Genomic DNA, 72,089 nt, shown 5'->3' with positions numbered 1-72,089 from the left:
TAACAATTCTTTGTGATTGCACCACACTCTAAGCTTGCTTTTAAAGAGAGATGCGTTATATTTAACAATGCATACAATAAATATGGCAATAATTCAAACATGTGACTGCTTTAGGAAAGACATTCCCAATCTAAACCTGGTTGTCAGATTAGAGTTACACCTGTAACTGATTCCTCAGACTTATTTTGTTACTTTTGGGAACATTTCTGGAATACAGTCCCTGAAAAGAATCCAAACTAGACTTCTACAGGCCAGGTGACAGAAAACCTGAGTTCCCCAGCCTAAAGCTAAAATATATATATATATATATATATATTCTGCAAGATCCAGTTTATTGTGTCTGCTGAACTGGGAGCTGCCATGCTCTGGAACTAGAGTCACTCCTTCCAAGACTAGTCTGTGGGAGAGACAGTTCTGCTAGGTGAGCCACAGACAGCTTCAAAACCAGAGAAAGCTGGGTTTGGTATCTATCATAATGTTGACTGAGAAATGATGAAAAAAGAATAGAAATAAAATTAAAGAAAGAAGGGCTACACACACACACACACACACACACAGAGAGAGAGAGAGAGAGAGAGAGAGAGAGAGAGAGGGAGAGAGAGAGAGTGACTTCAGCCCTCAGTGACTATGTCATAAATAGGCCTGGAAAGTTCCAGCTAAGCATGGAGAAGATGAAATGAAATTATACATCAGGCAGAAGATGGGACTATGAGAGTACTTGACAAGAAGTAGTTGTTTCTTTATCTTACACAAAAGTTCCCTCATTTCGCTATGTGCCAGAAACCAAAACCAATTTCCTTTCTTTCTTATCAGCAAAATAAAAAAGCAAGTCTAAATGTGTTCTGATGAGAATTAGAGAGAAAATTCTAGTTCTTCTCAACAAACATAAGCAGTTGATGAACTCACCAAGCAGAATGAGTAGAGGAAAACACTAAGCATCCTGAGAAACATCAACATGTAGGAAATGGACAGATAACAAGATGCCTGCATAAGTATTCCAGAGGAGATAACAGAACTTAACTAAAATTAGCATTATAAACTGCTAGGAAATGAAAAGCCTTAGGGGACCTGAATTTAATTGATGGATGAGAGTGCTGTATGATTAAGTTATTATTGGTATATAATTAATGCAACAAGACTGCAATTCAGTGTGTAATAAAGAAAAGGATGCACTAGGAGAATTGAGTGTGTAGAGAAGGACCCCACAGGAATAAGAGGGATCATCCTGATCTCAACAGGAACAGGTTACAGGAAAGAAGAGAAGCAGAAGTTTCTTTCCCTCTGGAGATAGCAGAGAAATGTTTTTTACTTAGTTGCTTGGATATAAAGAAAGTTTCAGGTCAGACGTGGTGTTTCATTCCTGTAATCCCAACACTTTGGAAGGCTGAACTGGGAGAATTGCTTAAGCCCAAGAGTTTGAGACCAGCCTGGGCAATGTGGCAAAATTTTGTCTCTAGCTAAAAAAAAAAAAAAATTATATTTTTATATATATATATATATATATATATATATAAATTAGCCAGTCATGGTGACACATGTAGTAATCCCAGCTACTCGGGAGGCTGAAGCAGGAAGGTCTCTTGAATCTGGGAGGCCTTGAGCCCAGGAGACAGAAGTTGCAGTGAGCTGAGATCATGTTACTGAACTCCAGTCTGAGTGACAGCAGATCCAGACTGTGCAAAGAAAGAAAGACAAGAAAGAAAAAGAGGAGGAGGTGGTGAGGAGAGGGAGGAAAAGAAAGAAAGAAGAAAGAAAGAGAGAAAGAGAGAAAGAAAGAAGAAAGAAAGAAAGAAAGAAAGAAAGAAAGAAAGAAAGAAAGAAAGAAAGAAAGAGAAAGAAAGAAAGAAAGAAGGAAAGAGGAAAGAAAAAGAAAGAAAGAAAGAAAAAGAAAGAAAGAAAGAAAGAAAGAAAGAAAGAAAGAAAGAAAGAAAGAAAGAAAGAAAGAAAAGAAAGAAGGAAAGAAAGGAAGGAAGGAGAGGGAAGCAACTGGAAAGTTAGTTTTTAATCCAATAAATCTGGAAGATGGTCAGTGCCAAGAAAGATGGGAGATATCTGTGCTGCCGTGATGGATCTAAGAGACAATACTCGACCACAATCACAACCAATGCTCATGAAGATGGACCGTGATGGGAGCTGTGCTGGGAGTTAGGATGGAACTCTAGTCCTCTCCCAATGGAGAGATGAGGAGGCCATTAGGTCAAGGCAGAATGTTCAGTGTGGGTCAATGTGTGATCTAATGAGGTTTTTACAAGAGGATTAAGCAACATAAGCCTGTATTCTGGGAAAGGGTATAGAATCATTGAATTTGGATACCCATTTTGGTTCCCACTTGGTAATATCATGAGGACTAGAAAAATAAAGAAACAGATCAACTGACCTTGTGGGCAACAATGGTATTCAAAACATTTCATAGTCAGTAAGTCATGGACCCCAACCAATCATCAGGGTTCAATCAGAATGCACATAAGCTATAAATTATTCTTATAGCCATCCCAGTGGGTACCAACAGAATTTCTATCCTGCCTGTGAGTTAGATTTGCTCTTCAAGGTCATCATTCCTGGATGAGGCTGTTGGTAAGCTTCTAGCATGCTTTAAAAAGGCATCTGTTTCTAAGCAGGCTGAATAATCCCTGCTGCCATGTTATTTACTCTACTAAAATCATTTGTAAATCTTATGTTAATAAGATGGTACAACAGTAAAATTCTTACCAACTCAATGACAACAAACCTACATCCAAGTTCTGACAAATATATCTTTGAAACATCCTGAATTTTTTTCACTTGCATTGACTTTACCACTGGTATTTACTCTTCTGGACCTTTCCGCCCATATTCTACTGACTTTTCCAACTACATTTCTCATCTATTTAATCCATCCTTCACATTGCCACCAGAAACAGTGCTAAAATTATTTGCCATCTGCAAAAATAGAATAACTACCTCTACAAAAAAGATACACATTTCTTCCTGCGGTACTCAAAACTTTTAAAAAAATCCTAATCTTCCTTTATGTCTGCATCCTTCATTACTACTCCATTCTCCATGACTCTCACCACTCTGTCACCTTTCCCAATTTAAGGGTTGGATAAATCCTGGTTCTCCATAGATTACTTCACTGGTATGGCCATGTAATCTCAATGTCAGCTTGTGTCTCCCTGCCCTTAGATACTGTGGAAGACTAATTATAGTTCTCAATTATTAAACTGCTGCATTTTGTAAGAGGATCATATCCTTCTGCCACACTGACATCAGGCTTAGCTGTGTGACTCATTTGGCCAATAAAATGTGACCAGAGGTGTATTAGTCCATTCTCACATTGCTATAAAGAAATATCTGAGACTGGGTAATTTATTAAGAAAAGAGGTTTAGTTGGCTGACAGATCTGCAGGCTGTGCAGGAAGCATAGTGGCTTCTGTTCAGCATCTGGGGAGGCCTCAGCAAACTTACAATTGTGGCAGAAAGCAATGGGGAAACAGACATGTCTTACATGGCTGGAGCAAGAGCAAAAGAGAGGCATTACACCTCCAACATCGGGGATTACAATTTGACATGAGATTTGGGTGGGGACACAGATCCAAACCATATCAAGAAGTAACATTTCTCTGCAGAAGATTTAAAGGCTCCTAACACCACTCTTTTCCTCTTATCATGAGAACAGCATGTCCTGGATAATAGAATGGATAATAGAATGAAGCAGAGCTGCAGTTGACCCACACCTAGCATGAAGCATGAGCTACATTCTTTTTTTATTTTTCTTTTTTTCTTTCTTTTTTTTTTTTTTTTTTTTTTTGAGACAGAGTCTCACTCTGTCACCCAGACTGGAGTGCAGAGGTGCAATCTCAGGCTCACTGCAACCTCTGCCTCCCAGGCTCAAGCAATTCTCTTGCCTCAGCCTCTCAAGTGGCTGGGATTACAGGTGCTTGCCACAACCGCCCAGCTAATTTTTAAATAGAGACGGGTTTCACCATATTGGCCAGGCTGGTCTCAAACTCTTGACCTCAAATGATCCACCCGTCTCGGCCTCCCAAAGTGCTGAGATTTCAGGCGTGAGCCATCACGCCTGGCCTACGTTACTTCTGCATATTACTTAGCCAAGGCTGATCGATGCAAAAATCTGGTTAAATAAGTCCCAAATGCCAAGTACTACAATACTCAGTCCTCCCTGAGGTGCCGTGATTCACTTCCTCTTACATACTCTCTATACTTTCACTTCATTGGTGCTACCTGGGTTCTGTTCCTTTAAAAACTTAGACCCAAAGCAAATCTCCTTTACTTACAATTCTCTGTAGGAAATCTAATCATACTTTTTGTTAGTAGTTCCTGAGTTTGGTAATATTCAAGAAAACTTGAATGCCTAAGAGACTGGATCACATCTCACAGCACACAGTCTTCTAACACTCAGTTCCAGCTCCTCATATTTCACCTTCTTCCAAAACCTCACACCAACTCATGACCCTCTCCACCTACCACACATGCTCTCCCGGAAATGTAGGTCAGCACCCAGCTCCTGTTGTGTCCATATGTGTCTTGGAACAGTTTCATCAGGGCAGCCTGTTTTCCCCAGACCTACTGTTACAATTTATTTAAACCAAAATTTTGTTTTCTATGAAATTATATTTTAATACTATTACAACTAATGTTCAACCTCAGAAGATTATATCTAGCATGCTATCAGACTTTTAAATTGCAAAAGCACTTTCATGTCCATTATCTCATCGTATCACCTCTGTTTTGCCTTCAATCTCTATGCAGACAAGTGCCATGGCTCATATATATCACTGAGTGTGCAGCTCTTAGCACAGTGTCTGACATATGATGGACACTCAGTCAATATCTGTGGGTGAATAATGAATGAACAAATGAACATAGCTATTAAGTAACAAGCCAAGGATCATATATCTTATAAGGAACAGAATTCCAGTTCACGTCTCGGATTCCAGTCTCTATGACCTTGCTCCATTCCTCCTGGGTCTCAGACTCTTTTACTATGGATATGTGTGAAAAGAGGTTGATGAACACAGTCTGATGGTTATAAAGAGAGGGTCAAATTGCTAGACAGGTATTGAACTAAAAAATATGAAAATATGAAAGTTTCTTCCAATCTAGAATTTTAGTAAGAAAACTAAGAGTACTTAGAGACTTGCTACTAGTATCTATGAAATGGAATTCCTCTTTTAGAAAATTTTGTTTACATCACTGAAACTGTGGATGCAGACCTTATAGATTCAGAAAACCTTGATGTTTCAAAAGGACAATGTAGACTGAGATGTCAATGTCATAAATTCTGCCAGCAAACACTGCCTTCTCCACTCTGCAATGATAGAAGACAAGTTGTTTCTGTCTGCTAAATAATTCATCCATTTCAGTGTTTACAAGTTTACAAACACAGGAGGATTTACACCTTTATAACCACACTAAACGCTCCATTTTGAAAGCCTGGAGTCAGTTTTTATAAATGCATAGGTTCATTATTCCCTAGTTGCTGTTGTCAAAGTGAAGAGAATCATTATTCTCCCCTGGAAACACATCATGCAGAGTCAGACAACTGTATGAAAGTTTTGGCTCAACTGCTTATTGATTGTGTGACCTGGGACAAAGCATATACGTTTCAGGTTTGTGATCTCTAAAGTAGGGTTAATAATAAACATAATTGAATAGTGATGATCAAGCGAGATAAGACAGTAGCTTTCAAACCACATTTTAGGAAGCCTCTTGGGTGAAGAGAGAGGTCAAACAAGAGAGGGACAACCCCTGCTCCACCCTCCACTGCTTTGTCTAGAGAAAGCCTTCAAACTTGCAAATCCCAGCTTCGGGCCTTCGAATTCCCAGCTCAATTACCTGGCCACCACACCAATGTGCACATTCCCTTACAATTGTCCAATGCTGTAGAGTTCACAGAGCACATCTGTACACATTATCATATAGCTAATCCTTACCATGATACAAGAAAATTAGCTTTCCCACTTGGGAGCTGAAAGACTGAAGTCCTAAAAGATGAAGTGGCTAAGGGTGGTTCCCAAGATAGGTCAGCAGCAGCCCCCAACCAGATAGTTGTGCTTTTCCTGAAACTCTGGGAAACCCATACATTCATGTTTTCTCTAATACACAAGATACCATCTTTAATTTGAAAACTGTTTGCCTTTTCAGGTGACCTGTGTTCTTACAATAAACAAGGAACATTCTCATTTTTCTAAAAGAATGGAACTTCTGGCTTATCTTAAGAAGAAGGTGAAAGCACTGATTCAATATCTGATAGGATTTATAGCACAGCCCCTGTTTCTATTTCTAAGGACGTAATGAACACATTGTCCTCAGACCACAAGGATAGTTATCCCAGCCCTAGCATAGCATACTGGGATGGACAGTTGTCTCTAGAGGGAAGCAACAAATGTATCAGCATAAGTGTCACCTGATTTTCCTGCTAATGATATTAACTTTCTTCCTATTTGAGAGAGGAAACTATCTGAAATTTTTTGTTGTTGTTGATAACATGCTCTCTCCATCTCCCTCTTAATTCTGAATGTCTGTCCCTGGTGTGTATTAAGACATTTTATATTCTCACTGAATTAATTTATTCATCTATTAAGCAAGCAATAAGCATTTACCCTGTGTTGTGTTTGGATTTAGGCATTATTAATACCAAATATATAAAAAACAGTTACTGCCATCAAGATGTTGGCAGTCCTGCTGGGGAGAACTGACTTGTATAAATACAGAGCAGAAAGAGATATGTGAGAGGTATAAAGAGCTCTGGGAATTCAGAGAGGAAAAAAACTGCTTGTGACGTGAGTTATCAGAAGCAGTTTCCGGGGTAAGAAGGGACTGATGCTGCAAGTGATAATGAGTAGCTGGGATCCCAGGAGAAAATAGGGAAGAGCCTTGATATGGTTTGAATCTGCATTCCCACCCTCTGACCAAATCTCAGGTTTAAATATAATCCCCAGTGCTAGAGGTGGGGCCTAGCGGGAGGTGATTGGATCACAGGGGCAGTTTCTAATGGTTTAGCACCATCCCCCTGTTGCTGTTCTAGCGATAGAGTTCTCAGGAGATCTAGTTGTTTAAAAGTGTGTAGAACCTCCCCTGTCTCTTTCTCTTGCTCCTGCTCCCAGCCATGTGAAGTACTGGCTCCCCTTTCACCTTCTGCCATGATTGTAAGTTTCCTAAGGCCTCCCCAGAAGCCAAGCAGGGGCAGATGCTGCCGTGCTTCCTGTACAGCTTGCAGAACCATGAGCCAATGAGGCCTCTTTTCTGTGTAAAATACCCAATCTCAGGTATTTCTTTATAGCAATGTAAGAACAGACTAATACAAAGCTGTTCGTGATAGAAAGAATGACAAAGTCAAAGGGACAATCTGAAAAGCTTGGAAGAAGCACAATGTAACAGCAAAAATATCAATACACAGAGTCAGGAAGTCTGGAGTTTCTACTTTAGTTCCAACGGCTTACTTGGACAAGTTACTTAATCTCCCTGTATCTCAATTCAATCATTTCTAAAACAGAAAATAAAATAGGTATCTTGTTATAAAAATAATATCTGGTTATTAATTTAGATGCATTAACTGACACAATTGGCTTCAAAAAAGTTGAGTTGACATGAGTGAGTTAATAAATAGCTGTGCTGTTAAAGGCCACTTAGAAACTTAGGTTTGAGACCAAAGCCAACTTTTACAAAAGAGAACAAGATAATACAAAATAATATAAAAGATGACACAAGTGGCCATAAAAATAATGAATTAAACGAGAAGTCAAAACCTCAAAGGCTCTTATTTACCTAATATTATTTATTTCATTGCTCTAATAGCCTATAAGAGAAAATGAAATTCTATTATCTCTTTAAAGATGTGTGAGTCACATTCTTATATGAAAAGGAAGCAGTGCTTGTACTTCCATGATGAAAATTTGGTATAAGAACTAGGATTAAAAACAAAGAAAAGACTTTCCAAAAGAAGACATACACATGGCCAAGAAGCAAGTGAAAAAAGTGTTCAACATCACTAATCATTAGAGAAATGTAAGTCAAAACCACAGTGAGATACCATCTCATACCAGTCAGAATGGCTATTATTAAAAAGTCAAAAAATGACAGATGCTGGCAAGATTGTGGAGAAAAGGGAACTGGAACACTTATATATTGCTGGTGGGAATGTAAATGAATTCAGCCAATATGGAAAGCAGGTTTGCAATTCCTCAAAGAACTTAAAACAGAATTATCATTTGAACCATCAATCCCATTATTGGGTCTATACCCAAAGGAATACAAATCATCCTTTCATAAAGACACATGCATGCATACATTCATCACAGCACTATTCACAATAGCCAACATATGGAGTCAACCTAATGCCCATCAAAGGTAGACTAGATAAAGAAAATGTGGTACATATACACCATGGAATACTATACAGCCATAAAAAAGAGTAAGTCATGTCCTTGCAGCAACATGGATAGAGCTGAAAGCCATTATCCTAAGCAAACTAATGCAGGAACAGAAAACCAAATACCACATGTTCTTACTTACAAATAATACACATGGACACAAAGAAGGGAAAAACAGACACCAGAACCTACTTGAGGATGGAAGTTGGGAGGAGGGTGAAGATCAAAAAATTACCAATCAAATACTATGCTTATTATTTGGGTTATGAAATCATCTATATACCAGACCCCCATGATATGTTGTCTTCCTATATAATAAACCTCATATGTATGCCTGAACCTAAAAGTTTAAAAAGAAAACAACAAAAAAAGTTTATTTGTGTAAATTGACAGACATTTTGAAATGATGTGGAAATTCAGTCAAGAGTAGCCCAGATAATTAGAAGAATGATGTCCAAGAACTGACTCAAATGGATGTCAAGTGAATATCAAGATTTCTTATGAAACTACAGTAATTACTACATATAGTGTTAATATAAGGGTGAACAAATAGACTATCAGTATACTTGAAGCATGCACTATAGAAGTCGCACTTTCCAAATGCCTTTCCCTGTCTCCATGCTTTCTCATCCACCACCAGGGTTACAGCTGTATATCACAGTAATGAGACCACCTCTGAAATCAGATTTCCAGAATTAGACACCCGGGAAGAACCAGAATACTCTTTGCAGCCTCTAAGGCTTGTCTTGTGACCCACCAATGTCTTGTGTCCATATTATCATAGGTGCCACCTCACACTCTCAGAGGCATCCTTCAAGTTAGAATAAAATTGTTCTAATACAGTATGAAACCCTTTACTCTGATACAAAAGATGCAGCCATATCATAAAGGTACATGTTTGGGGAGAATTGCAATATCAACACACATCTAATCAAAAGCTTGGCCAGTTCTAGCAACCACATTGTGATTCTTAAGCAGGTAGTACTTATTCTCTTTTCTTGCCACCTCTCCACAGTACACCAAAACTTCCAGAATGCTCACTTTTTTTCCAGGAGAAATAGTATCTGGATATCATCAAGGTTATCTCAAATCTCAAGTACTCCCTGTGGTCATCATCAGCTTCCCTCCCAGTATGAACTTGCATACTGAGGAAATTTCACCTTAAAACAATCTACTGCTCCCAAGATCGTCTTTCAAAACAGGAGATTTAACAAACTGCACTTCTAGAAGTATCTTGGGAACCAATTAAGAATGAGAATTTTAAAACTAAAACATAAGTGATCTACTAAGAACGTGAAATAAGAAGAGCAATAACTTGCTGTTCCTTAAATGGATAAGAGATAAAGGGAAACACTTTTCGTCAGGGTGATTTTATTCAACTGTAGCATCTGATTTATTCTCTGCAATGCATAAATAAACTTCAGAAAAAGAGAAGGACGACATAGAGTTGGGAATAGAAGTAAATCAGAGCTGTGCCAATATTTGTGAAGACCTGCTATCACACGGCACTGTGTTCATAGGGAAAATCTGTTATAAGTAATAACAAGAGTGTCCTAAAAGACTTGTGTCAAGCATAAATGCATCTGTAGTATGCCTTTTTTTTTTTTTCCCACTTCACATACTCTATGTCCTGGCCAGTCACAAATACCCACTAGTACTCATCAATACTATTCATCTATGTCCCAGTCCCATAGAGTCCATGTGCTTTTCTGTCTGAAATCCTCAAAGTTCCTTCTGTGCATACACATGAACACAAGGTCCAGGCCCAGGTAAGCTTCTCCATTTTTGACTGGTACTTATTTCTTTTTAAGGTAGATTGTAGCACATTTAGATGGATCAAAACTTAAAAATCTCCCTCCCAGCTCTGTTTTCCAGCCACTTACTACTCTCCCCTGTATATTCTTCACTCCAAAAGGATGTTTTATAAATATGTGTGCAGGTTCCCATATTTTACACAAACCATGGCATATTAATGGCTTGTTGCTTCTTGTGTGTAAAATGGGAGATAAATAATATGACCAGCTGGAGTTGTTGAGTAAATCAAATAGGCTAATATACATAAAGCATTTGGCATAGTGCCTGGCACAAAGCAAGCTCTGTGTAAGAATTAGCTATTATAATCCTCATCTTCATCTTAATCATTGCTTTCATGTCTCCATAAAAATAAATATAATGTTACAGCATGTCTGCCGGCTCTATCATATTCCCCTACATCATTTATGTAGAGATGTTCCTATTAAAGGAGATTTAGATTCATTATACCTTTTCCACATTACGATGGAGATACTCAAGACCTTGTCTTTGTGCACTTGTCAAACTACCTGCATAGAAAGAAATCTTAGCAATGAAGTGAATGGCAGTATTTTAATGGCCTTTAATATAAATTTATGGGTAAGATAGCAGCATGAATACACACAAGAGCTTTCCCTCCAACTTCAAACTACTAGAGGTGGACTTCATTTGTTGTTGTTGCTTATAAGTCAGAGGGGGTATTTTATAGGTCCCAGGAATTGAGAATAAATCTTAGGCATGGTGGTGACCAGTGCTTGAAGCTCTAGTATTCCTAGGGGACTGGAATCTGAAACAAACATTAGGAGCTGGGGCTTTAACTTCCACAAGGAAGCTACAGTCTGATTCTCAGATGTTATAAGGATCCAGAAGTGAGTGTCAACTGAATTGAAAAATATCTACTTCCTAGGATCATAAGAAAGATGCAAGCCAGATTTTTGTAAATACTAAGACATTTAAAGAAATAATAAGTATATCCCAGGCTGTGATTGGAAAAGATAATTTTGACCAGAAATCAGACCACTTGCTCTCATTCCAGCTATATACTAACTGAACACTTTTTTAAATTCAGAGTTAAGAACTTAGCCTGAAAGTTAGTTAACACTGAAGAATCCCATGGAACCTGGGCAGAATCACCTGTGAGATCTTTTAACAGGAAATCTTTCAATGATCAAAGCATATATAGAAATTCTACAAAATGCATCTCCAGTGTTAGTTATGAAAAAGAATAACACCAACACAGCCTCAGAAATTAACAAACAGAAGGAGTCACATTGTGGAAATAAAGATAACAGAATAAATGAATGGAACTTTAAAGTAGGTGCATGTAAAATATCTAGGGTTATAAGATCCAAATATTTAAAAGGCAAGAAAAAGAGATAATAAAACAAGAGAAGCCAAATAAAAACTACAAATTAAAAAAACAAAATCATTAGGAGATCTAATTATTTCAGGAAAATAATAATAAATTTGGAAGGATATCTGAAAAGTAACCAAAATATAGTACTGAATCTTAAAGGTGAGAAATGTAATAAAAAAAACCATGAAGAGCAGTTGTAATTTCTGATATAACTTTTACTTGAGTTCCAGAAAAAAAGTAGAGAAAATGAGAGAGAAGCAATATGAAGAAATTTGAAGAAAAAATAGTTGTAATTTAAGGAAGACATCAATCTTCAAATTTAAAAGGCACAGTAAAAAGAAGTACAAATACATACAAATATTTTCCTATGTATATTTAGTGAAATGTTGAGTTTCAAGGATAAAAAAGTTTAAAACTGCTAATGAGAAAGGAATGATGACTTGCATGAGAGCAACATTATCAGCCTCTGTTAATGACGGAAGAAAATGAAAACAAAAACACTTCAATATTTTCAGAGAAAATAACTACCAAAGTCAAATATATATGCAGCTTGACAAAATTGAGGGCAAAATAAAAACACTTTGTGTGTGTCATCTAAAGGTTAAAAGAACTTGTTATTCAAAATTATTCTACTACTAAAAGAATCAATAAAGTCTGTATTTTAAAAATCTGAAAAGGAGAAAAGATATACAAGAAGCAATGATGTACAAAGATATCAACAGAATATTTTGCAAGCCTAAATATATATTTAGCAAAATTAACTATTACTGTAAGTTTAAAAACACTATGGAATTAAAAATAAAATTGAGGACTACCTGTGGGCATATGTGTGTGTGTTGGGGGAGAACGTTGTCGAGATGGGAGCTTCAGTATAATATTTTATATATACATATATTGGGGTTTTGATTAAAACAATAAACTTAGATTTTGATTTAAATATATGTACACATATAATTTGTATTTTGATTACAATATGAAATTATGTGTGAGAGAGTAATCACCAATTGAATAGAAATAGAAACTCTACATATAACTTCCAAATTAATAAAGGAAAAGGGGATAATAATAAAACATATGTTACTTCAAAACAAAATAAGAGACACAAACAAAAAATGACACATAGAAATAACAATATGTCCAAATATATTAGTAATCACAATAAATATAAACAGATTAAACTGACTAGTTAATAGATAAAGACTTTCAGCTTTAGAATAGACTAGTTGACATTAGACTACTGCTGCCTCATAGAACAATTTAAACAGTCACATTAAAAAAATAATTATCTGGTTGAGGACAGCTCAGGCAATAATAATTAGAAAGGCTATGACTCCTAAGAAAGAGGAATCTCAGAAAAGTAAAATGACCTTTATACAGTGCTCTCAAAAGACAAAAATAAAAATATAGAAACTTGCAGACTATTATGTAAATGAGTCTAACATACCCCTGTGTACTGGCCCATGAACTGTTTATTTCTTCACTACAGGCTGAGACCCATTAGCTCAAAAGTCTACCTGCTCTAAGCTTAAAGTTTTACTTATTAAATTGTTTTTTAAATAGTTCAAATAATTAGATTTTTAGTCATTTAGAAACTACATTACATAAACCTACAAGCTCACTGGACAGTAGTCACTTATCGATAAGACAGAACCTTGTAGTTATAAGACCCCAAGCTGCTATTGTCCTTTGGAGCTCTCCGACACAGAGACTCCTACTCTGCTGTTCTCTTACTCAACTCTCCCCCAGGAGTTCCCTTGCTCTCCTTCTCTACTGTGTAGAAGCGCCAGCTCAATAAGCCTCTGGATTGCCTCATATTATAAAGCACTTCCCCTCTCATGCAATCCTGACCAAACACTACTCTACAAAAATTATTGTGTGTTATTGATTCTTACAATCATGTATTTTAATTTGATCAGCCCCCAAATCCCTCACGCTCCTAAACTGAATACTCCAGACTCTCATTTAAAAACTTGGAAGGGCCAAGAAAGAATAAGTGTTAGGCCCAGCCTTACCAAAGTTTACCTTGGGAGAGTCCCTGATTGAATTAAAGTAATAATTACTCACTATCACTATCTGACTGCCTAAAAGAGGAGTCTATTCTAGAAGAAACATAATATCTAAATAGTTTCATTTACAATTCATTCAATCAAAAATGGCATACCAAAGGAAATAACTATATAACTAGAATCCAAGAGAATAAATAAAAACGTATGTACAAGTAAGAAAGATATTATCATAATCTCATAAGGATTTTAAAAGAGGAGAAATATAAACAAACTTATGGAAAAATGTATTAGATAATTGTCATCCATAGGAAAGAACAAATGGAAGAAGTTTCTCCACTGATAATTTCCAAATCTAAAATTAGGATAAATGCAACATATATGTAAACTAGACTTTCAGAAGGAAGGGACAGAAAGAAGGGCGAAGAAGCAACATTTGAAGATTTTCTCAGAAATTGATTAAAGATACCATCCCACAGATTTAAGGATCTCTGAAAATACTAAAACAAACACATGCAAAGAAATCTGCAGGTGAGCAAATGATAGTTAAACTGGTGGAAAACCAAAGGAAAGAGAAAAATGCAATATGGAAAATAAAGAGGCATTTCCTAAAAGGAAAACAATAAATCTGACTGCTGGCTTCTCAGTGGAAATGATGGAAGCCAAAAAAGAATGAACAGATATATGTAAAATTTTGAAAGAAAAAAAAGGAATGCCAAATGAAATTCTATAACCAGTGAAAATGTCATTCAAAATGAAGGTGAAGTAATAGTTTTTATATTTTTAAAATTTTTATATATCTAAGGTATACAACATGATGTTTTGATATACATACACATAGTGAGATGATTACTAGTCAACCAAATTAACATATTCATTACCTTCCATAGTTACCTCTTTTTGTGTGCATGTGGTAATCTACTCAGCAAATTTTCATTATACAATACAATATTAACTACAATCCTGCTGCACATTGGATAACTAAACTTATTCATCCTACATAATTGCAAGTTTGTACCTTTGACTTATATCTCCTCATTTCCTCCTCCTCTATGCCCCTGGTAGCTACCAATATACTCTCTGTTCCTATGTATTCAACTGTTTTTAGATTACACATATCAGTGAGATCATGCAGTATTTTTATTTCTGTTTCTGAATTATTTCACTTAGCATAATGTCTCCAGGTTCATCCATGTTGTCACAAATGGCAGTATTTTCTTTTTAAGGCTGAATAATATTCTACTGTAAATATACATACCAAAATTTCTTCATCTACTCGTTTGTCAATGGACACTTAGGTTATTTTCATATCTTGGCTATTGTGAGTAATGCTGTGATGAACTTGGGAACACAGATACCTCTACAAAGTCCTGACTTCTTTTCCTTTGGATATATACCCAGTAGAGAGATTATTGGATTATTGGGTAATAGGTAGTTATATTCTTTTTTTTTTTTTTTTTTTTGTATGAGACAGAGTCTTGCTCTGTCACCCAGGCTGAAGTGCAGTGGCACGATCTTGGCTCACTAAGACCTCCGCCTCCCGAGTTCAAGCGATTCTCCTCCCTCAGCCTGCTGAGTAGCTGGGATTACAGGCGTGCGCCACCCCGCCCAGCAAATTTTTGTATTTTTGGTAGAGACGGGGTTTCACCATGTTGGTCAGGCTGGTATTTAACTCCTGACCTCGTGATCTGCCTGCCTCAGCCTTCCAAAGTGCTGGGATTACAGGCGTATGCCACCGCGCCCAGCCAGTAGTTCTAGTCTTAATTTTTTGAGAAAAATCCATATTGTTTTCCATACTGGGTGGACCAATTTAAATTTCCAACAGTGGGTACAAGGGTTCCCTTTTCTCCACACGCTTGCCAATACTTTCATATCTTGGGTTTTTAATAATAAGCATTCTAATAGGCATGAGGCGATATCTGATTGTGGTTTTGATTTGTATTTCCCTGATGATTAGTGATGTTGAGCACATTTTTGTATACCTGTAACCATTTGTATGTCTTCTTTTGAGAAATATTTATTAGGACCTTGGTCCAATTTCTCTCAAGTTGCTTTTTTGCTATTGAGCTGCATGTGTTCCTTATAGATGTTTTGATATTAACCCATTATCAGGTATATAGTTTGTAAATATTTTCTCCCAATCCATAGACTAGCTTTTCATTTTGTTTATTATTTCTTCCGCCATACAGAAGCTTTTTATTTATTTTGTTTATTTGTTGTTTATTTTAGCTGTTGTTGCCTGGGCTGTTGGTATCATATCCAAAACAAACAAAAAAAAACATGACTAAGACCAATATCACAAAGCTTTTTCTCATATATGTTCTTCTAGGAATTTTGTCATTTCAGGTTTAGGTCTTTAACTCATTTTGAATGGATTTTTTGGGAGTCAAATAAGGGTCGGGTTTCATTCTTTTGCATATGGATAACCAGTTTTTTCAACATTTATTGAAGGGACGACACTTTCCCTATCAAATCTTTTTGGTGGCCTTGTCAAAAATTAGTTGACAAAACCATATGACACAAGTATATGTGCTTGAGTTTATTTCTGGGGCTCTCTACTCTGTTTCATTGATCTATGTGTCTGTTTTTATGCCAATACCACAAAGTTTTGATTATTATAGTTTTGTAATATAAAGTCAGAAAGTGGGTTGCCTCCAACTTTGTTTTTCTTTTCAAGATTGTTTCTGCTATTCAAGGTCTTTTGTGATTTCATACACATTTAAGCATTGTTCTGTGATGAATGTCATTGAAATTTTGATAGGGATTGCATTGACTTGTATATCACTTTGGGCATTTTAACTATACCCGAAACATTTTAACAATATTAATTCTTCCAATACATGAACATGAGATGTCTTTCCATTTATTTGTGTATTCTTCAATTTCTTTCATCAATGTTTTGTATTTTTCAGTGCACAGGACTTTCACTTTCTTGGTTAAATTTATTCCTAAGTGTGTTATTCTTTTTGATCCTATCATAAATGTGATTATTTTATTAATTTCTTTTTCAGATGGATTGTTACTGGCTTAAAAAGTGCATCTAATTTTTGTATGTTGATTTTGTGTCCTCCTAATTTGCTGAATTCATTTATCGGTTCTAACAGATATTTTATGGATTCTTTAGAGTTTTCTATATATAAGATCACATCATCTGCAAACATCTTACTACTTCTTTTCTAGTTTGGATGGTTTTTTTTTTTTTTTCTTTCTTGGTCTGATTTTCTCACTAGTACTCCCAGTATAGTTGAATAAAAGTGCTGGGAGTGGGCATCTCTGCCTCATACCAGATCTTTGAGGATAAACTTTCAGTTTTTCCCCATTGGTTATTATGTAAGTTGTGCACTTTTCATGAATGGCCTTCCTTATATTGAGGAAATTTGCTTCTTTTCCTATTCTGTTGAGAGTTTTTATCATGAAAGGATGTTTAACTATGTCAAATGCTTTTTAGTTTTTTCATCTTTTGAGGTGATCATATGGTTTTTACCTTTCATTCTGTTAATGAGAGGTATAGCATTAATTTCCATGTGAAAACTAACCTTGCACCTCAGGGATAAGTCCCTCCTGGACATGGTGTTTCATATTTCTGATGTGTTATTGAATTTGGTGATGCTTTTAGACAAAGAGAGAATCTTCCACCAACAAATTTTCACTAAAATAAATACACTAGAGAGAGGTATTCCATGAAAGAAAAATGATCTCAGAGCCTATCAAGTAAATTCGGGTTAGAATTTAAAAAAGAAAAATAGATAAGTAGATATACATGAATATTGACAAAATGTTAACTATAAAAAATAATTATAATATTTGTGAAGTTTAAAATGTAAATAACATTAAAAGACATGACAAAAATAGTGCAAACTGCAGGAGGGTATAAATGAATTAGGACGTGTAATAGGAAAAACTTGGCTTGCATTTCAAATAGGACATATAAAAACAAGCACAGTTGAAACAAACCCACAAAATACTCAGGAATAACACACCTGACAAAATAAATAAAGGCAAGCACAATGCTAAGAAAACTATAAAAATTTAACAAAGACAGGGAAAAAACAAAGACTATATTTTTTTCCTGGATAATTATTCTGTTTTTTAAAGCAAATGCACCAATTCTAACCAATTCAAATGAAAATCATGGCAGGAGATATTTCTTTATGTAAACAAACTGATTCTAAAAGTCATCCAGAATAAAATATGTAAAAAAAATTTTTTAAAATTTTGAAATGTAAAAAGTAACTAACTTACACCAAAACATAATTTTAATCTCTAGTGATTAAAATCGTACTACAACTTCACTGGAATAGTACAACTGAAACTGAATTGTAAATTCAGAAATTGTTACATATGTATATGAAAAATAATTTATTATAAATTAAACCCAATGAGAAAAAGATATATTATTTAATAAATTGTACTTCTACAATAGTCGTTTACTACGAGAAAAAGAAGAGGTAAGTCTCTATATCATACCTTATATAAAATAAAGTCCAGATAAATTTATTTTCCTAAGTAGTCAAAATAAAATAAAAAACGTAAGAAAAACATTTTATGATCTTGAGATGGAGAAGACTTAAAGAAATGTAAAGTAAGACAAAACAAATGTTGACATCTGCCAAACTATCACAACTTATTTGAATATTATAAAGTATTATTAAATATTAAATATTATTCAAATAATATATGATTTAAATATTAATATTTATTATTACTCAAATCATAATATTTAATAGGTTATCTTATACCTCTTTAATGAGTGTGGATAGGTACGGAATTTCTGCAAAGTAATTTGAACAATAATATCAAAATTCTACCTTTGGCCAGTTAATTTCATGTCTGTGGAAATAATCCCAAATGCAAAAAATAATTTTAAAGGATATTTTAGCCATATTTAGAAGAATGAAAAACTGAAAGACCTCAGTGACTAACAACAAAGGAACAGCTAAATATTCATGCCACCTTCCACACAGTTGGCATATTACATTCACCAGGGACTTGTGATTAACCTGAAACAATGCTTACACTTAGGTGGAAATGATACTAAATTACACAGGCAGAATGATTTAGACTATATAAAAACATACAGCTACACACATATATTTGCACTTCTAAATATAAAACAAATGCACTACAAAACATGGCAAGGAAGAAATACGAAGCAATAGCAAAGATAATTGTTCTGGTTTGTTGGTGAGTTTTTTGGTTTGTTTGTTTGTTTGTTTTGTTTTGTTTTGTTTTGAGACGGAGTCTCGCTCTGTCGCCCAGGCTGGAGGACAGTGGCCTGATCTCAGCTCCCTGCAAGCTCCGCCTCCCAGGTTCACGCCATTCTCCTGCCTCAGCCTCCCAAGTAGCTGGGACTACAGGCAGCCGCCAGCACACCTGGCTAATATTTTGTATTTTTAGTAGAGGTGGGGTTTCACCACAGCCAGGATGGTCTGGATCTCCTGACCTTGTGATCCACCCGCCTTGGCCTCCCAAAGTGCTGGAATTATAGGCGTGAGCCACCACACCCGGCCCAGTGAGTTTTAAGTAATGGGTTTGGATGAATGATTTTCGTTTTTCTTTTACAGATATCTGTCATCTGCCAGACAAATCAGATAAAAAATTTCTAGCTTACATTCTAAGATGGGAAGAAAAATATAAAAAAATAGAGAACTAAAATCTATAATGTAACAAAACTCAATAAATCTTTAAGATGTATTGCTATTGTAACCAAAGAAATACACAAACATGCGCGCACGCACGCGCACACACACACACACACACATATTTACAGATGCTGATTAGCAAAGAGTAGGGAACCAGGCCAGCAGCCCCTGGTGCCCACCTTACAGAACCTTAAATGGTCAAATCTCCCCTGCCCACCCAACCCCCACAAGTCTGGGTGCTTTATAGACTAATATAAATCCCCTAGTGGATGACCAGCTCCTTCCATTTCCCCAGGACTTTTCCAGTTTTAGCACTTGAAAGTCCTGTGTCCCAGGAATCCCCTCCTGTACCTGGCAAACTGGGATGATTTGTCACTCAACAACTTTAAAACAATAAAAACCATTTGTTCACTCTTTTATCAGTTGATTTACAACAAGGGTGTAGCCAATGAAACTGCTGTTGACTTTAAAAACTGCTTATTGGTCAGAGCATCTGCATGTGGGTTTGGTATTCCAAGTTAGAATAACCCCTTCACAAGTCATGGGGAATAAGAATCGAGATGTTTCCATGGCATAAGTGAAACTGTACTACAATAATGTACACTGGATTAGCACCATTCAGAGTTACTAGAAAAATCCCACATACCTCTTACATTATCCTCAGGTTTTTCTCCTTAATGCTGGGTAAAAACATGCGTTACTCTTTTTGGCGTTATTTCTCCTAACAAGTATCCAACATCATCTATTTCTACGCATCTGTTGTAGTGATTGCCATTTTCTGAACACAGATAGCAGATGACTGGGGGGTAAGATGTTTCACATGTATTATCTTGTTTATTCTAAAAACAGCCCTGGAATGTATATATTATAACTATTTTACAGATGTGCTAACTGGCATTCTGAGAGGTTAAGTAATTTACATAAAGCCAAAAAGCCAGGACAAGGTTGGTAGGAGAACAATGGTTTGCCTGGTGGCAACATGCAATTTCATACTAATTTATTCTAAAACTTACTTTAAAAAACTTTATGAGTCATCAAACATAAAGTTAGGCTTTTAAAAGTGATTAATTCTTATAACCTCTAGTTTTTTTTTTTAATACCACTTTTTATTCTGAGCTGAAAAGATTTAAGTCATATGATCTAAAGTGATTTAAATGAGAGGAATTATGTGTCTATTTCATGTAGGCACACAAATGTCTCCCTGCTATACATTGCCCTCTAAATAGAAATTGCTCTAGATTTTTTTAAAAAATTAATAGCTGAAATAATTATATAGTTTCTAGGTGAATCATTCTGTAACTTTTTAGTCTTTGGGAAGATTCCATGTTTCTGGTTTTTTTCTTTTTTTATGAAATAGTTTCCAGCTACCCATTTACGTCCTTGGTAAAATTACAGCTCCTTACTAAACACATTTTTTACTCAATACAGTTGATTTATTTATTCATCAAGTCTGTATTTAAGGTGTACATTAATGTCAAAGATGCTTATTAAAGTTTATATCATGGCCTTTAATAGCCTCCTGAGGCATTTAACCACATTTAACTAGACAGTACCCTAGAAAAAGACTGAATTTAAACCAAAAGATCTGCTTATTCAACTTAATTGAATTTCACAAATATTTATTGCTTTCCTCCTTCCTAAACAGCAGGCAGTCATCCTGCTTCCAGAAATGAGGTATTGCTTCTGTCTCAATGAACTCTCCATCTTGAGAGACATACCAGCAAATAAACATGGTGTAACAAAAGTGTCAGTAGACATGTGTGCAAGATACAGAGGTGAGATAGAGCAGGAAGTGATTCAGAAGGGGGAAAAGAATACCAGGGAGGGCTGTGTAGAAGGGATGATACTTAAGCTGGATTTTGAAGGATGGATAGAAAAAGCTACCATATGGGAACCTCTAGGACCTGTGCTCATTGACGTGATCCTTCTCCACTTCACTTTCAGCTTTGGCCAATTGGAGTAATACAAATGTCCCACATATAATCACCCTCTTCACCCCTGGAGATTTTGTTATCTTTTAATCCAATATCAATGCCATCATCCTGCTTTGCCTATATTATATGCGTTCTCCACTGTCAGATGCCTCTACTTTCTGGAAACTTTCTCTATCACAACTGGACATAAACTTTCACTGCCTTCTGAAATAAGACTTAGTTTTTCAGTTACATCACTTATTAAATTCTACATTTTCTTTGGGTTATTGTAATCGTTGTTCTATTCTTAATAAATGGTACGCCTTCTGAAGAGACAACAGGCTGTGTTAATATCTGCACTTCCTTCTTCCCACTTTCCCCACTCATCACTGACCACAACACTGAGCCCCTAGTATCTGCAAAAGAGAAGGGTTTCCATAAACAGCACCTCACTGATGAAGGAGCGTTTGCCTGAGAGATGAGCCATTACATCCCTTGGGAGGAAGCATAAAAAAAGGTCTTCACTTCCTGTAGTGGACACACTCCTGATTTGCAGTGTAGGTGGAATTTGAAATATAACCCAATATGTCTTTATTTAAGGGGAATTTTTTCATAAGAAATTAGTCAGTCACGAATGCTTATGTTATGACTTTCAGAGATGCAGAAACTGGAAGAAATATTTTTTCTTGATTTGTCTTCAGAACTGACACTCACAGCACTTGGCTTATTTTAAGCTCTACAATACAGAGGAACTCCTGACCCTCCCTGGAGTCTAGAAAAAAAGAACAAGACCGGAGATATTTCAGGAAATCCAAGGGAAAAAAATAAGCAAAAAGGTGTTGAATGTTTCTGAGTGGTCAAAAAGAGAAAGGACTGAGATAAGTCATCAGGTTTTATGGGGAGGAGATCATTTAACTAAATCAACCAAACTTAAAAAAAATTAGTTTCAGCAGGAAAAAGTAAAAACTAACCATTATTTTTTGGAAAGATAAAGAAGTTCAGAAGAGGCAAAACAACTAAAAAATTATAATATTTAAAATTAGAATTAAGATTAATCCCAAGAAAAAGTTTGGCAAATAACCCAAGTATCTCCTAGGACTCCGTAAATGACAGGTCTCATCTTTAAAGGATCACAGTGCCTGTGTCTTTTCAGAACTTACACAACAAAGAAAGTAAGATGTTCTCATTTCTTTACTTTATTAAAAAAATTAAAATTTGAAATGTAATCATATAGCCCATTCCTAAGTTTTCCCTTAATATTATGCAGACTCTATAATTCTTATTTCAAGTCTTGGCAGTCAGCTAAGAACTAAAACAACAACAAAAAATGCTGTAAGAATTTCTTAGGGAGCTTAAATTATGCATTCCACTTTAGTGCACAAAATAGTTCCTTGTAAATCTCACTGAAGCTAAGAGGGAAGGTTGATGAAAGAAGTGAACTTTGCTATTCAAGGTTATTTCTTACTATATCCTTTTGACTATGTTCTAATCTCTTCCACATCCTGAGATAATTTTTTTGTTGAGAAAAATAGGAAATTACTTTCAAAATATTTATGTTTGTGTCTATCATGAACCCACTTTAAATATATGTTTAAGAACTTTGATCAGAAGATTTTCTAAGATGAAAACAGGTCCAGAGAATTCCTTGAGGACCTCTGTGGGAACCGCTAGTAAAGTCATAGATAACCAAATATATAGCTAAGAAATTATAATACTCAGCGTGATATTGGAGCTTAATTTTTTTTCTTCATTACATGAAAGAAAATTCAACATTGTGTTCACAGCTTGGAAAAAAATATTATAAAGGTAAAATATCAAATTCCAGTATATTAGTTAGGATAGGAAGACTGCTATAGCAAACAAACCTTATAATAAACATTGGCTCAATTACAACAGATGTTTGTAACAGCGTTAGGCTACTGTAACGGTCCATGGAGTGGCCCCAATCCATGCAATCATTCAAGGATCCAGGCTCTCAGAGAATCTTCTGTCATGAACATGTGGTCCCCAAGGTCACCCTCTTTGTTACAGGCAACCAGCTGAGAAAAAGTGTAAAGGCACACAAGTGTTGATGGATCAGGTCTAGAAAATACACAGACTACTTTTGCTCATATTTGCCAGTTATGTGACTGCACATAGAGGTGGGAGTGGGTTGGCAGAGCTACAATTCTGGACTTGGCAACAACTTCCCAGTAGCCATTCTACAATGTAGAAGAGGAAGAACAAATATCTGGGCACAGTTTGTTGTCCCAATCATGATCCTGTACATTGCAGGGAGTAGTGATAAGTGCAACCACTTCGGTCAAAATGTCTCGTTCTATGCAGAGAAATCTGGAGTCAGATAAGTTCAAAATATGTCTCCAAGTTCTTTGCTCTTTTTTGTTTGTGAATGAAAAGCTGATGCTTCTTGAAATAAATAAATCTACCCATTTACTTGAAGCTATGGCAGGATTCAGTAAGATTTCCAATACAGAGTTAATGCCACCAGGCTAAATCACACAAACACAAATGATCAATTTTGGATTAAAGATGGTGATTTACACTTGAACCTGGGAGATAGAGATTGCAGTGAGCCGAGATCACACCACTGCGCCCAAGCCTGGGTGACAGAGCAAGACTCCATCTCGAAAAAATAAAAATAAAATAAAATAAAAGATGGTTATTTAAGCACAGCCTTCACCTCTCTTTCAATTCAAATCCTTAGAAATGAAAAGATAAAAAATGTTAAACTGGGCTAGGTAGACATCAAAGGTCAAAGACAGAAAATTCATCCAAATTATAGATCATAGTAAGACACACCAGAAGGTAAAGAGATTAGTAACTCAAACCATATTGGACATGAATGAATCAGTTCTTATCATGACTTTCTGGAGCACATGGCCTTGCCTTGACCTCTGAGATTGTTACTAACCTAGATAAACCCGTCAGTAATTGGTAAAAAATCAATTTTTTAAGCTCATTGATGTATTTTTACCAAACACAGGTCATACAATTTTGTAACCTGCTTTTCTACTTACACATGTTTGTGTCATTAAATATTTTTCTCTAATATTATTTACATGCTGTATGGTGTACTATAATATAGATTTACCACCATTTATTTAATAGTGAAGTTAAAATAATATATAAATATAGTTGTGATCTAAGCTCCATCCTAATTTTTATACTATATCTCATTTAGTCCTCACAATCATATTATGCAGTGGATATTATAATTATTATTACCCCCACCTTAAAAATGTAAAAACATAAACTTTATGACATAACCTACCTCTTACAACTTTATACATTGATTCTACTCTTATTTACCTGCTTCCAGAATCTGTGGCAGGCTCAACTCTATTTCCCAAGTAATCACTGCATTTCAAGCATTCTTTTGTGCTCTAATACTTAACTCTGCCACAAAATTGGGAAGACAAAAGCAATTCAGATCACCACAGAAAAAAAAATCACATTTATCAGCCTACACCATAAAATGCAGTTTATTGCTGCCCCCAAGCTAGCTTTCAGAAAATACTTCCACATGATCTACGGCTTAATCCATAAATGGCCTAAGAAACTGGACTGCTGCCATGCAATGAATCCAAGAAGAGGGCTATTTTAAATCTCCCTTCTTGAGCAACAACAAAAAAAAATAATGCAGGCTTCAAATGGTTGCTTTTTTAAAATAAGACAAAACTGAAAAGGGTGTTAATTTAGCTTCATAAAGAAAGCACTGAGTTTACTTAATAGGTTGTAAGAGTACACTGTTATGCTAATGGTGAACATTTCTATTGTGTTAACTATTCATAAACATTTTGGTGGGTAACCTTCACACCATCTACATGTAAAGCAAGTATCCTTTCATCAAAAGAGATACTCACAGTCCGCCTATCCTTCAAGATCTAAGTTAAAAGTTCTCACTTTTGTGATTACACTGTGCATCCTTGCAGTTTCCTTCCTGTCCTTCAGGTCCCGGGGAGACTTATTAATTTTACAGATGCTCCTCTCTCTGTGTTCAGTTAAGATAGTAATTGAGGAACCTGTGTTTCATACGCAAATTCTTGTTTAACGCAAAAAAAATACTGGCGAATGTCTTACACCTTAAAACTTTCTCAGAAACAGAAGTCATCATGAAGTGTACAGAAAAGAAAATTGCGAGTGGCTTGGCAATCATTTAGTGAGAGCCTTTTGTGCTCAGCACCACAGGAAAAGGTAGAGTAACAACGTTGCCAGGAGCTCAGTATCTTAAAGAAGGGGTAAGATCATTACAATTCCTCTAACACAAGCAAAACTGAAAAGTGTCATAGCGGTGAAACACAAAATGTGACATACATGCTCCAGGGAGGAAAAGATTATACCTGTTTGGAAGAGTAATAAGGAAAGTTGCGTTTGAAATGGACCTAGGTGGATTAATGTGATTTCTGGGACTGGAAGTGAAATTGATGGATGGTGTTTCAGCCAGAGGGAACACATGGGGTCTGTTTCATATGGGAGAAAGTTCTATAGAGCTCAAGAAGAGTCCATGTGTAGAAGACGACAAAACATAAGCTCTGATGTCCCATAGAGTCTGTATTTAAGTTCATGAAAATTTTTATGTAAAGATGTCATATTTGATATATTTGGGACTCAGAGAAAGTCAGTCTTGTTCTATATGTTTATGTTGGCTTGGAAGAAGTTTCCGCTGAGAATAAGGGGAAAATCGTGCTGTTTGTCTTGGTCTTCTAACATAATAAGGTCTCAATGGGAAGGAAAAAGAGAATCAAGATAGTAGATATGTTTTGGAAGTAGGATTTGTAAGACATAGAAAATTCACAGACTGAGCCCAGAAATCAAATAGGCTTTAGAAATATTATCATACCAGATTCCAAGAGAGAAAGCTATTAGACATTTTGGTATTGGTAACATACCTATATAATGTATATCTCTTAGGTTTATATTATGGAATTTCAATAAGCTTCTTCGTCAGTTTAATTACCTTCTCTATATCTTGGTATTGGGTCCATTTTACTAACAAGAAATCAAAAAGCAGTAAAGTATTGCTCCCAACACAGCTGAACTTGCTTGGGTGCCTGGTTCTCTAAACTACAGATCAGTGAATCACTTTATAATTTCTCAGAAAGCCAGACGGGTGTTTTAAGCATACTTGTGGGATTCTCACTTGAATAGCTCCCATCTGGGAATGGATTAATTAAAGGGATAATGGAGGTGGAAATCTCTTGTATTATATCAACCTCTGCAGATGTGAAGAATTATTATTTTAGCTCTCCTCTTTCTGCACTCATCTAAATCAGATTTTCAGCACCTTTCAATAGACAGCAATTATTATGCACTCACTCTGTAATGTGATTTAGCCTTGCTTAAGGAAAGCCAGCATGGTAATACAGGGGTTAAGAGTGTGGGCTTGAACATGAAGTTTCTCCAGGTTTAAATCCTATTTCTAGCATTTTACTTCTCATGTGGTCTTGAACAAGTTACTTAACTTCTCTGTACTTCAAGTTCCTTGTCTGTAAAATGGAGATGGTAATAATACTATCTACATTACATGATCCTTCTGAAGATTAGAGGCACTCTTACGTGTAACAACTAGAAGAGTGCCTATCACATAGAAAGTGCTCATTTAATATTGATTACAACATTTATGCATCCCAAACTAGAAAGTAAGCTCTTTGAGAATAGGGAATGACTTAAGTAATTCATTTTTAACCCTTTCTGATTTTCAACATAATGTATTTAGGTTGAGTATAGCAAAATTATTAGAGAACATTTTGATCTGCAGAGATTTTCTGATACCACAAGCATTCAATAAATGTGAAGGTCTAAATGGAGCAGTAAGCTTAATACATTTTGAAGAAAGAGAAATCTGAAACTCAGGGTTCCAGAGAAATTGAGACTGTGTGAAGGGAGTTGCTTTTGGCTATTATTCCTTACCTCCACATACTGTAAGTAAACTGCAATGGCACAGTTGAGGCCACAGACTAGTTAATTTTGCTTACTCTAAGGAAACTGGATCTGAAAAGAAATTCCCTGTCTAAACGCAGACTTGAGTTTCAAGGGCAAATCTGTGAAGAGTTGGAGAAGACAAGAAACCCAGATCCTTCAATGACCATGGAACACATAGCCAACGAGACCGTAGCTAATAAGTTCTACACTTACTAGCTATGTGACAAACATAATAACTTTCCTTACATACAACTGCTGTCTCTCTCACTCTCGCTCTTTATCTCTATCTCTATCTCTGTCTCTGTATCTCTCTCTCTCTTTCTTTCTTTCTCTCTCTCTCGCTCTCTCACACACACACACACAGATTTCCTAAGGCAAGGTTTTCATGAGATCTTACCAGTAATAATTCTGGGACATAGTGACTGTAAATCCCATATTTCTGAGTGCTTACTTAAGACTTATGAAATAAAAATTAGAACATCTACAATATATAACATTAAATATCTATTGCTTGTTTTGACCTTAATATGACAGCTCATACACATTTTTATATATGGTATGATATGTTTCTAAGCATTCTCTTATTTGATTAAAGAATTGTATGTATTTATGAGCTTTTATTTTCTCAAAAGTGCATGTTTTAAAGTTTCGAGAAGTATAAAAATAGCTGATTCATGAATTAGATCTCAAAGAAACCTAGAATGAATGCTAATGATATGTAAGAAGAAAGATCAAGCAGACTAGAAAATAGAGTTAGACCTCTTCATGATAAAGGACAGAGGACGCTGATGGAAGACAAGCCATGAAAAATGAGCCGAGGGCATTTGTCTATACCAACCAAATGGGGGAACCACTCAACGCAGCAATGCAGAAGAGCACCGCATCAGAACCCACATGACAGTGCCACTGCTTCAGGGAAGATGTCTGGGAACAAGAGTTAACTAAATCAGGTCAATTCAATTATATTGTATTAACAACAAGGAGATGGAGTGGAGTGGAATATGATACACCAGGCACAAACGATGCGCACTAAGATCTCTGATCTTCAATCTCCTCATGTCTAAATCGAGATGATAACAATCTCACCAAGTTATTTCAAGGCAGTGTGTCTAGCCTACAACTGATCTCTCTCCCTAGGAACATGGCTTCTTTCTGCCAACTGGTGTGGTCCATTATCACCCCAGGGATGGGAAATGGGAGTGTCGACCCCTCCAACAACTTGCCAGCAGCTCCCTGGGAAAGCCAGAAACTCAAAAAACTTCCTCCTCACTGCAGAGGAAGTCAGGTCTAAGTAAAAATAATGTTACTAATGTAGTTGATATTTATGAAATGTTTACAATGTGCCAAGGACTGTGATAAACACTATATATATTTATATATATACATATATATAATCATCTATTTAATCTTCAAGACAGACTTATGATATAGATATGATTACTCTTCCTGATCTATGGAGAAGAAAACTGAACCTCCAAAATGTTAAATAATTTGGTTCAAAATACACAGCTTGTTAAGTGGCAGGGCCAGTCCTTGACCCTAAACATTGAACCACAGTGTCTCTGAATGAGCTTGTTCTTGTGCAGCTTGAACCAGAAGCTTTATCGAGTGTAAATCACATGAGGCTTTATTACACCATGTTCTCAAAGGCCTCCATGACTAGTTCTGCTTCAGACTCCAGAGGCCTAATGCACATGCTCTGGGAAAGGAAATCTTGGGAAGACTGAGAGCCTGGCAGTCTGATGGAAAAACAGTTTAAATAGAAGAGAGAGAATCTTAACTTATAATTAACATTTATTTCTTCTTTGTTCCTTCATCAAGTGTTATTTCCTGTGTCTTGTTTAAAATTAATGTACTGCTTATAATTCCTAGTGTTACTAAGAATGCATTTTTGAGAAAAAAATACAAACTGCGGTACCTTTCATTGTATACTTGCCTATGAACAGATGTCTATTTTAACTGAATCACTAAAAAGTGAATCTACTAATAACAAAGGCACTTCTTTAAAAGGCAAGCATCAAAATCAGCCACTGTGTGCAATACCTCAAATATAAATAGCAAGCAAACAAAACAGAAGTTATTTGCAGAGGCAGCCACTGCAAGAGAAGAGGTTTCAGGGGTAAGCAAACCTGGGTTCAAGAACCTCCAAGTGATGTCTAAACACTACCACTTGGGCCCAAGACTTCTTCCCAGACTGTTTTCGCAATATTGTTGGACTGGTACTTCCCTGGGTGGCTTACTCATCCTCACTACCAGTCATTGAAGTCTTACTCCTCCATAAAGGTCACCTTACACCCCCCTCCTCATCAAGCACACCCTGACTGCCCATCCTCAAGCCATCACATCTTCTTTGCCTCCCTTGACATTTACTTTGCCCAAATGTGCTGGAAATACATGCCATGAAATTGTTAACTGTGAGCTCTTCTCTGGCAGGGCCATTTCTGAGTCTCTCAGGAACCTAAGACACCACCTGACCCATATTGGGTGCTCAATGCACTTAGCTAAAGGAACACCTGAAATCATAAACATAGTTCATCACGTCCACCGAACCACTCAGAAAGGAAAATGGTACAGTTAATACTTATCAAGTTTCATGATGAAGTGAAATAAAAAATGCAAAGATGTAACTTATGAAAATGGAATGAGTTCACAAATGGCCTCATGGCTTTTATCATTTGGGGACATCTTTAATGTTCCAGGCCCTGAGCTCATGTGAGTAAACTATAAAACCAGACCTGAATATCAAATGCATGGAAGTCAGCCAAGATGAAAACAAATAAGGGCCAAACAAAATTGGCAGAATGAAAGCACATAAAAGGCAGAGACTAACACCAAAGGGGCAGCGGCCATGCGGGTGGGAGAGACTAAGGAAGGAGACCACCTGACATGCACAGGCTTCAGTTCCCAATTTACTGAGCCAAGAAGTCAGAACTAATCAAAGAAAGGCTACCACAGGACTACACAAAGCAGATGCCACATGCCCTCCTTTTATCAAACTTTTCCTTTACCTGCCATTTCCAACAGAGTTTACTGCCTCCAGTGACAGGTGAGGGGCTTCTAGGACTAAGAAAGAAGGCATATTCTTGTTATACCCCTGCCTTATCCACAGGCAGACACCACCATGCCTGAGCAGCTTACACAAGCAATCAATTCTCTTCCCATTTATATTTATATTTACATTCATTTATATTTTTGTTCAGCAGGACAACTTGTTTTTTTGACACAAATAGCACCAGTAAAACCAATCCTCAACTGGGTGGAGAAAGTGGATCCAGTGGCTGGGAATCTTCTAATAATTCTCTGCTTCCAGCTTCCCAGCATTTCAGAAAACTCCTGTCCACGTAAGGAGGTACCACAAACACAGGTAAAAATCTTCCACATATTCCTCAACTATAAGGATGTCCCCATCCAGACCTCCAATTAAAGGAAGAACAATTGACCAAGGGCCCCAACTGCTGTACTCTGAAGTCTACCCTAAGGCCGCACCCAGCCCACACTCCCCACCGGCTGTTGCCAGCCAATGCCTGATAGCAGCAGAGGTACAGGCCCATTCTGGGAAGACCTAGGGCTGTTTGGGTGGTTAAAGTTGGCTTGGGCCTAAATGTCCATCAATGACAGACTGGATTAAGAAATTGTGGCACATATACACCATGGAATACTATGCAGTCATAAAAAAGGATGAGTTCATGTCCTTTGTGGGAAATGCATGCAGCTGGAAACCATCATTCTCAGCAAACTATTGCAAGAACAGAAAAGCAAACACTGCATGTTCTCACTCATAGGTGGGAATTGAACAATGAGAACACTTGGACACAGAAAGGGGAACATCACACACTGGGGCCTGATGTGGGGTGGGGGGAGCGGGGAGGGATAGCATTAGGAGATATACCTAATGTAAATGACAAGTTAATGGGTGCGGCACACCAACATGGCACATGTATACAAATGTAACAAACCTGCACATTGTGCACATGTACCCTAAAACTTAAAGTATAATAAAAAATTTTTTAAAAAACCGTTGACTTGAGGAGTCTCCAATGCCTTTATGCCTGATCCTTAGACTTCAGGACAGTCTGGGATGCTTTTATTTACCCCGTATTCACTCCTTCACTCAAGATCACAGGGCGACTTCTCTCCTACACTTTCCTGACCTGACTCCCTTCTCATTTTCTCTTCCAGATGTTTTCTGTAATAATCTTGTCTTGACACCTGATTCTCAGAAAAACCAGCTAACTCTTGCCCTACACAACTATACATTTGCTGATTTAGTCACTTTTGAAATATTTGCTAACCATATACTACTTCTAAAGCACTATGCTAATAAGCTCTCTGGGGCTACAAAACAGAAACTGAGCCCCAACTTCAAAAAGTCACAGAATAGGCTGGGCACAGTGGCTCACGCCTGTAATCCCAGCACTTTGGGAGGCCAAGGCCAGTGGATCACCTGAGGTCAGGAGTTCGAGACCAGCCTGGCCAACATGGTGAAACCCCCATCTCTACTAAAAATACAACAAATTAGCCAGGTGTGGCTGCAGGTGCCTGTAATTCCAGCTACTCAGGAGGCTGAGGCAAGACAATCACTTGAACCCAGCAGGCGGAAGTTGCAGTGAGCTGAGATCACACCACTGCACTCCAGCCTGGGTGACAAGAGCGAAATTCTGTCAAAAAAAAAAAGGCATTGAACATTAGGGGAGAAGATAAATACATAGATATTGGTTAAGTGTTGTATTAGAAGAAAGTGCATAAAAGTGTGGAAGCCCGTGATAGAGGGATGTGGAAGGCAAAGGTGGAGGACTTGTGTAGGCTTCTAAGTCAAATGCTAAACTAAAAAGAAGGGTTTCTCAGTAAGCTGGTGTCGTTTGTGGATTAACTCTTGAAATAAATCCCAATGCTACATCGTTAGGTGGGCACCTGTGAGAGAAAGATCTATAGGCACAAGACACTGACACTGGGGCAGAATCACACTCCTACGCTTTCGAAGTAAATTTCTTTTATCTTTAGAAAACAGCTTGGCTTGCAAAACCCCCAGAAGCTATGCAGAGCCCTGAGAAATAATGAAAGAGCACAAAGACACTTCTGCTTCAACATAAAACATCTCCTCAACGTCATCATATGCAAGAGGTATTTAACATTTTAATTAGTCCTTGAGGTTTAAAGATAGATATCAAAAATATGGATATGTAAGTGGAACCTGTTATTCTGTCAAAAATAAAGAATCCCATTTAGGAGAAAAAAGTATTTGAACTCACAGGGAGGCAATATGTGGCTATGCCCCAGTCTGTTCTCATCCTCTTGCTTCAGGCTACACTGAGAGAAATGTGGCAGAAGAGAATGACACCAGAGCCCTAAACCTGTTTCTAGTCCTGGCATCACCCCTGTCTCAGAGCAACCTTGAACAACTGCTTTACTTCTAGACGTGTTTTCTCGTGGTTCAAATTGTCTCTAAGTTCACTACCAGCTTTAGCCTTTTAAGTCCTTATATTTAACGAACTCGTAAGAGCAAATGGAAAGTTACAGCCTCATCAAAAGAGAGTTTGCAAATGATGACTGCAGGTGAAGAAAAGGGAATTTGGCATCGGAGGCACGAGGCAACATGTGTGTTTGCCAACAGTCAGGTGGTTTTCTGTGCCATTAAATGGATATGACCTCTTATCTGTCACTAAACCAGAACAGTAGCAACAGAAGGCACCCAACGTTGTAGGTGAAAAACCAAAGCCTGGGAGAACTTTAGATTCTAAGCAGCCATTAAAGGTGTTGCCTTAGTTGACAGTGAGGCCTCATCGTCACAAAGTGGAAAAGAGTACTCCCTGGGTAGCCTTTCGTGTACACAGTCACACCTCTGATGTCAATCTGAAGAGAGAAGGTAACAAGGAGTCCTCCAACTGCACCCAAACAGAGAAAAATGGTCTCAAGTGATAGTCTGTGGATGAGATCAAAGCTAATAGATTCAAATATATTTCTCAAGAAAGCTGAACACTTTGAAGTCTAACACTCAGAAATATCACTCTAAATATATTTTAATGGAATGTGAGTCACTAAGCACAAGGTGGGTGTAGAAGAGCAAAAGCAAAAAGTTACACCAGAGACAAGGTTTGGGGTGTCGAGGATTTGTTTTTGAAACTTTCTTGTTATTTTGCTAACAGGAATACTCTTGGTCTTCCCACTCAGAATGTCATTCCAGGGCCAACATCAAGTCAGAGAACTAGGCCAAATGTCTGGGTCCCCTGGAAGTAGCAATAGCTTTTAAAAATTGGAGGCAATTTATTTGTCTTTAAGTCATAAGACTATAGAATATTATATTTAGGAGGAATCTCTGAGGTTATCCAAGTCCACGTCCCTCATCTGTTGGGCAAAGTGCAGGCATAAGTGAATTGTCAATGGTCATGTACAAGATTGGAGTCAGGTCTCAGAAGAGAATTTTCACGTCTCAGCTCCATGCTCTTCCTATCATAATATGCTATTGGTGTAAATAATCATCCCAGAATACAAAACCATCCCATTATCCCCTTAGGCTAGACGTGTAGTCATACTACCCAGAATCACAATTTGCTGAGGGCACTTGGCAAATGTCTGCTGAATGAAGACACCCTTTCCAGGAATATGGACAAGTCATGGTTTGCAGGTATTCTGAACTCTCAAAACAAGCAAAATGGTCTGTTATGTGTCACTAAGTAACAAAAGATGAAAAGAAAGGGGCTCTATTTTTTAGTTCATTTCTAGGACATTGTGGGAGTTGCACATCTGAAACAAGTCTCCTGCTTCCTTTTCTATCAAGGCTATCATTCAGTCAAGGAAAAGTTCCTTAATGTACTTTAAAATGTGTTTTATGTTCTTCAAGGACAATGCTAAAACTGCCCAGAAGTGAACTTTTTAAGAAAGCAGCAGCCGCTAGCATCAGAGTCCATAAAAACCTTCATTCACCATGTAAGTAGTGTCTGCTTTGATCTTACCACAGCATAAAGTGCCCCTCTTCTCTGAGAAAAGGCCCATTGGCTTGAACTCTGCATGGCCCAGAAAGTCCCAGACCCAATAACTTAAGGTAAAATTAGAATTTATGAAAATGAATGTAACTGGAGATTCAGAGTGAGTGCAGTCAGAATCACCCACCTCTAAATACTGGAGTATCTGAAGATATCGTCTCTATCTCCACTTTTCTCAGATAGTGACCTTACCCAGCCTCAGGGCTTCAAACACAATCTATGTGCAGATAAAAGCTAATATATATCTTATCTCCAACCTCTCCCTGGACTTCGTAGTCATCTATCCAGCTGCTTACTTGACATCTGTTATAGATTGAATCATGTCCCCCAAAAATCCATGTTTCCTAATACTTAGTGTTTCAGAATGTGACATTATTTGGATAGAAAACCTTTATTGAGGTAATTGAGTTACAATGAGATTATTAGTGTGAGTCTTAATCCAATATAATTGGTATACTTACAAGAAGAGGAAATGTGAACACAGACACACATAGAGAGAAGCCAGCCACCGACAAGCCAAGGTGAGAGGCCAGGAACAAATCCTTCTCTCACGGATGTTAGAAGGAACCAACTCTGTCAACACCTCGATCTCGGACATCTAGCCTCCAGAACCGTGAGGCAGTAAGTTTCTGTTGCTTAAGCCACCCAGAAAATTTGTATTACCTTGTGGCAGCAGCCCCAGCAAACTAACACATCTCTGTTTAAATATCTAATAAATGCCCTAAATTTAACATGTCCAAGCCCCCAACTTGGATTCTACTTGTTTCTGCCTGGTGCTCTCCAATATCCCCTATCTCAGCAGATGAAATTCCAATCTACAGCCAACAGCAATGAAATCACGCTTGAATCACCAGTTTTTCTCTTATCTGTTAAAATGTTTCATTTGTAAAATAATTCTGTATTTGATTACATTCAAATTATATTCAAAAATAGGTCACTGCTCACCTCTGTTCACTTTTGTCAAAATCAAGCTATCATCCCCTCTCACCTGAATTTTTAGAATTGCTCCCTTACTTGTGTCTTTCCTTCCACACTTTCCTTCCAATAATCAAATCTCCACACAGCAGAAAGAGTGATCTTTTTAGAAGGCAGAGAGATTTGTGAATCTTCTGCTCAAGACTCCACAAGGCTTTTTTTCATCTATATTTATTTGACATCCTACCAAGTTATACAATGATCCACTTGAGTTTTCATCCTGGGTAACCTTCAGACCTCTTCTTCTAGCTCTTTCTCCATTTCACTCCCTCTGTTCCAATAAATCTAACCTCCTTGCTATTCCTCAGACAGTCCAGCCATATTCCTGCCCCAGGGCTCTTGAACTTACTGCTCCCTCCTACCAGAATCATCTTTCCTGAGATACCTGTTGCCTTATTGCCTTTCCTTATTAATGTTGCTGCTGAAATAGTACCTCAACCAGGAAGTCTTTATGACTTCCTATCAAAATAGTATCCTTTGTTGTAAATGGAGAAGTAAGTCCCCCTCACGGAATCTTTAAGGATCATTTCAAAATAGCCATGGAAATTACACTCAGAGAGATATATGAAATTAAAGGATTTGTTATACTCACAGATCCTAGAGGAGAGAGGCACACCATGCCATGCCAGGGGCCACTTGAGAGAAGCTCTCAGGGAGTGAACTCAACTGAGCAGATGGGGAGTTGAAGAGGGGAAAGTGAGGACCTGTGGGCAAGTGGCCTTATTGGGGGTCAGAATGGAGTCCAGAAACCAAAGGCACAAGGGGATTTCATTGGTGTGGCTGAATGTCATTAGGTTCCATTCAGGAGTGGGCAAGAAGGGGCCCTTTTGGAAGGGAACAGCCCTGTCTGTCACACTGGTGCGCCTGGACAACCAGACAGGGTGCTCATAGCCTGCTTGTGGGAATGTTGAGGCATCAAGGCAATATAAAGAGTTAAAAATTTGCAATACATACCCCCATATAGTTCATTGCTTATTGTTATGTTTCTCCCACAAGACTCTCCGAAAGACCAGACATTGTGTGTTCTGTTTATTGCCGTGATCCTACCACCCAGAATACTACATGGCATCTAGTATGTGTTCATGAAGTATTTGTTGAGGGAAATTTTTAAAGGAGAGAGGGTAAGGATGAAGAAAGAAAGAAAATAATCCCCATTTATCTGAGTATGTCGGTAAACCTATGGGGCAGCCTGAGAGAGGGCTATTTTCATGAAGAATAAGGAATCATTTGAAACTAATCCTAAGGGAAAGAAAAAGCCTGAGACTCAGTCAATAAGTAAATTCTGAGTCATCAAGAGGAAGGCTGGATCTAATTATAGCATGGTGATGACTACTAGGCTTTGTCTTCTGGCTCAGTCCTCAGTGGACTCAGATCTAAATCTTTTAAGAAACAGAAGGGTTATAAGTAAAATATGAAAAAGTCATTTTTTGTACAACTTTGAGAACTACATGCATTGCTGGAGCACTGAGGGAGATGGACGTCTTGGACCATGCATTACAGAGCAGCCTTTTTGTCTTGAAGGCTTGAGAGCCACTGATGGAGTCCTCAATAGAAACTCTAGTATCACACTGTGCCCCAGGGAGCTTAAAGTTTCCAGAGGACATTGGAGACCTGCAGAGACTGTGGGGCCCAGTAGAGAAACAGCAATAACTAGAAAAACTGCAGTGATAGACGAAGTAAATTCTGTACCCAAGCAGAGCAGACTTTTTTCTTGAGAACTAGTAACTTATTCCCCAGGGATTTCTACGAATTCCTAGCGGGCAATAGTTTAGTGAGCCAAAGGTGCGATATTCTGTAGGTCTATCTACAAGCCTGTGAAATTTCAGTTTATATTACTATGACCTCTTTTGCACCCTGAAACTTGTGAGTTCCAGAAAAATTCAGCATATATGTATATCATATGCTTTAGGTAATGACATTTGAGATATCAATCTTCCAAAGACTGAACATGACTTAGCCTTTTCCTGCCACCTGAGGATTTTTATTAGGAGTATTAAGCATGGTGCTGTCTACTGCTGATGCCCTCAAGCCTTCTAAAGTATATTATGGTATTCACCCCTGAACTTAATAGCCCTATTGGGTACTTGTGTCTGCTTGGTTCATTTGTGTCAGAATAAGATATTTAAAATTAGAACTGCTAGTGGCTACTTTCCATTGCTGTCAATGTACCTGTTTCTAAAAATGGCATATTTCTTTCCTTTTTTTTTTGGTTTGTTTCCATTCTGCCATGGGAAACCAAATCTCAAGCTATAATTCATGTTGAGTCAACAAATACATGGAAGTCAAACAATATTCCGGAAAATGCATGTAATGCTATAGAGAATAAAAGATGAGTAAGATGCCACGTCTGTCCTCTAGGACAAGTGGATGAGCGCCAGAGTGGCTCTCATCTGAGAAAAATACTTCAGCTTTAGTCCATGAGTCTTGCCACATCCATTGTGCCTAGGCAAAGGCTGATTATACACTGTTCATGATTCCTGGCTGTAGTCCAGATGAGATGCAGTTACTAAGAGAGAGCTTCAGAAGAGTAAGATTTTGCTGTGTGTATACACTTATGGACACATACACACATGCACACACACACAGGGTAAATTCTCAAATCAACAGTGTAGTAAGAGAATTATTATTATAAAGCATTCTAGATAAAGTAGCTTGATCAGGAAATCCACATTGTTACGCTGGCTTGCAATAGAAGCTAGCATTTATTAAGTGCCCATTCTAGTCAGGAACTTAACTATGCCATTATATATAACATCTCATTTGATTCTCACATCATCACACCATGAAAATTCAGAAAGTTTGACTAACTTGTTCCATCATACACCTTGAAAAATAGACAAAACCAGGATTTGAACCCAAATTGCAGAATCCTAAGCCCACATTCTCAATCACACCATAGTTTTTTTCAGCCCTTGCAACAGAAAATCACTGGAAAGGAAACACTCTACAATGTTGCCCTTTAAGGCCAGGTGGACTAACATTGTGGAATTATTCATTCCTAAGTAAAGACATTCCCAGACCACAAAATCCTCACTCTGGAAGTTTCTGAATAGGGAATTAGGCCAAATACAGGTTACATCATAAGACTTTGAGTATTCATTTATTATGAAATGCATTATTTTTATTCAACCTATTTGTATTTGTATTCTTCATTCTTTCCTGAAGAAGAAACTAAGGCAATGATTTTAATAACTTGTGTTCTGTTACTTAACTGAAGTTTTATTATACACAAATTAAATACATACCTCCTTCTTTCTATCTCCACAGGTACCAAATAGCTATGACATATTTATTTTGTTGAAAATACATTCATAAAAGGTGTGGGTATAAAATATTGAGGCTAATTTGTATAGAATTTTGGTATTAGATTCAATAAATATTGGCTGGTTGGCAATCCCCTGATAGAGACACAATGATATAGAGATGAGATAGGACCTTGTCCTGCCTGGCAAAGCTTATAGCCACAGGCTCTCCTTGGGATTAAGAAAGCCTTTCAAGGAAGTTAGAGGCAAAGAGGAGGATGAAAAGAGTTACATTCATAATCAAATTTAAATGAGTACAAAAATATATATTTGGGCCAAGAACATTGACTACTTTATAGGGAGATTATTTGCTGCTCAGATAACATGACTCTTGTGGGTGCGAGAAGTAAAGGAGAACTCAGAAATGAAAGCAAAGCAGTGGTCTGGTTGCACAGTCCTCTCGGGCCAAACCCATTCTCAGAAGCTGGGATGAGTCAGGTGGGGAGAGGATGCAAGTTGCTCCAAGCTCACACCTCCTTTTTAGAACAAGGAAGGTAAAATGTTCTTAGGGTGCTAGACCCTGGCATCTTGAAAAGGAGTCATTTAACATAGTTCAAAGGCAAACAAAGCCCTAGCCTAACCCTTCGTCCGTTCCTGCTAAGGTGGGGAAGATAGGGCATGAACAGGAGGCAGTAGACATGAAGGAACTAACTGATAGGAGCTCAGACAAGAAGGAAGGGCTACCGAAATGGTATGTTTGACATCGAACCCAAAGTACTTCTGACACTAAGGCAGAAACTAAATAGAGCTTCTCGAAAATTCAAAAACTATCTATTATTTATCTCTCTCTCTAGAGAAACGGAAGCTTCCAAAAAGAGCATTCCAAAGACAGTCTCTGGCAGCCAGTGAACTATGCTCAGCAGGGCAGAGCTATGGCTCTGTGTCTAAGATCACCAGTGTCTCATTTTAACGAAGAACAGATATGCAGAAAAAAAAAACCTTTGACCATCTTTGTTTTCCTTGTTATACACAGAGTTTGGAGGGAGTGTATGTATACATATGCCTGCTTTCTAAGATGTTCCTATGCTCAACAAAGCTACAATGTGATACATGCTACAGTAACACACATAGTGAATATGCAGCCCAACCTAGGGATTCAGTCTCCTTTCTTTTTTAATTTTTATTTTAGGGTGAGGGGTATATGTGCAGGTTTATTACATAGGTAAATTGTGTGTCACAGGGGTTTGGCGTACAGATAATTTCATCACGCACGTGATAAGCGTAGTGCCTGATAGGTAATTTTTTGGTCGTCTCCTTCCTCTCACCGTCTACCCTCAAGGAGGCCCCAGTGTCTGTTGTTCCCTTCTTTGAGTCCATATGTTCTCTTTGTTTAGCTCTCTCTTAGATGTGAAAAAATGCAATATTTGATTTTCTGTTCTTGTGTTAGTTTTCTAAGGATAATGGCCTCCAAATCCATCAATGTTGCTAAAAAGGACAAGATCTTGCTCTCTTTTATGGCTACATGGTATTCCATGGTATATCTGCACCACATTTTTTTATGTAGTCTACCCTTGGTGGGCATTTAGACTGATTCCATGTCTTTGCTATTGTGGGCAATGCTGTGACAAACATACGCATGTATGTGTCTTTATGGTAGAATAATTTATAATCCTTTGGGTATATATCAGTCATTCTAACTGGCATGAGATGCTATCTTATTTTGGTTTTCATTTGTATTTTTATTTGTTTACTAATGTTCAGCAAACTGAACTGTGAGGCTCAACTCACAGTTTAGCTGCACACGTTCTATCTGGTTGTGGAAAAAAATCACTTCATAAATCTATGCTTCCATTTTTTTTTTTCTAGGATGAGAAGGATGGACTACAGACTATCTAAAATACATTATCTCACATACTTCAATTCTCAATGTGAGCAACTCCCCACCCAATTTCTACAGCCCGCACCCTCAGATCGGCAGCTGGGGGGTTTAATTCAGTTCTCGTGGCTGTGTTCACTGTGTCGCCAATGGATATGGGAACCCAGTGCCAGGCTTGGTGCCATCTAAACTTACACTTCCCAAAAGACCCAGTTTATTGCTATTTCTTATAAAGCCATTTTTGCAATTTATGCCTTAATTTGATCTAATTCCAATTAATGTTTCAAGTATGATTTCATTAGACAATGTCAAGCACTTAATAAAAATCAAAATCTATTGCAGTTATTGTTTTTCTTCCTTCTGTTTCATAATTTCATCATTAAAATCACCATTTGTGTGACATGATTTGTCATTTGCATAGTTTTGATCCTCACTGCCTCCAAAACTGATATCTTTTGCCCTTAAAATTGTTATCTTCACGCATGCAGATTTCCCTGCTTTCCCTTTTAAATATTATTTGGTTAAGGTGGTTATTGCCTTTGTCATGTAAAAATATACGGAACTGTCATCTTCTGTCTTGACTTTATTTTTCCCTTCTTATTCAGTTTCCTCCATTTTCCCAGAACACTTATTTTTTTGAAGTACAGTGATGTGATTATTTCTCTTCACATTATGTGTTTGACAAAAGAATTATTTTTCTGTTTTCCTGCCTCCCCTCCTCCACCAGAAAATACTTTATCTTCCCAGGAGCCACCCACGTATGTGTCCACCTGAACCTGACTCTGAGCACAGGGATGTATGATTTCCACATACCATTTACACAAACTTCCATGTGGATGCTGAAGTGGAGGGAGGTTGTAAAAAGTAATTTGGAGGTTGGAAATCACTGTAATAATCTTGTTCTTTTCTTTGACTTGTAAGCAGACACACAAGAGAAGCCTGGTGCACTCTCCTCTTCTAAATATACGCCTTGAACCTGAGGCCTCAAAGATAAATCTGAGATAGCAAGAATAAAACAAGAATAAAAGCTATTCACTGACTTGCCTGGAATGGCAGGGTGACCAGCTCTTCTTGGTGTGTCTGCAACTTTCCCAGGAGAAAGTCCTGCAATGTGGGGAACCTCTCATTCCCAGGTAAACCTCTTATATGGCACAGAAACCTCCTGTTCCCTATTGGATCTGGATGACCAATGACCTCTTTCAGCTGTGTGCCTTCAGAGAAATTTTTCTTCTTTGTCCGACTAAGCAACATGACTGTCCTCAATTTGTGTATGTGTATATATATATAGGGGGTGAATGGGAGTGGGTATGAGCAATGGGAGAGGGTCAGAGGTTAGGAAGCCAGAAGACAGAAAAATACCCTCACAATAATCTGAGAGATATGTAAACTCACAGGGATATGTAAACTTCTCTGTCTTCACTATCGTTATGTCAGGGTCCTCTGGTCATTACCTGCCTCAGCATGGAATGTACAGAGATAAACATCTTGATCACTACATATATATATATTTAACATATATTAAATTATATATAATATATTAATTATATTATAGATTATAATTTATATATTTTAATATTTATAATAATAACAAAGTTATGTATATATATTATATATATGTATGACTTGGTTATTAAAATTCCCAAGACAAGTATTTGCAGTGGAAATTCAGTAAGGAAAGATTAGCAGTCTGAGAGGTGGACGGCAAGACATGCTTCATGGGGGAGGTTGCTGCTATGTGGGTGCTATTTGGATAGACATAGAGAAGTAGGATCTAGGTGACTCTCCTGCCTGCTCATGCATTTACTAGTTCAGTAGATAGTTGTTGGGTACATATATGGTATGATAGATACTCTGTTGAGTGCACAGTGTATGATGATGTAAAAGCATAATTTAGACATTGGAATAGACCCTGCCACCTACACTGTCTCATTTAATTATTCCAAAAACATTTTTGAATACCTGTTATGGGCCAGGCATTAAATTAGGAGCTGGGCGTTCAACGACTAGTAAAGTAGAAATTATTTCTACCCGCATGGAACTTACAGTGTGGTGGGAGATGTTAAAAAAAAAAAAAAACCACTCCTGTCAATAGGTAATTCCATTTTATAGCACATGCTGAGAAAGAAAAGAACATATAGAGTGATGAATATCAGACTTGAGGGCACATGATTTCCTTTGGGAATTCCACAGAGGCTCTCTCTGGGGAAAGGACACTTGAGCTGAGACCTGAGTGATTAAGAAAAGGTAATTAGATGTCAGAGTGAAGAACATCCCAGGAGGTTGTCACAGACCACGTGGTGGCCCCAATACAGAAATGAATGTGATGTGGCAGAGCAATCTAGCCGAAGATTATTGAGCAAAGGGAAAGCAGTTCAGGGTGGAGTGGGAAGGGTGGGCAGAACCACATCATGCTGGGTGCTGTGGCTCATGATAAGGGATCTGAATTTTATTCAAAGTGTAATCTATTTTTTAAAAAAATAAATTTTTATTTTAGAACAGTTTTAGATTTAGAGAATTATTGGGAAGATAGTACAGTTTCCATACCCCCACATCCAGTTTCCCTGTTATTTATATCTTACATTAGTACAGTCCATTTGTCACAATTAATAAATCAATATGAATATATTACTACTCACTAAAGTCCATACTTTATTTAGATTTCCTCAGTTTTCTCCTAATGTCCTTTTTCTCTTTTATTATCCCATTAAGGATGCCACATTAGAATTAGTCATCATGGCTCATTAGGCTCTCTTCATTGTGACCTCCTCAGATTTTCCTTGTTTTTTTATAACCTTAAAAGTTTTGAGGATTACTGGTTAGATATTTTGTAAAATGTTCCCCAGTTTGGGATTTGTCTGATGTTTTTCTTATGATTGGACCGGGGTCATGGGTGATTGTGAGGAACACACAGAAGCAAAGTGTCATTCTCATAATGTCATGTCAAGGGTACATATTATCAATATGACTTATCACTGTGCATATTGACCTTGATCACCCACCTTGAGGAACTATTTGTCAGGTCTTTCTACTGTAAAATCATTCTTTTTTCCCTTGGCATACTCTTTAGGGGGAAGTTCCTATGGGCAGCCCACATTTTTTTTATTTTTTTTATTTATTTTTTTTTTTTTTGAGACGGAGTCTCACGCTGTTGCCCAGGCTGGAGTGCAGTGGCGCGATCTCGGCTCACTGCAAGCTCCGCCTCCCGGGTTCCCGCCATTCTCCTGCCTCAGCCTCCTGAGTAGCTGGGACTACAGGCGCCCGCCACCACGCCCGGCTAATTTTTTGTATTTTTAGTAGAGACGGGGTTTCACTGTGGTCTCGATCTCCTGACCTTGTGATCCGCCCGCCTCGGCCTCCCAAAGTGCTGGGATTACAGGCTTGAGCCACCGCGCCCGGCCGGGCAGCCCACATTTAAGGAATGTAAAGTTAACCTCTACCCCCTTAAACACAGAAGATATACATAAATTATTTGGGATTGCTATGTATGGAAGATTTGTCTACCCTTTCTCATTTATTTATTCAATCATTTATTTGTATCAGCATGAATTAACTGGTATTCATTTTATGCTTTCGATTATGATTAAACACTACTTTATTTGTTTTGTTGCTCGGTTGCTCAAGCTTTGGCCATTGAGGGCTCCTTCAGTTGGTTCTTACATCTCTTTGACATGCCCCTGACTGCAATTCATTTGTTGGTTTTTGAGCATTTTGTTACTTTCTGGCACTACAAGATTTTCTAGTTTTATCTTATATATTTTCTGCCCCAGTCCTAGAATCCACTATTTCTTCAAGAAACCCTGTTTCTTTTTGTTGGAGAATTGTGTTTGAAACCAAGATGTGGGTTGCAGATATGCCCGTTGCTATTGAAGTGTTGTTGCTTCAGACCTGCTTCAGCTAACACAGCAAAATCACATGTGCGTGCATGCTAACCTGTGTTATATAGATATGTGTTTAGATATGTGTTTATATAGATATGTGTTTAGATATAAACACATATCGATACATATTTCCATATGTGATTATTTGTGTCTATATTAAGCTAAACATGAGTTTATACTGATGTCTTCAACTCTATTCCATTGCCCATGGATCTACCCACATGAAACTTATAATGTGATGAGAGAGAGAGAGAGAGAGAGAGAGAGAAATGTTCTTAGGTTAGTGCAAAGGTAATTGCTTTTTTGCCATAACTTTTGTACCAACCTAATAAATAAACATTCTGATAAATAGATAATTCCAACTCTAATCCATGACCCATGGATTATTCTAACCTTCTACTCTTGCTTGTCTGTAACCTTCCACTGTAACAGTGAGAATCAGTCTCCCACTATTCACCATTCATTCATCTAATTGTTGAATTCCATATACACGTATATGGTTTCGGAGTTGTTAACCCATAGCCCCATGGAAACAACTTATTATCTATAGTATGGTGATTTCTTCCCTTTGCCTATAGTCTTATAGTCTAATTTCCAAAGTTACTTAGGTCAGTACCTCACTTCCACATCCCTTTAGTGTGATTGTTTCCTACATTTGCAATGCATTTATATATTTTTTTAATAATATTCTGCATTCCATCCTGAAATCCTCTGACCTTCTACATGATGTTTACAAATGTATATACATTAAGATTTTTCTTTGTTCTATAAAGTTCTGTAGGTTTTAACAAATGCTTAATGTCTGATATTCACTGCAACAGAATCATGCAAGCATTTCATGTTCTAAAGCATCTTCTGTGCCTCACCTATCCAACCCTGCCTCTGCCCCCACACTTTTAAATAATCTATGTTATCATTACTCTCTTTATTACCTTTACTGTTCTGTCTTTTCTAGGGTGTCATATAATCAGAATTCTACATTATACAGCTTTTTCAAATTGTTTTCTTTTACTTAGCAATATGCAGTGAAGATTTATCCATATCTTTCCCTGGTTTGAGAGCCCATCTCTTTTTATTCCTGAATAATATCCCATTTTCTGGATATACCACAGTTTATTTATCCATTCATCCACTGAAGTACATCTTGGTTGCTTCCTGGTTTGGGTGATTATAAAGAAACTTGCTATAAATATTTGTACGTGGCCGAGCGCGGTGGCTCAAGCCTGTAATCCCAGCGCTTTGGGAGGCCAAGACGGGCGGATCACGAAGTCAGGAGATCGAGACCATCCTGGCTAACACGGTGAAACCCCGTCTCTACTAAAAAATACAAAAAACTAGCCGGGCGTGGTGGCGGGCGCCTGTAGTCCCAGCTACTCGGGAGTCTGAGGTAGGAGAATGGCGTAAACCTGGGAGGCGGAGCTTGCAGTGAGCTGAGATCCGGCCACTGCACTCCAGCCTGGGCGACAGAGAGACTTCGTCTCAAAAAAAAAAAAAATTTGTACGCAGCTTTCTGTGTAGAAATCGACTTTCAAATCTGTCAGGCAAATACCTAGAAGCACGAATACTTGATGGTATGGTAAGACTATGTTTACTTTTATAAGAAACTATAAAGCTGTCTTCCAAAATATCTGTTTTATTTTGTCTTTCCACCAGCAATAAAGGAGAGTTCTGTTGCTCTGCATCCTGTTTAGCAGTTGATGGTGTCACCTGTTTCAATTCTAGTCCTTCAAATGGATGTGTAGTAGGGTTTTTATTAAAGAAAAAATAAATGCACAATTGTCAATTGCCCAGTGAGTCCTTGCTCAATGTGTTTTTCAGAATGAAGAGTTAGAAGACTTTATATCTATATGTGCAGCCATGGATATAGCCCAGACCCTGAACTTTTGTCTAAACTTGAGGAAGCCATTTCTAGGATTGGGCTAGGCCCCCTACATGAACTGGAAAAATCCAGTTTCTTTTCCTTCAATCAATCCAGATCAGAGATTGAAAACTCAAATGCCTATTAAAACCAGGAAGGTATATTCTTTAGTGAAGTGGGTTGCATTGAAAACAACAGCAGAGCAGACTGGGAGAAGCGAGTCTTGTCCATTTGGAACCACTTATGTGTTTCACTTGCTGGTTTACACAGGGAATCTGACATAGTATGAGCAAATATTTTTCAAGGGACTCTGGGAATCTGACTTTTATGTTAAATCTTCTGATTTTTTAATGTAGGCAGCTAATTAAAATCCTCTTCAAGACAAACAAAACCTAGAGGCTCAAACCTTTAGGCTGACAACACCAATTTAGACCTCTATATATAAAGAGTAGTTTATTCATGAAGGCATTTTTTTAAAGGTTTTTAATCTGGAAAGTTTCACGAGCCGAATTATGTTCCAAAAACCCTGTTAAAATTGTGTTGGAGAGATGCAAGGGAGGTCAGTTAGAAAAATATTTTAGTGATACAGGCAGGAGATTATGCCACTTGGACTAGAGTGTTGCAGTACAGATGGATAGAATTGGACAATTTGTGGAAGATGTGAGAAGTAGATTTTATTTCTACTGATGAGCTGGATAAGGATAGGTTGGGGTAAAGGAGGACCATGGATCAAAGCTGACTACCATGTTTCTACAATGAACTAGGGAGATACAGTGTTTACTGAGACAGGATACACTGGAAAAGGAGCAAGAAAAAATGTTATTGAGACGAAAGGAAGAAAAAGGTATGTGGTATTATTGTGTCTACTTCATGGTTAAGGAAACTGAGACCTTGAGAAGTTAAGTAATTTGCCCCAAATCACACAGAAAAGATCTTGTAGATCTAGAAATCAGACCTAGGACTTCTGATTCTTTCAATATGTGTGAAGCACTTAGAAGAAAGGTAAATGCTCAATAAATGTTATTTATTGTTGCTATGGACTTGCTTCAAACACTATTCAGCCAAGAGACACAATTTCTCTGACTTCAAAGCAGAAGAGTGCTAGAGAGGCGATGAACATGTGCATCCCCTCCCACACTGTGCTTAAAAAGGTACTAGACTGATCTGAAACCGCCTCCCACTTACAGAGCTGTAGGGTGTACTGATTACTGGAACTGATTATTGGTCACTGATGGTACCAAACCGTAGTGGCTCATGGTAAACCATGTACTCCAGTTATTATTCATGTGTGAAGAGCATCTCACAGGCCATGCAGTCCAGGGCGGCATGCATACAATGATCATTTATTCATTCACTCATTCAACAAATACTTATTGAACACTGTACTTGCTAGGCAGCAAGTGTGTAGTTATCAGTTTGAGAAGATATATTGGGGGAGGGTAGGAGCCAGTGGGAAGGGACAGGGTCTTGTTGATGCCCTTGTTCATACAATAGCAGTGAGTGGAGTGGAGGTGACTCTAGGAAATGCAGCATCCTGGAAAAACCACATGCAGATTCAGAAGAGAATTCTGGGAGGCTGACCCTTGGCTAGGGGTCAGGGGTGACTCACTGGTAATGTTTCCCGAGGCTTGCTTCCTTCTCACACAGACCACTTTGTCTTTCTGTTTTATTAAAGATGGGACATATGCCAGGAGGGGAAGCAAGGTTTAAGTACCGCTCAGAATAGAAAGTGGGATCGATACTTGGCTGAAGGCCACTCTGGCTGCTCTTCATTTGGGCACCACTCTCACTGGCTGGGCTTCCATCCTGCCAGGGCGGCCTCAAGGTTACTGCTCTGTTTCATCATTTGTTTATGCTGTGAGTGTGCAATGGAAGAATTGGGTACATACACTCCTTCCATCCCACCCCTTCACACTTTGGCCCTCTTACATTAAAGCTTTTGGTACTCTTTCTTTTTTTTTTTTTTAACCTGTTTTGAAATGTAGATTTTCTAAGAAAAGGAAAAGCCAAACCTGTAATTTTCTACCTGTATGTAAAATTTGCTAACTTTGTGATGAATGAAGCCCTCTCACACTCACTTTTTATTTGTCCTTACCACAACCTATATGGCTAGTAGGAACTGGCATCCATTCCCCATGGAGCACTGCTGTGTTGCAGCCTTGGGCTGGGTAGAAACATTCTGGTACCATCCCAAAACACAGTACTCAGAAATGAAGACCCAACATGTAGGAGAGTCATGCCTTGAAATCACATTTCTTGCTTTCTACTCCAGTTTTCTTACCACCAATTCATGTACTTGTTAGAATTTTGTTGAAGACAGAAGAGAGAGAGATGCATACCTGCACTGTAGCTATTGATTATGGGCCCAGTAAGAACACAGCGCTCTGAAGAGGGCTATCCAGTCTTATGAAACATCTGTGTTGCCTACTCATTTTAATGGATCTCTCTGACTCCTTTATCATAACAGGACAAATGGTGGAGCTTCCCTTTCTCTTCCTGCCTAAGGATTATCCATCGTCTTGTGTTTCTCAGCTCAATCCCTCTCAGTTCATTATCCTCTGTTATTGATTCTTCTGTATCTATATCGATTAACTCTTCTTTCTCTCCTCTATATACAATCACATCCTCTCTAAGGGCCTATTATCACCTGCACTTAAACTTATACAGATCTCTCCTACCTTAAAAGTTTTCCCACTGAGATGCCATCCATCCCTTCATCTCTCTCTTTCCTCCCCTCTGCAGCCAAGCTTCTTATAGAAACTGTACTTACTTCCTCAGTGACTAACGACTTATCTCTCTGCAGGCTGAATTTGATCCCTGATATTTTGGCTCAAGTGGCTTTTCTGAGATCACCACGGACCCCTGTGTTGGGGAATTCAGTGGATGCTTTCTAGTCTTCACATTATCTGATCTCTCTTCAGCATTTGACTATGAACAGCGTCTTTCTTTGTCACATCTCTGCAGATTATGTATCTTCCAGTCCTCATACAGTACTTCATGTATGTTTATTGAATGAAGAGATCATTATTGAATGCCAACTATGTGCCAGGTGCTATTCTTAGAACCGGGCATTTTACCATATTTCAGTACCTTGGTCTTTGATAACAAGTTAAGTGTGTTTGTGGGTATACTTGTGCAAGTTTAAAAATAAATACATGCTGGGCAATATGATAAAACCAAGATTCGGTTTGCTGGGTTTTTTATTATAAAAGCTGCACACTTACATATTGGCCATGGGAAGCTTCTATGTCCCTTTTTTTTTTTTTTTTTTTTTTTTTTTGAGACAGAGTCTCGCTCTGTTGCCAGACTGGAGTGCAGTGACATGATCTCGGCTCACTGCAACTTCTGCCTCCCAGGTTCCAGCAATTCTCCTGCCTCAGCCTCCCAAGGAGCTAGGACTACAGGTGCCTGCTGTCACACCTGGCTAATTTTTTGTATTTTGGTAGAGACAGGGTTTCACCATGTTGCCCTGGCTGGTCGTGAACTCCTGAGCTCAGGCAATCCACCCTCCTCAGCCTACCAAAGTGCTGGGATTACAGATGTGAGCCACCGTGCCCAGCCCCATTTCCTTTTTTATAAGAACAACATAGAGTCTACTTAATCATCAAATAGAAGACTCTGACATCACACCCTTTAGACATCTCTCTGTGTTTCTCAACTGAAGATTCATCAGCCCACTAAAATGACTTGGTATTGAAATGGGAACTGTCACTAACATATCTCAAATTATCAGAAGAACGTTTAGACCAGAAAATAACTCAAAGATTTGGAGCACCAAAATTTCCCATTATTTGGGAGCAAATGGGAGATTTAGGGAAATGATCTATTTGTAAAGAAACATATGGTTGTATGTTTACAATTTAAAACAGTTGTAAACTTGTACAAATGCTCCTCAACTTACCATGGAGTTACTTCCTGATAAATCCATATGTTGAAAATATTGTTAAGTTGAAAATGGATATTTTGTAGACATGATGGGATGCAAAAACAGAAAACGTGGTATCCCAAAAATGCTGGCAACATGGTACACTGTTAAATATTGGTTGTTTACCGTGGTGACTGTGTGACTGACAGGGTGCTGTGGATTGCTGTCACTGCCCAGCATCACCAGAGAGTTATTGTTCTGCATGGAAACTGGAAAAGATCAAAACCAGATACTCAAAGTTCATTTCCACTGAATGTATATTGCTTTTGCACCATGATAAAGTTGAAAAATCATAAGTTGAACCATCATAAGTCAATGACTGTCTGTATTGCAAATTCAAAGGGCAGTTCATAAAACCTGCACCAATTCTCACACTGAGAATTGAGCTGCTGAAAGACACATCAGTGAGGACAGACTGACTCAGCTATCAGCAACCACCTTCAGCACCCAACTCCCTGAATCATAAACTCAGCAATAAGTGTTTGATGAAGCCCTCCAAGTGACTCTGATGCACATTACAGGCTAAGAATCAGACGACTAGGAAAATGTAGTAAAATTATTAGGTTATTATTAGGCTAAAAGTATTAGACTATATTATTAGGCTACTATTTAAATGATGTAATAAAATTATTATTATCCAGCTCTAAGAGTCCACTTGAGGTTAGAATTCATAAATTTAAAATGAGTTCAAACAGCACGACTTGGAGTTTTTCTCCTGTTAATACCTCAATTTAAGGACTTCAGTTTCCAGAATTGTGAGACAATACATTTATCCTACTTTGATGGTAAGATAATACATTTATCTTATTTTGAGCCTCTAAGTTTGTGGTTATTTGTTATAGCAGCAAGAAGAAACTAATACACACTCCCTCCAGGAACCAATATGCACGTCCCTCAATCCTCTACACTTTCTTTCTTCCTCTAACCACAGTGTGGCACAGAGGATCTTACAGAGACTCTCAAGGCCCTACAGGAAGATGGGGCCACCAGCTGGCAGCAGCCTGGGTCCCAGAATCACTATTTAGCAAAACACCTATATTGAACTATATGTGTGAGAGAAATAAAGTCTACCTTGTTAAAACTCTGAGATTTGGGAGTGTATGTGAGAACAGCTGGCCTACCATAATGAGATCGATCCTGATAGTGGTGAAACAGTAAGTAGTGGAATGAGAGTGGTAAGTGGTAAGATGGTCTCATCACAAGTGCATAGAATGCTGTAGGTTTTCCTTGCATTGTGCCAATGGTGCAATGGAGGCTGCAGGAAAATCAGTAATACTTACATAGAATAACTACAGTCTGGTTAAGGACTATGACCACATCAAAGGGAAATAAGTAGCACATATATTAATGAGGTTCTTTTGTAGTTCTACTGTGAATGATAATTGTTTCTACCTTAAGACTTCATGCCTTGATCAGGTGTAAGATATGTGAAAACAGTCATTCTCAACTCCCTGATGAGGGGCATATAAGTTGTCCTCTAAGTTTTTACTTGGGACACTAATGATGGTAAGAAAGATGAAAAACTGAAGTTAAACAAATCAAGTGAGCACAGCTGACAAGTGGATAAGTGCTAGTCAATGAATGTGCAGAATGTCTTTCCTTTCAGACCTATCTTTAGACTTGACTGCTCTTAGATCATCCAGAGACACACCATCAATCTACACCTAGTTGCATTCTATCTTCTTTCAAATTTCCAAATATCTGTTTAACCACTACACTAATTGCCCCTTTGTCTTCACATATGCATTGACCACGGCAATCAATACATCAAAAGTCCTTGAAAACAGTGCCGTACAAATGGAAAAACAAATTTCATATTTGGAATATTTGAGATGGTAATAAGGAACAGCATCTACAACAATGAGGAAAATCTCTGAGATACATGTTGCAGTCAGTCATTTAAATCTAGGTTATAAATAAACAAGAGAACATCAAATTCTCAAAAATAATTATCCAGTGATATACTAGATTAAATAAACAAGTGGTAGTGATAATGAGTACACTTTAATCCTCAATTTTTTTTCGAGAGCTTAAAAGATTAATGATTGATGTTTAAATAGAGATAGTGTCATTTTATTTTTATGCATACTATAGACTTTTTAGATATAAATAAGAAAAATTTTGTAGATTGAAACATGCTGGGGTCATTGGCAAAGAACTTTGGGAAGACTAGGATGAAACTTAACAGTGAGGGCATAGTAAGTAATTCCAGAATTTGATTGTTGAACCAAACTTGGAATATTTTTTTAAAAAGTGACATTTCTTAATCACCTCCACATCTTCAGCATCAGTCACAGCCCCTAAAACAAGTTTTCAATAAATACATTTATTTTAATGAACAAAATGTATGATCATTTTATTTATAGCACTTGGCAATATGGGTTTTTATTCCATTAGAATGAAAAGTCAGTCCCATGCCAAAAAAAAAAAAAATTAAGAGCAATACATCCAATGAAGGTCAGTCACTTGCAGAATTGCCCAATTCATTACAATTTTGAAAGTGACTGACAAAATGCAGTTAGTTAGTCATCATTACACAAAGATGCACAACGGAGTGGGAATAGTACATGCCATGCATGCCCTTATCAAGACACCAAGTTATGTCATATACATCCTAATTTGTATTTTCCTCTTGTTCCTGTATTAGCTGAGACATTGGGAAGAATATTCATTATCAGCTGTGGACAGCTAAGGAAAAAGTTATTGATTTTCAAAAGCATTTTGAACGCGACAAAATTACATGGTCAAAGTTTGCCATGATTAGCAATAAATCAAAGAGGCAATTTTTCTTTTTTCGTAGTGATGACCCATGTCCACATTCAATAGTTGAATCTGTAATAACTCTAAGGTCATTAATTTAACAGAGTCCTCCCGGGACCCACACCTTGCAGAGATGTAATCACATTTATTCCACTCTTACAATGTCACCTGTCTGCTCAAGAATCCCTGATAGCTTCCTCTGGCCTGCCATATTGTTGTGGTTTGTATGAGCCAAAATGTCTCTCCCCTCCAAAAATTTGCATGTTGAGCCCCAAACTCCCAGTACTTCAGAATGCAACTGTATTTGAAATAGGGTCTTAGAACTGACTACGTTAAAATGAGGCCATTTAGGATGTGCCGTAATCCAATCTGACCAGTGTCTTCACGAAGAGGAAACTTGGACACCCAAGGAAACACCAGGGATGCAAACACAGAGAAGAAAGACCATGTAAAGACACAGCGAGGTGACCCTCTGCAAGCTAAGGAGAGGCCTCAGAAGGAACCAATCATGCCAACACTTTGCTCTTGGACTTTCAGCCTTTAGAACTGTGAGAAAATAAATTTTTATTGTTTAAGCCTCCCAGTCTGTAGTATTTTGTGATGGTAGTCCCAGAAAACTAATGCACATCAAGTCCAAACTTCTCTTTCTGGAATTAAAAATCTTCCCTCAGGCAACTTTTTCCATCCAACTTTCCATTACTCATCAACCTGAGTCCTCAGATCCCACCCTCATGCCCTCCGCATGCTGTGTGACTTTCTCTTTAGCATTCACCTTCGATGCTTTCTCCAGGGATGCTCTCTCCCTTCTTCTGTTATCCATAAAGCCCAATGCAGGGGCACCATGAAGTCTACTCTAGCCCAGCCCAGACTCCTCTCTCCCAACTCCTAACATTTACCTAATGCTACTAGATTGAAAATCAAATTATTCCTAAGATGAGAAGGCTTCAGGCAATATCATCAGTGCCTAAAACAGAGCTGATCATAGAGAAGCACTCCAAAAACATAGGTTGAATCAATGAACTATTTATATTAAGGACTTTATTATTTTCTTATTTTTTACATGATAATTTTTATATTCATTACTCTTTTAGTCAAGAAGTAGTTAATAAGCTTCTGATGTGTTCCTTGTTCTGCACTAGGCACAGAGGATACAGGGATAAATGGTACAAATGCTGTCCTCAGGGAGCTTATGATCTGGTACAGACTGCAGATAAGTAAAGATTAATTGGGACTAAATACAGTCTTCCCTTATTTACTGCATAATTTCTTTTCATAATTTCGATTACAGGGTGAAGTGCATAGGCAATCTATAAACACTTGCTAAATGATTGAGGAGGAAAAGAGTTAATATTAACTGGAGCTACATTCTCCAGCCAGACTGTAGTTCTTCTTCAGCCAAGCCCCTGGGAAGCTCACTGTAGCTATTTTCTGCTTCTGGAAATCTCTATACCATGTTACATGAGGGAGGATCTGAAGAATTGACCTTCCAGTCTTGATAGTTCTTTTGAAAGAATAGTCAAGCCTCTTCTGTCTATAAAAAGAGATAAACCGGACAGAGATAAGGTGACTGTATTTCCTAGGTAGCCCATGTAAGTTCCAGTCTAAGTCAAATGTCTCAACGTAGCTATGAATAGTGACCCTTTCACTGCTGTTTGGTGAGTGTTCTGTTTAAGTAATACAAGCATTCTATTTAACTAACAAACTATATGGTTGACCTAGGCAGTGAAAACTTATCTTGAGGAAGGCTATGAGACCAGGAATGACTTTTTATACATTTTAAAGTAGCCAGGCTCATTTTATCTGTTCTGCTTGTACTGACTTGAGAGAATATGGCAGATCCTCTTGGGCTCTTTCATTTTATTTATTTATTTTTTATTTTTGAAATGGAGCTTCACTCTTGTTGCCCAGGCTAGAGTACAATGACATGATCTCAGCTCACTTCAACCTCCATCTACTGGGTTCAAGTGATTCTTCTCCCTCAGCCTCCTGAGTAGCTGGGATTACAGGCGCACACCCCCACGCTTGGCTAATTTTTTGTATTTTTAGTAGAGATGGGGTTTCACCATGTTGGCCAGACTGGTCTTGAACTCCTGACCTCAGGTGATCTGCCAGCCTTGGCCTCCCAAAGTGCTAGGATTACAGGCGTGAGCTACTGCACCCAACCCTCTTGACCCTCTTGGACTCTTTTAGAGGCCACACTGCCATGGTCTCTCTTTGGCCATTGCCAGCCCTAGTTCCAGAACCTTCCTGCATATCAGTTCTTCCAGCCCCTTGGTGGACTCGCTGGTGTCTCACCACTTCCCTTCTTATTCTACTTCCTCCTGATCCATGCCCAGCCCCTGGGCTTATGCCTATCCTCCATGTCTGACTGTCCCATTCTGAGCCTATTGGGCCCACAAGCATTCTTGGACCCCATCCATTTTCCTCAGTGAGGTCCAGGCATCCCCTAAAGGCATACATTCATTGATTCATTCAGCAAATAGGCAGTAAGCTTGTGTACTGCATATGAGGCCCTGTTCTTAGGTGCACAAGTAAGGATAACCGGGGTGTCAGCTCTCATGACATGAGCACCCTGACAATCCAGGCCATATAAGGAGCAGGACTATTAAATTCAATTCTCTCAGCAATCCTGTGAGTAAGCATTGAGCTTCACTGTTGTAAAGATAAAGAAATTCAAAGTCAAAGAAGTTTCCTCACTTGCCCAGGAGCTCTCAGAGAGGAAGTGGACGAACTCAGTGCGTTCACAGGTCGGTGCAGATCAGCCCCATTACCCTGAATCACTCTCCTCCGATTCTGCTCTGAGGGAAGTATAAGTGCTCTGGCAGCCTGGAGGAGCAGCTTTCCAGTGGAGCCACGTTGGTACTAGGGCCTGGGTGACATGGGGTAGCAGTTTTGACTTAGAAATCAATTAAGGGCAGTGCAGAAGTTAAGAAAGGGCCTCAAAGGGCCTAATTTTCTTTAAGACTAGCTGTAAGCCTCCAAAATGAAAGCAGAGTAAGGTTGCCAGATAAAATACCAGATGTACAGTTATATTTGTTTCAGATAAGCAATGAATAATTTTAGAAATGTCATATAGGTGTGTATATGAATATATTTTACGTACTTTTTTTTCTCAGTCTGGCAACCTTAATTTCAGTGCACTTCTGGATGTCTATTTAGCTACATCCCTCAGGTCAGGAAGTAGAAGGAACCCATGCATCACTCACCTGGAAAAAGTATGCATTTGCTGCAGTGTTGTTCCTCTGTTATTTCCAAGGAACCTGGGATTTGGGGGCAGGAAAGGAAGCTGACAGGCTGCAGAGGGACCAGAGGGCTATAACTCAGCTGACTTTCCAGCCTGAAATGTGCTTCCCTCCCCTACTTAATCCTATATTTAAAAAGCAAATTTCCAGGGTAAACTCAAATACATTAATACCTGCTTATTAATTAACTTCTGCTTAGAGAGATTTAACACACAAATCCCATTGTGGGCCAAAACCAGATAATCCCACAAAGCACATTAAGCATGACCTTGTTTCCAATGTAGCAACTCCTTAAAAAATAAAACCCACAGTCTTTAGCTTGGTATTCAAGGCTGACCTCAAACTACCTTTCTAGACACAAGTCCCTTCACAACTACCCTGAAGTTGTGTCAAACTCAACACACTCTACAGAATGGTCAAACTGGTGATAGCCCCGAGTCTTTGCCCATGTGGTCCCTTTCTCCAACAGAGACCCTACACGTCATTTTTGCCTGTCAATATCCAAAGTCAGAGAAGCGATAATAGTAGTAATACCTCTCTACCCTTGCCTTCTAGCCCATCATGCCACTGACATACCTGCTGTATACACTGAAATTATGAACACTCTAGAGCCTGTGTCACTGGTTGAGTTCTCAAGGAAGTAGACACTAAGATGAAGTGAAGAACGTAACAGTTTATTGACAAGTAATATCAGTGAAAGGAAAAATGGGGAAAAAGATTTGAGCAGGGAGAGTTATCAGATCAGTACACCAATCTAATAATGCTTTGGCCAACCCAACAGGGAATTCCAGAACAGAACTTTTCCATTAGAGCACTCCCATAATGGGCTGAAAGAGCTAGGCCCTTGTATCACTGCCTTGATCAGCTTTTGGCCAGAATCCATCCTGAGAATAGCATGAACACAGCCAGAGCAGAAGTGGACACTGACGAAGCTAATAGCTAGAAGATCTCAGCTAATCACATTCCCCATGGCCAGGCAAGGAGATCCTTCTTTTAAAGGAGACACTGAGCAAGACATCTTTTGCCATAGCCAGAAAAAGACTCCTAGGCAGGGCTGGTCCTTGAAATGACCTCAGAGACACTTCAGACTGAAGCATCCCCTGAAACTTTGACTTGACACCTGAATTCCAACATTCAAAAGTTATCACTTTCAGAGTATTAAAGTCTTTGGAATTTCTGAGATCCTCAATATAGTTCTGAAAATACATATACGCTTGTAGGCTAAATCCAATAGCACAAGTAAACAGAAGAGTTTCATGATGATTTAAGCAGCATTGAGTGTTAGATAACACCATGGACTTTGGGTTTGACAGTTCTGGGTGTGAGTCTTGGCTAAAGCAGTAAATAGATGATTGAAAGCATGACCTCACAGGAACTAGGCAACGGATGGCATGTGTATTCGAGTTCATGAGAGCAAAAGCAAAAAGTCAGATACAGGATTCATTCCTAGCATGCTTCTGACCTGTACCAGGGACATTAGGATTCCTTGATAGACTGCACAGTGTCCCAGGCCAGTTGATCCCATTGAGAAATCCTGCTGGAGAGGAAGCCCTTTCAATCTGGAGAATGAGAATCCATTCCAATGGGGCAGGACTTAGTTGAAGGATCTGAGCTACTCAAATGAATAGGCATCTATAATTTTCTGGCCTCTACTGGGGCAATTTTTCTCATGGAGGCTTTTGCAGCCCCCAGAGACCTTCTACACTGTCTGACAGCCTGCTGTCAAGCAAGTTGTAGTCTTCCTAGAGGCCACAGAGGAGTCTCATTCATTTTGTCACTCATTATGTTTTTACTTAGTGCTAACTGTGCACTAGGCACCATGATACGCACTGAGAGAATACAGACACAGATGAGACAGAAACCCCATGCTAATGAAATTTCCCATTCAGCAATCAAGAAGCAAGTCTTCAATTTCAATTGAGAATAAAGATTACTACTAAAGATGTAAGAATAGGGTACTGTGGGATCTCTCAGGAGGGGCATGAAATCCTGCCTCAGAGTTTGGAGGAATCTGCCTTGGAAAGGGAAATTCAAGAGGTGGAGTCTATAATTTTGTAAAATTTGGACAAAAAGTAGTGGGAAAGGTTTATAGGCAGAAGTGTATGCAAAGGCCAAGAGGAAGAAACGTGTTTGGGAACTTCCAGGAGTTTAGTATACCTGGAGAAAAGAGACTGAGAATTAAAGGAAAGGAAATTGAGAAGCATGGAGAAATGAGGCTGGAGTGTTGAGTAGAACCAGTTCATGAAGGGGCTTGCTGTTATGTCAAGGGATTTGCATTTTATCCCACAGCTAATAGGGAGTCACTGAATGGTTATTAGGATGCCTACCACACAGTAAGCAGTCAATTAGTATTAGTGATTATTCAATCATTTGACAAATGGTCCATTGAACATTTAAAGGATTATGTGTTAGGCACTTTTCTATGTTGGGATTATTTTTTAAGGTGAATAAAATGAGGAATTAAATTATCTTTCTTGTGGATGTCAGCTCTCTAATAGGAGAGTCAAACAACAATAAAGACTGACACAAGAATGTAAACTAGTGTAACCACTTTGGAAATTAATGTGGAGATTCCTTAAAGAACTAAAAGTAGAAGTACCATTTTATCCAGCAATCCCACTACTGTGTATCTACCCAGAGAAATATAAGTCATCATACAAAAAAGATACTTATGCATGTTTATAGCAGCACAATTTGCAATCACACAAATGTGAAATGAACCCAAATGCCCATATATCAATGAGTGGATAAAGAAACTGTGGTCCAGATCACTGCAGAGAACATGGATTCTTTGAGGCAAGTACTGTGAGAGATGAAGGACTTCACCATCACCTGTGGGAAGGCGGACACGGAGGATCCCCAGGAGCACATCCACATCCAGTGGGTGGATGATGACAAGAACATTAGCAAGTGTGTCTTAAGTCCTATAAATGAGAAGTCCATGGAGACTACAACAAATGTGAAGATATTCCATGGATCAGAACATAAAGCAAATGGAAAAGTTATCAGATGGACAGAGGTGTTTTTCCTAGAAAACACCTGAATGATCCTGCAAAATGATACTTTTAGCAAGTGATCCTGCAAATCAAAGTAGATTGACTGAGCATGTTGCCAAGGTTTTTTGCCTTGCTCTCTGTCCTCACCTGAAGCTTCTGAAGGAAGATGGAATGACCAAACTGGGAATAAGTATGACACTTGACTCAGATCAGGTTTGCTATCAAGCGGGGAGCAATGGCCAGCCCCTTCCCTCACAGTACATGAATGATCTGGACAGTGCCTTGGTGCCAGCGATCCACGCAGGGGCCTGCCAGCTCAGTGAGGGCCTTGTCATCATGGAACTCCTCTTTTATATTCTGGAAAACATCGCATAAACATAGGAGACTTCACTTTTTTCTGTCCAGGCCTGTTGCAACAGCAGTCATACCCAAATCATTTGCACTTTAAAACTGAAAAATTCAGCTTTTGTTAACACTGTTAATGGAGTGGGGAATAGGGTGGGAGTGGGGGTTTGGGAGACGGGTGGGAAAGGGTTGTTGGGGGGACAGATGTTCTATAATTCTAAGTCTTCTATGCGTTGTCCACCAAGAAGATCTTGGCAGCTTCTGTTCCTGCACAACAGTTATGCTATCCTTGCAGCTAATCCCCTTCTGTTATTGTTTAGACAAGAATTCTGCTCCTCTCTCAAGATTTACTTATGGTCATGTGCTCAGAAATGCTCAAATGGGTACAACCATCACCAAGGGTGGGATGGGAAGGCAGAGGGGAAATAAAATATGATGCATTAAAAAAATACAGAAAGAAACTGTGATATATATGTGTGATGGAATAATACTCTGTCATAAAAAGGAATGAATTAATGGCATTTGCAGCAACCTGGATGGGATTGGAGATTATTATCTAAGTGAGACAACTCAGGAATGGAAAACTAAACATCGTATGTTCTCACTCATAGTGGGAGATAAGATGTGAGGATGCAGAGGCATGAGAATGACACAATGGACTTCAGGGACTCAGAAGGAAAGGGTGGGAAGGAGGTGAGAGATAAAAGACTACAAATTGGCTTCAGTGTATACTTCTCTGGAGATAGGTGCACTAAAATCTCACAAATCACCACTAAATAACTTACTCGTGTAACCAAATACCACCTGTTCCCCAAAAACCTATGGAAATGAAATTTTATAAAAAGACTGACACAAAAATGCAATATTGAAATGGTGTCAGTGTTGCGGAAGAGAGATGCATGGTGCCTGAGGTTCCTTTGAGGAAGCAGCAATGCCTGGAGACCTGAAAGAAGAGTAGCTGTAACTCAGAAAGCAGGTAGTAGTATGAAGAGAGTTTCAGGCAATGGGAAAATTTTGAGCAAATAACTTGAGGAGGGATGGCATATGGCTTGAATGAGAGCCTGCAAGAAAGTCAGGTGACTTGAGTCTCAAAAGCTCGGGGGAGTATGGAGAGAGGCAACGGCAGAGAAATAGAAATGAGTCTTCCCAGGCAAGGCCTTACATACAGTGTGCAGGACTTTAGTCTTCATGGTGTAAGTAACAGGAAGCTAGGGAGCTTTCTAAATGGGGTGGGCGCTGGGCAACACAAGGATGACAATATAATTTGCCTTCTGGAAAGATCTGTCTTGGTGCAGTGTGGAGAATGAAGTGAAAGAGACACTCCAAAGGCTACAAAAGCCTTTGGAGATACCAGTTTTGAGGCTGAAAAGAGGTAATGTTAACTAGACTTTGATGACAGCAGTGAAGGTAAGAGAAAGAAGAGGATTTGAAAGGTTTGAGTATCAAAATAACAGAACTTTGGTTAGTGAGAGAGATTTTGGCTTATGTAACTGGCTGGATGGTGATGTTGTTTACCTTCATTGGGATCCTGGGCCAGGTTTGAGGGGAACATTATGATTTTAATGACCTGGTCAAACTCTTGTATTTTATTTTGCTTTGTTTCATGATGCACTTCAAATATACAGAAAGTTACAGAAAATAACATAATTGACTTCTGTGCACCCACTGTCCAACTCTATCAAATCCCAACAAAAGCAGGAGAGTAAAGACATTAAAAGCACAGATTCCACAGACAGGTTACCTGGGATCAAATCGCAGCTCTGCCATTTACTGTCATGTAGGCTGGGTCCTATTATTTCATCTGTTGTGTGCCTGGCACTGCAAGTAGCAAGTACATGTTAGCCTTTTTTTCTCCATTATTTGGCAATACCTGTTTCAGACTGCTTTTTGAAAATAAAAACAAAACAGATAGTAGTGAAGCTGCACGTGAACACCCTTTGTAAGCCCATTTCCTTTCCACTATCCTCAGGAATTAACCACTATTTTGATTTTGTTGTTTATCCACAATAATATTTTATCTTAATGCTACCTATCCATAAATGGGATGACTATGGTTTTGTTTACTTCCAGATGCATATAAATGGTATTATATATAATAATGAGATATATATATATCACTGTATAACTTGCTGTATTTGATCAACATTGCAGATTTTTCTTAATTGTCTATATTGTGTCTCTATAACTCTATTTGATTTTTAAATAGACTTTTAAAAAGAGAAGTTATAGTTTCAAATCAAAATTGAGCAGAAGATACAGAAATTTTTTTATGTATATCCCTTCTCCAGCACATGTGTTGGTAGGTTCACACAATAAATCCCAGGAAATCAATTAATATCATAGCTCAAACTATGCCCATGTATCCAAATGGTTCTTTTCTTTCTGGAGTAATATGTCATGATGTGGGAGATTATTCCGAATCCTGGTAGGATAAGAATATAGACTTCAGGATGGCTGAAGAATCAGAATAGATGTTGATATAAGATAGGATCACCTCCTCCAGCTGGATCAAAGAAAGTGGTGTTAGGTTCTATTATCAGTATCCTCCAGTTATCAGTATCTTCCACCAGAGCAGTACATTTATTAGAACTGATGAACCTACATTGATACGTCATTATCACCCAGAGTCCATAGTTTACATTAATGTTCACTCTGGGTGTTGTACATTCTATGAGTTTGGAGAAATTTATAATAATGGTATCCATAGTATCATAGAGAGTAGTTTCACTGCCCTAAAAATCCTCTGTGTTCTGCGTAGTCATCCCTCCCTTCTCTCAAACCCTAGCAACCACTGATTTTTTTACTGTCTCTGTAGTTTTGCATTTTCCAGAATGTCGTATAGCTGGAAACACATCGTTTATACACAGCCTTTTCATATTGGCTTTTTTCACTTAGTAATATACATATAAGTTTTTTACATGTCTTTCATGGCTTGATAGCTCATTTCTAGTCAGTGTTGAATAACATTTCATTGTCTGAATGTATCACAGTTTATCAGTTCATCTACTGAAGGACATCTTGGTTGCTTCCAAGTTTTATTAATTATGAATAAAGCTGCTAAAACATCCATGTATTTTTGTGGACATAAGTTTCCTACTCCTTAGGGTACATGCCAAGAAGCATGACGACTAGATCATATGGTAAGATTAGGTTTAGTTTTGTAATAATTTCACTGATTTTTAGCTAAGGTATATTATTCCATTTCATGACTATACTATACTATATTTATTTGTTATGCTGTTTGTAGACACTTAGGTCATGAATTTTTTCACACTTTTAAAAAAATGCTGCCTTGAGTATTTTCATGTACAAATCTCATTGGGCATGTATGTGACAGTTTCCCAATATATATGTCCTAGGTCAATGGGTGAAAGTATTTTCCACTTTACTTGAAATTCCCAATTTTTTCTCTGAAATGATTATGCAGAATTCAATTCCACTAACAGTGTACTACAGTTCCTGTATTCCACATCTTTAACATTACAGACTATATCGACAGCTTTTGAAAAAAAAATTGCAGGTAAGACAGGAATGAAAGGATATGTCACAGTTATCTTATTTGCATTTTTCCTAATTATTACTGAACTTGAGCATTGTTTATGTGTTTATTTTCTTTGAGTTTATTTTTCCATTAATTTCCTGTTCAAATTGTTTGCTCAATTTTTCATTGGGTTGGTGATGATTTTTCATATTAAATTATAGGAATTATTTAGATGTACCAAATAGTCATCTTTAGTGGCTATATCTTTTGCAAATATTACCTCTCTGTGTATTACAATTACATTATTTATGATACTGTTTTGATGTTTTACATGTTGCTTTTAATTCTGTGTGGAATTTTTGTATTTATATGGGATAGAGTTAGGACATGATTTTACGTACTTTCCACAGGAATATCTAATTTTGTCAAGACAGTATTATTTTGCCTACTTGATTCGTAATGGCATTTATCACAACTACATTTCTCAATAAGTGATCTATTTCTAAATTTCCTAATCTATTCCATCAGTTTATTTGTCTATGATTTTGCCAATTTCTCAGTCTAAATTAGAGCTCTACAACACTTCAGTGATGATGAAAATCTTCTGCAATCTGCACATTGCATATTCCCCAACATATACTTAGCCTCCCAGTTATCAATATATTCCACAAGAGTGGTATATTTATTAGAACTGATGAGGCTACATTGACAGGTCATTATCACCCAGAGCCCACAGTTTACATTAATGTTTACTCTGAGTGTTATACATTCTATGGGTTTGGAAAAATTGATAATAATGTATAGCCATAGTATCATAGAGAGTACCTTCACTGCCCTAAAAATCCACACAGTGACTGCTAACTACTTATAGCTATTGAGAAACTGAAGCGTGGTTTCTGTAACTGAAGAACTGATTTTTAAATTTTCTTAATTATGAAGTGGAAGCTGCTAGTCCCTTATGTACAACCTGAAAAAATGCAGTGATTATAAGGCTTAACCCTGAAAGCATAAACATAACATTAAAGGAATCTACATATAAAGACCGATCCAATGTATTTAATGTTTAATAGTTTGCTAATATTTTATATGAAATTATCATTTTAGCTAAGCTTTCAACTTTATTGGCATAAAGTATATTTTTATCTTGGGAATTATTTAAATTTCTAATTTGTGGTTAACTTTCCTTTTTTTCTTTAATATTATGTTTGCCATTATTTTAACTGATTGACCTACCAAGCAAACTGCCTATCCCATTCTTTATTTTCAAAGTAGTTTTTCTATTTATTGATATTATATATTGTTTTGCTATTTCATTAATTTTTCTTAATTTAATTTAATCTTCCTCATCTTTCAGTAAGTGGTTTTGTGGTTCTTTTTTGTCCTTTTTGTGGTTCTTTTTCCTAGATTTTTAGATGAAAATTTAACTCATATTTTTTTGATAGATAAATTTACTTTTAAGTCCTTGATTAGCTGCATCCCCAAGTTTTTATAGTATTTTCAGGATCATTTAATTCCTTTTTTTATTTTGATATCTTAATTAAACCATGAATTATTTAGATGAGCATTTTCAAGTTTCCAAACGATACATACTTGTTTATTTCTTAACTATTGGTTTGTTGCTTTGTTTTCTACTTCAATTATATCATGATCATGAAATATGTTTTACCTGATAGTGATTTTTGGAGGCTGTGTGTCTTCCTTGGAGATTTATTACATCATCAATTTTTGTAAAATATTTGTCATTTTTATATCTATTACACATAGATTACAACTTTCATTGTTAATCTTCTGGAACCATAATCTTTTACCTATTTCATATATCTATTCTTGAGAGAGATATACTACAATCTCCTACTATTATTGTGTATTTATCCACTTTTATTTATATTTTTGTCAGCTATTGTGTGATATGTTTGAAGAGTAGGTTATTATATGCATAAAAATTTGTAATTGTTATCATTTCTTGGTTGATTTTTTACTCTATTTTTGTAAGTTGTCCTTTTTTATCCCTATTGTTATGGGATCTTTGGGGTATTGCTTTTCTGGCTGAAACCTCTGTGGTCAGAGGCACCTTTGTCTGAGTTCTTGTCTTGCGTCCAGGAAGAATGAGGTACACAGACAAATGGAAGGTGAGCGAGCAAGATGAAGATGAGCTTTATTGAGTGTTAGAACAGCTCGGAGACCTGCAGTGGCTAGCTCATCTCTGTAAGCAGGTCGTTCCATTGAGTGTTCAGCTCTTAGCAGAGAGGAGGCCCTGACGTGGGTGGCTTCTCTCTTCAGTCAGGTCGTCGCAACGTCTCTGCAGCTCTCAGCATAGAGGAGGCCTGGAGTAGGTGGCTCCTCTCTGCCGGTAGGTCATCCCAGTGAGTGTTCATCTCTCAGGAGAGATGAGGCTCTGGAGAGGGTGGATCCTCTCTTCAGGCAGGTGGTTCAGACATCTGCTGCTCTCAGCAGAGGGGAGGCCCTGGAGTGGGTAACTCCTCTCTGCAGCCTGTCGTCCCAACATCTGCTCAGCTCTGGCAGAACAGGGCTTTTATGGGTGCAGAGGGGAGGAAGTACATACCAACAGGTCCACGGATGGCCTGGGCAGGCTGAGAAAAGACACCACAAGTTCCCACTTCAGTCTGTGGGACTGGCAGCCCAGCCCCCAGCCTTCAAGCCCTACCTGGCCTGAAGATGGGACCTCACAAGGAACTCACTCCCTTCCACCCAGGAACCTGTCTACCTACTGCTGCCATTCATGACACCCAGGCTAAAAGTGCCAAGGGAGGCCTGCAGGCCAGCCCCAGCCTGTCCTCAGCGCCCTATTGGCTTCCCTCCTATGCTTGTCAGTGCCCTAAGTCCAGAAGGGGCCAAGGTGGTAGGGGGTTGCCATGTCAGCACTGCCTCAGGTGTGCACATATGGCCTGGTTGTGACAGTGCCCAGGATTGTCCCTGCTTTTGCTCTGAGATCAGAGCAGGCACTGACAGTAGGGAGAAGCGAGGCAGTGGGAGCAGGCATTTCTGAACCTGTGAGGGGAATGGCCTTCCCAGACCCCTAAGAGTGCAGGGATGCCTGGGTCTGCAGCTGTGGTTTGGGTGGTTGCAGCTGTACCCAGGAGAGTGGGACCTCTGCCTGCTCCATGGAGTGGCCCACGTCTGCAATCATGGTTTGGGTGGCTGTAGCTTCATCCAGAGAGCTCCTGCCCCAATTCAGAACGGGCAGGGCTGGCGCTTGGCCTCAAGTCCCTCCACCTCCATGGAGTGTGCAGCCCCAGCCATGCCTTCCTGCTGCAGCTGGCACGATGGCAGCAGCCACTCCAGATGGACCACCACAGTCATCACTACTAAAGAATTTTTATTTTGTCTGATGTTAATATTGCTACATGAACTCTATTTCCAGTATTTGTCTATTGCATCTTTTTCCATATCTTTATTGTCATACATTCTCTAAGATGCAGGACATTCAGCAGGTACATCCAGTTGTTTACAACATTCATCTGTTTTGATTGCTCAGAGATCATGCTGTACCTTTATTTCTAACAGTTTGATGATTACCGTTAAATTTATTTCCATTTTTCTTTAATGGGTACTTATGCTTCTGATTATGATGCAGAAGAATGTGAATTACCTCTTTTCTCAAGATAAGATCAGAATAGATAAACTAAAAATTATGCTTTTTAAAGAGTCTATTGAAGAGCAGAAGATTCTAAGCCTTGATAAACTGAATTTCAAGAAAGGCAAGTCATTAATATGTGAGCCAGGAGATGAAGAGGCTTCAATACATGGGGCCAAAATTCTGCAGAGGATCAGCCCACAAATGGGTTGAGCCTTTTGATTACAATGAGAGGTAATGGGATAGATTAGGATTTGCCGTAGAACTAAAAACAAATATGAAATATTCTGCTTGACAACTCTCCCTGCCCCACAAGCCCCCCTTAATTTTTGCAAAAAGAGTAGCAGTCAAGGAGCTGGGCAGTAAAAAGAATTTGTGCCGCTTTGGGCATTCTCATCGGAGTGGATTCCAGAGACATTCCAGCTCTGGTTGAATCCAAAGCTAAACTAAAACTGTACTGAAATGCAGCCCAACCCTCTGCCAGCTCAAATACTAGCATGACTAAAGAAATTACTAGTAGTGGCCCAAAAGGTTGAGTATTGAATTGGCTCAATCAGTTGTAAAAGGTAAGGTCTACCAAAAACCAACTTCACTGGTGAAGGAATCTAAACAATCAGCTCGTCATCTGAACTGACAGTAGACTGCAAAGCCAAAACTTTGGAGGGAAAATATATTATGATTTTGCCTCTTCTGTTCTTTAATATGCAATGTGTGAAATACAATGTAAAACTGCCAAAAATTTAAAAAGTAAGAAGCAGGATAACGTGCCCATAAGCAAAAGTAAAAAGCAGTCAGTAGAGGCACAACAACAGATTACTAAGCTATTGAAGTTAGTAGACCAGGACTTTAAAATACCAATTTAATATGTTAAGAAATTAACAAAAAGAGATTCATATAGTTGATGAAGAGATAGGGAAATCTCAGGGAAAACTATTAAACATAATCAAATGGAAACTCTGTAATTAAAAAATATATATATCTAACATAAAAATCAACTGGCTGGTTTTAATAGTAGATTGAAAACTGCAGAGAAATTATTAATGAAATTGAATACAAACCCACAATTAATAAATCACAAAGGAAATTTTTTAATATTTTGAACAGAATAAAAATAAAGTTCAAGATATTAAAAAGTATAGGATACAGCTACAAGTAGTGCTTACGGGTAAATTCATTAACATTAAATATGAATATGGCCAGGCATGGTGGCTCACTCCTGTAATCCCAGCACTTTGGGAGGCTGAGGCAGGCAGACGACCTGAAGTCAGAAGTTCAAGACCAGCCTGGCCAACATGGTGAAACCCCATCTCTACAAAATCACAAAATTAGCCAGGCAAGACGGTGTGTGCCTGTAATCCCAGCCACTAGGGAGGCTGAGGCAGGAGAATCGCTTGAACCCAGGAGGCCAGGGTTGCAGTGAGCTGAAATCACACCATTGTGCTCCAGCCTGGGCAACAGAGTGAGACTCCATCTCAAGCAAAAAAAAAAAAAAAAAAAAAAGACTATTAGAAAAAAAGAAGAAAGGTCTCAAATTAATCTCTGGACAACAGTAAAGAAAAGCAAATTGAAACCAAAGTATGCAGAATACAAATGATAACAAAAATAAGAGTATGAAATAAGAAACAAAAACGAAAGAGAAAATTGATTTAGTCAAAAGGTGGCCCATTAAAAAAATTGATGAAATTGAATGGTTGTCAATATTATGATTAATATAGGTGATATTACAACAGATTCTATAAAAACTAAAACATCATTATGTCTATTAATTTTACAACTTAATTGGAATGAACAAATATATGAAAGATACAAACCACCAAAACCAACACAAGAATAAATAGATCACTTCAATACCCCTATATCTATTTTAAATGAACTCGTAGTTATAATACCTTTCACAAAGAAAATATCAGTCTCAGATGGTTTCAGTGGTGAATTTTGCCAAACATTTAAAGAAAATATAACATCAATTCTATACAAAATATTTGTAAAATGGAAGAGGATAAAATACTTTCAAATTACTCTATGAGCATTATGAAACAAAAACAATAGGCAAAAAGAAAGGTCCACATCAGTAATTTTCACAAACGCAGACACAAAAATCCTTAACAAAATGTTAGCAAATTGAATCCAATGTATCAAAAGGTGCTATATAATGACTAAGTAATGATAGTCATATTTACAGGGGGCAGGATTGTTTACATAGATAACTTGAAGAATATATTATAAATGCACATATAATATGTATATAAATACATATAAACATATACAATATATAACCTAACCAATATCACAGAAGCAAGATCATCATAAAATATCAATATTAATTTGATATATTAGTAACAAAAAACTGGAAATAAAATCAATACTCTGACAGATTAAAGATGAACACCAATTCTTTAACACTCCTCTTATCAGAAAATTAATTCTATGCTCTCTCTTGCATTTGATGTTACTTTGATTGTATTACAAATACATCAAGAGATGGCATCTATGTTACCTCCATTAAACCTGAGCAGGCTCCCTAAATTCACATTAAATAATATGGTACAAATAATTCTGGCATTTTCCAAGTTGTGCCTCTAGGCACTAGCAGCTCCCACTTCCTGTTTCTTGAAACACTCATTTCTGGAACTCAACCACCAAGTAGGGAAAAGCCAAGCCTCACGAGGAGATCACCTATAGGCACACCAGCAGGTAACCCTAGCTGAGCTGTTTGCCAGCATTGACTGCCAGCCATACGACAAATTCACCTTGCATGTCTAACCCAGGAGAACCTTTTGATGACTCCAGCACCAGCCACTATCTGGCTACAATCTCATGAACAACTTCAAGTAAGAACCATCAAGCTAACTCAAGTCTATTCACAGAAATGTGAGAAAAATTATCTTTAAAATCCAAAATTACTGTTTTAAGCCGTGAACTTTTGGGGTCGTTTGCAACCCAGCCAAGCCAAATGAAATGAAAACCACTTATGATAGCATCAATAAACAAAACAAGCAAAATTACTTAGAAATGAATGTAATAAACCTCCACAGTATTGCTGAGACATTAAAGAGGCATACACATGTATGTCTTTTCATGTCTCCTGACATCCAGCAACTGTTAAAACATGAAAGCTCTTTTGGCCATGTTCTCAATAGGTTAGTCAATCCATGTACTTAAGATCCTGGAAGACCTTTGACACTAATAGATTGTCCTTTCTAAAGATAGCTTCTGAAACAGTCTGTGCCCATCTCTATACTCAAGAAAAGATTCCCCAAAAATAAAGGTTTTCAATCTTCCCTGCAAGGTGACCAAATGAGAATCTAGAGTTTGGTCTACATTGTAGAAAAACCACATAAAAATGCATTCTCTTTAATTAATCTCATTCTGTTCTTGATCTGAATGCAGTTCTTGGGGGTTGCACTGAGGATGACTCAGGTCAGCGCTGTGTAAGGGGTGTCAGTAAATATCGTCAGTGACCAAGAAACCAGAAATGCTATCTGGTGCTTCACTTCAGACTCACTGCCACTTTTGATTGTATTATTGTTTTTTAGCGCCTCTTCAGTGCCAGAGCCCTTGACAAATATCTTATTTACACCCTTATAGGAACCCCCTTTTTTCAAATTCTAAAGCTTCAGATATTCTCAACCCAGCAAAGAGTTGTTTTCAGCCCTATTTTTCATGTAACAAAACTGATTCGTAGAACCTGGAACCTATTCTCTATCTGAAGTTGAAGTATTTACTTGGTTCACCTCCACTTTGCCTCTGCTCACCATTATTCCTGTTTATTTACTTGTGCCCCCTATTAGATATCGAGATCATCAAGTGAAAAGACTATGCCTTATACATTTTTATATCCCTACGAAATAGCACAGTGCTTGGCTCTTAATAATTATTCACAAAATGTCATTTAAATTTTTGGATTACAAGTTGTATCATACATATATTAGTCTAAGTAAGTAAGTCTTAGTAAGTAAGTAAGTCTAAGTAAGTAAGTCTTAGTCTTCTTCACCTAGACTAAGGTCCCAGAAAGGAGAGGTTACATTTTTCTCATCTTTGCTTTCTCAGTGTCTAGTATGATGGCTGGCACACAGCAAATGTTTCATAGCAGAGTAAATGACAGACACAAGTCAACCAATTGCCCTGGCCTTCACTAACTGGAAATGGAATTCCCAAAAGAGCTACATGAAGCAGGAAGGTATTAATGAAATAAGATCCTGTGAATAATTTACTAATTAACATTGCCTATGTTTGCATTTATTTGCATAATGCCTCTTAGCTTATAAAATGCTTACACATTTATTTTCTGACATAGTATTCACAACACTCCTGTGAGATACACAAAGCAAATGTTATCAACATTTTATAGATGAAGTTTTCAGTCCTGCCCAAAGATACAGGACTAGAGAGTGGTGACACTGGAAATAATAGTATTTCCTGACTTCCTGTGTGGAATATTTCCCATAGATCACCCTTTGGCTAAGATGACTAACTGAACATTCACTTTGGAATGTAATTGTCTATAGCTGTGGACTTTCAGTCAGGTTTTTAAAATTTATGAACTTCAATGTCCTCATTTATAAAATTATAATAGTTACTTGTAACCTGCCTCTGCCAACATTAGCCATATTTATTTAAATATGTATTATTAATATTAATGTATATTAATATAATTCAACATATTAAATAACTGAATTTGAGAATGTTATTGAATTTTATTACTAGAATACTATTAATATTTATTTAAATTTATTTTTAAAGTAATATATATTATTTCCTGAAAAATAAAAGTATAAGAAAGATAAAATACTAAATTAATACACAGTGAAAGCATTAACATTCTGAACATAATTCTGAGGAAGAAATCAGGAACTTTTTAAAAAGAAGCAGAGAGATTTAAAGAGTGATGTCTTTCCTAAATTCTGCTCCTTGTTTTCTTCCTGAGGCTAGGAGTCCACTGAGGTCAAGCCTTCTGCTAACCCATAGCAGCCCTTATCAATAATTCAGTGAGCTACAGTGTCAGGCCTGGCTGCCTTTCTCTCCCCTGCACTTCAAAATCTGAGCTGCATTGCTGATGCTTTAATATAGCTTCTCACCACATTAAGAATGTCTTTTGGTAATTTTGCAGATTTGTGTAAACTATATCATAAATCCAAAAAGAGAAGCTGTTAGACAGTTCTTCAGTGGGCTTTTTAACTGCCAGATGAAAAGTCATTTAGCCCAGTGATACAGTGAAAGGCACCATTCATTTTTGCCAGCTAGTTATAAGCATCACATCTGGATTAGCATGTCTTATGATGTTATAGACAAGTGTCAAATGGTTTTTCTAGCTCAAGTCTATAGCAAAATTGTACTAAACTTCTAGGGCTTCTGGAAGTTCTTGCAAATTTGCAAGAACACATGAAGTCAACGGGCCTATAGAAATGTCAGGAATCTCTTGCTGAGGACAAATGCATGGGGGTCAAGTGAGTCTCAGTCCACTTCAGTTTCCCACTACCTCCAACATAAATCTTCAACTCCAGCAAGCAGCACTGTTCACTGACTTCCAGCATCCTCTATACGTGATTACACTCATTTGTGCCACGTATCCGGAATGCTTTTCAACTCCTCTCTGCCCATAAAAATAAGGGCTGCCATTTATTAATCATCTAATAGGGTTCACCTAGTCCTACATTTAAGCCATTGCAGGAATTGCTGCCTCCATTTTACAGAGGAGGAATTAGAAGCTCAGTAAAGTTAAGCAAGGTATTCAAGGTACACAACTAATGAAAGAACCAGGATTTAAACTATAGTCTGTTTAACTCAAATCCATGCTCTTCACATTACATTTCTCCTCTCAACACCAGTTCAAAGTCCAGCTCCAACAGAAAGTCCTCTCTGAGTAAGCAACTCTGAATGGCCTCCCATCTCCTTCCTTCTCACTCATTGACCACTAAGCACACCTAACTTTG

Source organism: Macaca mulatta, chromosome 13 (assembly GCF_049350105.2).
Source record: "Macaca mulatta isolate MMU2019108-1 chromosome 13, T2T-MMU8v2.0, whole genome shotgun sequence".
NCBI classification, from domain to species: domain Eukaryota; kingdom Metazoa; phylum Chordata; class Mammalia; order Primates; family Cercopithecidae; genus Macaca; species Macaca mulatta.
Note: the sequence above shows the minus strand (reverse complement) of the source record.